This window comes from Salvelinus namaycush, chromosome 28, assembly GCF_016432855.1.
Source record: "Salvelinus namaycush isolate Seneca chromosome 28, SaNama_1.0, whole genome shotgun sequence".
Taxonomy (NCBI): Eukaryota; Metazoa; Chordata; class Actinopteri; order Salmoniformes; family Salmonidae; genus Salvelinus; species Salvelinus namaycush.
Window position 1 is genome coordinate 13,202,346 of NC_052334.1, and position 72,089 is coordinate 13,274,434.

Consider the following 72,089-nt stretch of genomic DNA (forward strand, 5'->3'; position numbering starts at 1 on the left):
TCAGAAAAAACAAATAATATTTGAAAGAATTGTGAACACCTCTCAGAAAACCAAATAATATCTGAAGGTATTTGAATATATACATGTTATTTGAAAACATAAAAATATGTATTTGATGGCGGCGAAATATCTGACGAAGAACCAAAAAAGTTAATTGAATTAGTGTAAATATATTATCATAAGCACATGGTATGAATCTTAAAATATAGCCTATACCAGGGGTAGTCAACCCCACAAGGTCCAAAGCCTGCTGGTTTCCTGTTCTATCTGATTATTAATTTCACACACTTGGTGTTCCAGGTCTAAATCAGTCCCTGATTAGAGGGCAACAATGAAAAAATGCAATGGAACTGGCTTCAAGGTCCAGCGTTGAGTTTGAGGGGCCTATAGCCTAGAATGAAATACATGAGGAACATGGAAGCCCCTAAAAATTAGACTGGAACACTTTGCAGCTTCAAAATGACTAACAAATATATTTTCATAATGAGTGACATAAGGTAATACAGTAACACTTCACATCAAGTTCATATACATGTCTAGTAACTTTGTGATTATTACAATAGCAACGTTGTTACATAGGACTTTGGAAATTGCTTTATAACAGCATAATAATGGAGTTATTACATAAGTGGAATAAGGAACAGTCACTATTCCTCATGTACAGTAGTTAACTCTCAGCTCATTGCAATGCAATTAAAATGCAATTACCAAAGTATTATGAAACATGCTAATAAAACGTTGCTCAAAAAGTAATTCCAATTTTGTTACACAGGCACAATAACCATTTCATTTCAAGTGTTACTGAGAATGCTAATAGTAACAAAATATGGCTGTTAAGTGTCAAAGGGAAACTACATATACCAAACCTGCTTTCGGTGGAAAAATCATGTTAGTTTGTATTCTGAGTAAACTACTCATTGATCGATGGTATTGTGTGTGTTTGAAACAAGAACACTTACCCTCAGATGGTCAAAGATATTCAAAGTTGTTTTTGCTAAGAATCCAACTTGGTGTTTGCAATGTTTGCAAATGGTTTTGAATTACTCTGCAGTATTTTCAGATATCATAAAATGAATTGCAGCTTTCAACTTTTTCAGTGGCATGTTGAAAGCACAGGAGGGCTGTGGCACCTTAATTGGAGAGTACAGGCTCGTAGAACAAGTGGAATGGTATCAAATACATCAAACACATGGGGTTCCATTTGGAACGCAGTCTGTACCCATCTGATTGACTGACTGTGGGGAAGGGAGAAGATGGAAGTCATTCGGGAGTGGGACGGGTAGCGAGGATAAGTGTCTGCCTTATAAATCAAACAATCAAGTGATCAAATTCATCACAGATGCCTTTCTTATGGAGTGAGTCAAACAGATGTAGCTTGGCCTATAGGACTTGCAGATGGGAACACTTGACTCACTGACTGTCTCAAACTTGATACAACTTTAGTGTGACACAAATGATGTAGTGCATATAAACAATGTATTTCACAGCATTCATCACAACAACAAAAAACATAACATGACAATGGCCTCCATAGTCATTTCAATGGTTATGTAAACATACTGAAGGTCGGTCTATCCAGAGAACGACAGTTCCCTCTAAACCAATAACAACACTTATCTTGAATGTGATAAGAAAGGTGTGTGTGCCTCAGGGTGTGTCAATCCTGGCCATTAATTAAAAGTAATCTACAGTAATTAATTAATTTACTTCAAAACATGTAGGTCACTAGGAGATACTGCTGTGATTCTGTGTTGGTTACAATGTTTATGCAAATCACTGATAAATACATGAAGGAGGGGAAAACTGGGAGGGAAAGCTAGAAGGGCAAGAATACAAATCACGAGTCAGATGAATGAAAATAATGTAAAATGTCCAACTTTTCAATGAGCAGAGTGTGAAACTTTTCAGTGCTAGGCCTACCTGTCACCAGCCTTCCACAGAACAACAATATGCCCACAGGCCTATACAACAACTAGTCTAATAGGCTAGTCAATTTGGAAACAATACCCTATGAGGGAGCCTATATTACTCCCTAAAAGTTCTCTCAAAAATGCATTCCTTCCTCAGAGCCATCAAGGATGAGAAGACAAAGAGGACATCAGCTCTCCCATTGCTCAAGTCCTTTTGCTCAGCCAAGCCTCACACTATCTCCTCATCCGGGAAGGACACACGCATGCTTTTCACCTTTACATTTCTTCAGGAGCCGGGACAGAGACAGGGACGAAGTATCTCCTTCATTATTGCCGTCACTGTGTCAAGTGATCGTTCGTTCCGTGTCTCAACGTGCACCATGAATCTCCCGTTTGGGGAGGATATTTTTGGGGACAGAAGTGCACATCGAGTAGAGTCGCCAGAGCACTCCGTGTTTTATCCGTTGGACATCTCAAGGGCCACTCTTGTTTTACACAGGCATAACTCACATTTTTTTCAAACTCTCCCATAGTTTAGGTCCCAGTGCAACATCTCTGGAGGGAGGCTCAGGCTAGAAACAAGATAGGGCTACTCAGGGACTCATATCTTATTCATGAGCCACGTGTCCGGTGATGCAAGTGAACCCCAATAGTTTCCAAGGCTATCAAATTGCCAGCAACAGGTACAATAATAATTAAGTTAAATGTGTATAAAATAGGCTACAAAATAACAGATGGGTTGGATCATTAATAATGGCAACTTCTTATATAATAATCAAGTTCTTATATGTATCTTCCAACTGCCTGCATCCATAGACCTATCTGATTACATATTACAACATGTTTTTAAAAAAAAATCTTACTTTGAAACATTTGCATAGAGGTCTATGCTGCTCCTCCACCTCTCCTTCCTCAGCACAAGCAGCACATTCGATTTAGAACTCAGCACCCCTGAAAATATGCAAATGACCCTGAAAATAGGCAAATGAGAAAAACGTGTTTCTGACCAATAGGGTTAGGCAGTGTTGCAGTATGTGCGAATCTATTTCCGGTTGGCGTTAGTGCGGGAATTTTTGAGGCGCATCGAGGATAACTTGGAAATAACAACAAAGACAACGAGGTTTGCATTAGACATTAAAAACCTGTGAAATTCAATGTCTTTGTTTAGATGTATTGACATAACGTGTTTAAGAACAAGATTATCCCGGAAACGCGGTGTTTTGCTTATCATCCAAGGCTTCATCAGAATGAAGGCCATTTCTAGCATGCCGTCAGCTAACACGTTAGTTAGTAATGTTGTTAGCTAGCTAGTTAGAGTATCTCGTTGGAGAAATTGTTTAGCTACCAGTCCGCTGGCTTTTGCAATTGTCTGCAAATCATGGATGCACGCGTGTTACCTATTGGCATTAAGTTCGCTTAAATTAGCTAGCAACTAACAAGTAGTAGCCGTTAACTAACTAGGTAACGTTAGCTAGCTAAATATAGGAAATGCCTTACTAGATTCGATGCAATTTACATTGTGCTGGACTAGCACAATGTAAAAACTATATTGGTTGCATCGAAGTTATGAAAATCTCTCCCGCCCCAATTTGTTGTAAAAGTCTAACTCTGGCTAGATTGGTGATTGTAAACTCTGTAGCTAGCTAGTTCGTCGAGCCAGCGTGAACCTGACAATAATCGAAACAGCTACCTACGGTAGTGGTTACCAGATCGATTTGAAAACTCACGTGATCCTATCATGTGATATGGTGTTTACACGTCATATTCAAACTTAACTGAGACGTTAAGAAACAGCTTTTGCAGATATATTGTTATTAACGGTCAAATAAAGGCATTGCTATGATATATGATCTAGGAGTATGCAGGATAACGTATTGGATGGTAGTCACAAGATAGTTGTGTTGAATTAACTAAAATGTGGTAGATGTATAGATTATATAGATCATGTATACGGTCCCTCCAGATGCCCCCAAAAGCCCAGGCAGCAGGGAAGGGCAGAGGACCAGCCAAGAGGAAGCTTGCTGAGGAGTTTCCCCCTGAAGAAGTACTGACTGATACCAGCAAGAAGTCCTGGAAACTGGGAGCCCCTATCGGACAGGGCGGCTTTGGACTGCTCTATCTGGGTAAGAGAAGCATGGCTACATGGGTGATAAAACACATATTCTAGTCATTGATTGTTCATTAATTTATTATTGATCAGGAATATTACTGTATGTCTTGCATATGTTATTTTAATATATATATTTTTTTAACAGCCAATGAGAATTCATCTAAAACAGTTGGAGCTGATGCCCCATATGTCATCAAAGTGGTAAGACAACTCTGGCTTGATAGCACATGCCTTTGTATATGAATGCACGATTCGCCTCTGTTCCATCTCATGCCTATACAAGAAAGACAAAGGAGACATTTAACGTCCTTAGAATGCCTGTACAGTTAATGACAATATACTCAACATGTTCAGTTCAATCTGATAGCCCTGCATGACTCCAGGCCTACCTATGCTGCATGTATAGTGTTTCCAGAGTATAACTGTTCTCTTTATAATGTAATCTAAACTGACCGTAATGGGATGAATGAAGCTGTACTGTTTGGTCAACTGTCCTCCACTGTCCTCTTTTTTTTTTTCTTAATCTAGGAGCCCAGTGACAACGGACCACTGTTCTCAGAGCTCAAGTTCTACATGCGAGCTGCCAAGCCGGATCTAAGTATGCATACCAGACACCACTCCCTCCCTCATGAACACACACACACACAGTCTCAACACTGGAACAAACAAATACGCATAAAGAAATGAGCAACTTTCTTAATTAAGGAAGTGTAGTTGTAGCCCTATTTAGTGAGGGCCTCTGTTTCCAACATGGTGCCTTTGGTGGCTCCTGTGTTTGCCCCAAGGCTGCAACTTTGCATTTTATATCATAACAATCCAAATGTCAATCTCCCCTGACAATTAACTGTTATATTGCTAAGGAATGAACACTCATATTTTATTCATTGGAATATGGCGTTGTCTGTTGGTAAATATTTGTCCCCGTAGGAGATTACGTTACGGCCGGCACTGGCTTGGCCCGCACGGAATTACGCTGCTCTTATTACTTTGAACACCACTACCACCAAGTTTTATTAAGTGTGTTTTGAATCATTTCAATAATTTGCCTTGTTTTTACTTTTAAATGGATGTTATCTCAGTTTAAACCTTTAAAAGTGAACTGCCTTTTAGCGTGTTGTATCGTGAATGATGTTTAGGCAAGTATTTGGATTTTTTTTCATGTCTAGTATTGTTTAAATAGTTGTGCTACTCATGATTCCATAAAGATTATTGTTTTATATTGATACAACTGTTGCCATTTTTTTGTATTTTAGTTCAGAGTTGGATGACGTCTCACAAGATGAAGTATTTGGGAGTTCCGAAGTACTGGGGGTCTGGACTACATGAGAAAGGAGGAAAAAGGTATTGGGTAGTTAAGAAATAATACATGAGAGGCTATGAGATTTTTATCATGGCTTTGACATGGTCATAGCCACGAGGCGAAGCCGATTATCGTAGACCACCACAGCCATTAGAAAAATGTCATAACCCATAGCCTCTCATGTATTGTTGTTTTTATACAACGCTTACCAGCATTAAATAGCAAGATTACTTCCCAAATCATCCATTTTTGGAACTCTATCACTTGTTTCTCCACACAAGATGTTGGTATCTGGTTGCTAAGCAACCATTTTTTGTTTGTCCAGACGAAACCAGTTTATCAAAAGTTGCTGGCTAATGACCAAATTATCAAACAAAACGCATACTGCAATTGCAATTCGCATACTGCAATTGGCAACTCCTCATGCCAAATTTCATTACAAAGCTAGCTAGCAACGAAATAACCAAGTTAGCGACGACTTAAGCTAGCTAGCACAGGGAAAGGTTCACTTTGAAAATGAAATTTCTTGACTGCCAAACAATGTCCATAACAATCTCTCGTTCTGCTGTCTCTTTTTCCAGCCTTGATCACTGGTTACACAGCACTGACAGCTGTATTATTGACATGACAACTGGGTCAGAATGGATTATGTGACAAAGTATTCGTTTTGATTGTGCGACTAGTGTCAAGCTACAGCAAAAAATGAAAAGTTACAACTGGATGCAACCAAGTTTCAGATGAGTTGCTTATTAGTTGCAGGGGGGTGTTACACGAAGCAATCAAGAAACAACTCGGTTGCAAGCAACCAAAGTTTGTAAAAGTTGATTTGTCTAACTCCAGCCTAACAATGTGAGTTCCAAACCACCCGTTGTGTAATGCCTCTTTTAAATCTGGTTCTTCCAGTACCTTGGCAGCAATCTGTTATGATATGTCAGCCATATAAATACCTGTGGACCAGTTTGGTATATTTGACACACCCATGAAGTTAAGCGGTTGTGCATGTCAAACCAACGCCTTCCTCCTCCAGCTACAAGCAATTTTGATTGATTAACATAGACAGTATGTTATCGGGGTGTGTCAAATGGCACCCTATTCCCTTTATAGTGCACTACTGTTGACTGGATGCCATATGGCTCTGGTAAAAAGTCTATAAGGAATAGGGTGTCATTTTGTATGCACCCTGAATCTCTGCTTCCCTCTGGTTCCTTCCTTCCAGGTACAGGTTCATGGTGATGGACCGGTTTGGGACGGATCTTCAGAAGAAATTTGAGGAGACTGGAAGGAGGTTCCCCCGGAAACTGGTCCTGCAGCTCGGGCTGAGACTCGTGAGTTTTGTCGTCATAAAGGTGCCGATAGTAGAGCCAAGAAAAACAACTAACTAAAGCATTGATATATTTCATTCACTCTATGAAACATCTAGGCTGTTTATTTAATTGACTAAATCTTTACATTTGTCATTTATCCAGAGTGGATTAGTTCATTCATCTGAAGATAGCTAGGTGGGACTAGGGTGGTTACGGTGACTGTATTACCGCCACACCGGTGGTTACGAGTCATGTCAGCAGTCAAATTCCACGTGACCGTTTAGTCACTGTAATTGGGCTTCTCCAAGCTCTTATGCTGCTGCTGGTCATTAGTAGCCTACCAATCTTGCTAACTGCCTGCTATTCAGCACTCTATTGTCCCTCTAATCACTCTGACATCAATGCAAATGTATAGTGATAATGATCAATTCTAAATCAAAAAAATGTAACACTTATGATTTAGTATATGTAAAGACAAGATTAAATCAAGAATAGTGTCATGACAATATTAGCCTATCACTTGTGAATGATGCCCAGCTTTTCTTGCGCTTTTTCAAATCATTGTCGCACACCTCGTGTAGCCTAGCTCATGGGCCTATATGTTTTGATTCGTTTTTTGTATCACAACTAAAGTTGCCGAATAACTTCTTAAAATGAAGCACATTAATCTGCTTTACAACAGCTGTAGAACCCAACTGGCAAACATACGCAGCGTGTGAGTTTCAAGTTTGGGGAAAATCATTTTCACCATAAAAATGCACCTTAATAATAACAGCATTACATGCCTAATTGCATTTGTGGCCACTTTTGATAATGGTGTTTTCCGCTAATGGAACATTTGCACTACTGCCGTGTGCGCATTGCTGCGCTTATATTGTGAATAAATAGCCTAATAGTTTATCAACATTTTAAGCTAAACGTTCTCACTTGTGTCAGGCTCATTGCTTAAAACTGTTTTTTTTATGCTAGTGGTTGTATTAATTTGGGATCTATTGCATCCCACAACAGTCCCAGACTATGGAATATTTATTTCTCGCACAGAATAGAGTTTGTCAACTTTTGTACTATGGGGATAGTAGATTTACATGGGCTAGTGCTTTTGCTGTTCGTTAGGCCTACTCATCTTGTTGGCTGATGAAATGTAAATGTGGACAGTTCTTCCAATATCTTCAATATCTCCAATACCTTTCATGCAACATTTTTCAAATCATCATTAGTCACATGCAGCCTTACACCATGCACAACCGGAAACGCGAGTGCGCCATCGTGTGCAAATTGAATTTTGTCCCCCCACCAAACGCGATCACGACACGCAGGTTGAAATATCAAAACTAACTCTGAACCAATTATATTCATTTGGTGACAGGTCGAAAAGCATTAAACATTTATGGCAATTTAGCTAGCTTGCAGTTGCTAGGTTAATTTGTCCTATTTAGCTAGCTTGCTGTTGCTAGCTAATTTGTCCTGGGATATAAACGTTGAGTTATTTTACCTGAAATGCACAAGGTCCTCTACTCTGACAATTAATCCACACACAAAACGGTCAACCAAATCGTTTCTAGTCATCTCTCCTCCTTTTGGGCTTTTTCTTTTTTGGACTTTAGATGGCGATTAGCATCTAACTTTCATGAAGGTGTATTACCACGACCAACCGACCTCAGTTCATCTTTCATTCACCGACGTGGGTATAACCAATGAGGAGATGGCACGTGGTATCTGCTTCTATAAACCAATGGGATGGGAGAGGCAGGATTTGCACCACGTTCAGCGTCACAAATAGAACTGACTTCTATTTTAGCACTTGGCAACGCAGACGCTCGTTGGCGCGTGTGAGCAGTGTGGGTGCAATGATTGAATAACATGTATGTGTAAATTTATTTAGCAACGCAAGCGGTGTGGTCAGCATGTTAGACTGTATTAAAAATCCAAACATATAGCCCAACATTTGTATCACAACTAAAGTTACATAAATAACTCTAAATTAAGCATATAGGAGTACCTGTTTCTTTCTCATCTGCTCAACACATAATAGCCGCATGTGCGCTCTCCCTCAAATCGTCAGCTATGTTCAATTGTATTCTTCATAATATAAAATAACGCCACGGAATTCTAAGCAAATCTCATCTGCTAAATGAACTAGTGTAGCCCACAGCCATATGGCATAGCCCCATCAGGGCCTAACATAAGGACAGCTCAGAGTATGCTATTCTGTTTTTCTGAAATGGACTACATTTTCTTCATATCCTGTTTCTTTAGACCTGTCTAAAATAAATAATGGATTTATTGTAATGGTGTAGGCTATTTTACATGGATTTATTATACTTTTTTAAAATGTAGATGGCTTGTAGGCTACTGATGTGGAAGCCTGGAGATGCTACATTTGTTTATATTAATTACCAGTCAATTAACGTGAGACCGGCAGCTATTTGCTTGACAATCACCGGCTGACAACCTTTCATGACCTACACAGCCCTCGGTGGGACAACCACATAGCTCAGTCATAGTAAGTACATTTTTCCTTAATAAAGTGGCTATCTGCAAAGTCAGTGCTAGTAAGGGGGAGAAGTCAAGTGTTAGCTCACGAAAGGCAATATGCATCTCCAGACGGGATATGACAAGTGCCTGGATTAGGACCTGCGCCACTTCCTGTGTGAGGAAAGATCATACTCTACAGATGTTGTAGAGCATGAACCTGCAGGAGCGAGTCACTGCTTTGATGTTTGCAGAGAACGACCGGGGGGCTGTCCAAGTTCACGCCAAGTTTATTTACACTCTGGGAGGGGGACACTTTGGAGTTGTCAACCATGATGGAGAGGTCTTGGAGCGTGCAGGCCTTCCCCGGGAGGAATAGAGCAGCTCCCTCTTGTTGAGCTTGAGGTGGTGGGCCGACATCCAAGCTGAGATATCTGCCAGGCACGCAGATATCTTTCGTGTTCAAAATGTTGTTTGCCTATGTATTATTATCTCTGTAAATAATGTTTGATATTTGTGTTGCCTCTTCTTCTCCCCTCACTTGTGTAGCTTGACATTCTGGAGTACATCCATGAGCATGAGTATGTCCACGCTGACATCAAAGCCTCCAACCTCCTCCTCAGCCACAACAACCCCAATCAGGTCAGTGGCTGTCTTTTCCAAAGATATTGTCCTTGAGCTGTTGTATTTTCTTGGGTCCTACCTGTCTGTCATTCACGCTAGTCCAGCACTTACACACCCGATTCAGCTAATTCTTAAGCCAAGGCTTGATAAGTTTAGTTGAGTCTGTTGAGTTACAACCCAAGGAATGGATTGAGAAACACGTATGTAGTGGAGCTTTTTGTCCTGATATGGCTAGCGTCAATGCTATGCTAATCCTGTTAGATCTAACCATGTAAGGGCTGTATAGCTTGCTAGAAATGTGCCTTGTGTGTAGCAGTGGAGGTTGCTGAGGGGAGAACGGCTCATAATGATGGCCAGAATGGAGCGAATGGAATAGTATCAAACACATAGTTTTCATTTGTTTGATACAATTTCATTCACTCCATTCCAGCCATCACATTACACCCCAGCCATTATTATGAGCCATCCTCCCCTCAGCAGCCTCCACTGGTGTGGAGTGACTAGCAATGTTACCGTACCTGTAGACTTCCAGTCAATGCTAATTAGGATTGGCTCGCAAAACTACAGCTAAGTTCCTTTATACTGCACGCAGAGACATGCCAGACTCTAGCAGTAACCCTTTAAAATGGAGAGGCCTATTTCTCAGTCTGGGTAGGATTTCAAATGGTTGTCTCTACTTCTTGAAGTGAAGTAATGCCTTTGACCTGATATGTAAATTGAACAAACACTGGATATATTTATTTATTTGATTATGCTGCTGCCGCTGGTTCATTGGATTCAATTCGACATTAGAGACATAAGAGGGGAGGGGGGGTGTTCTTTATTCTTCTCTAAACAGGGGAGAGATTAGATGGTGGCTAAGAGCTCTTTCAAGCAAACAAGGTGGGGGCAGGGGCAAATATGTAATTTAGAGATTAATAATGTTTCTGCGGTGTGTTATTAAAGTGCTATTTTTAAATTACAATTTAGAAAGCAACCCCTTGGGAGTGTCAGGGTTAGCCTGCTCCCTGCCTGCAGTTATTGGAAACATTTGTTTGACTTTCTGGGAGCTGAGGATTTGAGCAGGGAGGGAGGGAGCTGTGGTTTACTGTAACTATGCTTTGTAATGTATGCGTTATTGTTATAGTCCAGGCGATATGTGGAAAAACATGTTTTCATAAAAGCATGAAACTTAGTACACATGTACAGTGTTATTAGTAGTAATTTAGTTACAAGCCACATCATGTTAAGTATACTCACTCATTTGGTTGGCTGTGTGTCAGTGTGTGCATGCATGAATTTGTCTGTTTTGTTTGCAAACCTCTAGGTTTACTTAGTAGATTATGGACTGGCCTATAGGTACGCTCCAGAAGGAGTGCTGAAGGAGTACAAGGAAGACCCTAAGAGGTGCCATGACGGAACCATCGAGTTCACCTCCATCGACGCACACAAAGGAGTCTGTAAGTACAGTACACCTCACTGAGCCAAGCCAGGGGTAGGTACGTTCAGTTGGGAGTAAATGGAAGAAATCATTGTTTTTTTTAAATTAAAAGGTAACCTGATTAGGGCGTTCACCCACGGTGCTCAGAATGACAGAAATCACATTTACATCATGGTAATTGTTCTTAACAGAGCATGGAAGTCGAGGATGCAATGATGTGTATCCTTGCAATGATGTGATGACGTGTGTCCTTACAATGACGCGTGTCCTTACAATGACGCATATTTTTACCACACACTTTGAAGATGTTAGAATAACTGTCTACACTTACTTTTCCTCAACCAAGACGAGTAATGAACAGCAAAATCATAGCATAGACAGAGCGTGATTTTGAAGTCTGGGGAAGAAAATCTTCACCATAAAAATGCACCTTTATAATAAGGCATTCCATGCATCATCACATTTGAGGACTTATGTAAGAGAGCCTACTAATCCTAATGTGATGAGTAGATTGAATAGTCATGATTTAGGCTAATAATATAACTCAATCACTGTTTGCAAAAAAGACAGTTCAATGCATGGCTGAGCGTATAGTGTAGAGGCCTGGGCTATATTAGATATGTTTCTTCTTTCTTTGCACGGGGAAAACACATGTCATACAATTCTACTGCACTTTATATGATTGTAGACATTAGTACAATACTTTTTTAATACGACAATTTACAGGGTAGCCTACTCTGCTGACAATGATAAACAGATCAATGAAACCATGTGGTCCATATAATAGACCTACGAGAACGAGAGACATCTAAACTGGAGGAGGAAATGATGATAAATAATGAATATGAACAGTGCGGACTCACCGGGGATATGGCCGGTGCTCTCCGCTGGAGCCATTAAGATAGGCTATAGGCCTGCTGTGGTTCGCTCAGTTAGGTTGAGAATTTTTAAAGACCGATTTAAAAATAGTCTTTTCATTGTCTTCTCTTTACAGCATTAGCCATTTGCTATCCAAACTTGTCCCAAGATTTGAATTTTGATATATAGTGGGGAGAACAAGTATTTGATACACTGCCGATTTTGCAGGTTTTCCTACTTACAAAGCATGTAGAGGTCTGTAATTTTTATCATAGGTACACTTCAACTGTGAGAGACGGAATCTATCAGAAAATCACATTGTATGATTTTTAAGTAATTAATTAGCATTTTATTGCATGACATAAGTATTTGATACATCAGAAAAGCAGAACTTGGTGAGGGATCAGCCCAGAACTACACGGCAGGAACTGGTCAATGACCTGAAGAGAGCTGGGACCACAGTCTCAAAGAAAACCATTAGTAACACACTACGCCGTCATGGATTAAAATCCTGCAGCGCACGCAAGGTCCCCCTGCTCAAGCCAGCGCATGTCCAGGCCCGTCTGAAGTTTGCCAATGACCATCTGGATGATCCAGAGGAGGAATGGGAGAAGGTTATGGCTCCATAAGAAGCATCTCAAGGTCCTGGAGTGGCCTAGCCAGTCTCCAGACCTGAACCCAATAGAAAATCTTTGGAGGGAGCTGAAAGTCCGTATTGCCCAGTGACAGCCCCGAAATCTGAAGGATCTGGAGAAGGTCTGTATGGAGGAGTGGGCCAAAATCCCTGCTGCAGTGTGTGCAAACCTGGTCAAGAACTACAGGAAACGTATGATCTCTGTAATTGCAAACAAAGGTTTCTGTACCAAATATTAAGTTCTGCTTTTCTGATGTATCAAATACTTATGTCATGCAATAAAATGCTAATTAATTACTTAAAAATCATACAATGTGATTTTCTGGATTTTTGTTTTAGATTCCGTCTCTCACAGTTGTAGTGTACCTATGATAAAAATTACAGACCTCTACATGCTTTGTAAGTAGGAAAACCTGCAAAATCGGCAGTGTATCAAATACTTGTTCTCCCCACTGTATATACAGTTGAAGTTTACATACACTTAGATTGGAGTCATTAAAACTTGTTTTTTATCCACTCCACAAATTTCTTGTTAACAAACTATAGTTTTGACACAAGTAATGTGACACAAGTAATTTTTCCAACAATTGTTTACAGACAGATTATTTCACTTATATTTCACTGTATCACATTTTCAGTGGGTCAGAAGTTTACATACACTAAGTTGACTGTGCCTTTTAAACAGCTTGGAAAATCCCCCAAAATTATGTGATGGCTTTAGAAGCTTCTGATAGGCTAATTGACATAATTTGAGTCAATTGGAGGTGTACCTGTGGATGTATTTCAAGGCTTACCTTCAAACTCAGTGCCTCTTTGCTTGACATCATGGGAAAAAAAAATAAAAAATCAGCCAAGACCCTCAGAAAAAAAATTGTAGACCACAAGCACACTTCCAAAGTTGTGGCAAAATGGCTTAAGGACAACAAAGTCAAGGTACTTGAGCGGCCATCACAAAGCCCTGACCTAGATCCTATAGAAAATTTGTGAGTAGAACTGAAAAAAAGTGTGCGAGCAAGGAGGCCTACAAACCTGACTTAGTTAAGCCAGCTCTGTAGGAATAGGCCAAAATTCACCCATTTAAATTCACCCACTTATTGTGGAAGGCTACCTGAATCGTTTGACTCAAGTTTTCCAATTTAAAGGCAATGCTACCAAATACTAATTGAGTGTATGTAAACTTCTGACCCACTGGGAATGTGATGAAAGAAATAAAAGCTGAAATAAATCATTCTCCCTACTATTATTCGGACATTTCACATTCTTAAAATAAAGTGGTGATCCTAACTGAATTTGTACTAGGATTAAATGTCAGGAATTGTGAAAAACGGAGTTTAAATGTATTTGGCTAAGGTGTATGTAAACTTCCGACTTCAACATTTTATGTAAAAGCAATGAATCAATAGATCAGAACGTTTAGCTTAAAGTGTTGATAAACTGTTTCTTAACATTAGGCTATTAGCACAGCAATGAGCACAAGGTATCAGGCTGCGCGCAAATGTGCGTTTGGCTATCGGACAATGAATAAGTTGAAAACCAAAAGAATATGAGAGAAATAAGCTACTGGTTTCAATGGTGTATGGAAGTCTTTATAAAATAATTGCCTCCACGGATATGGTTGGATTTTGCTTAGGCTACTTTGAAGCAAGACAACATGCCTCGTAATATGTTGTAAAACATTCGGGTTTCAAACAATTAAGTAGCTATGTGTTTTCAAAATGCATACGGCCTCCAGCTCTTTGCAAAGTGGTGTGTGACGTGCTAATGAAGCCTGCCTTCCGTTGCCTGTGCATTTGAATGGCGAATGGGAAGCATGCTCCAATTACCAGTTGAGAAATACAAATATTACCTTTTAGAATTGCATCTAGAATTGTTGTGCAAAGATTGGGCTTATAAAAGCTCTGTCTGACAGATTTCCCGCTAAAAGGCTCTCTGTCTGTATGCTGTGCATGTGAGCATAAATAAGATTACATAAAGAATATACACGCACCAATTTAATTCCACAAAATTATGCAAATTAACCCATATATTGATACGCATGACCAGTCAAATGTATTTACATCAATGAATAGGCTAAAAAGCATTATTTTCGCAATGGGATTTTTTTTGTTCTCCTGGACAATTGGCCAGAGACGATTTTATTTATTTATCAGCAAATAAAATTACAGCCAAAAGCCAGCTATTATCAGCTAACAGATACCCTGCCACCACTGTATCAGTAGGACCTCTAAAGGTATCTGTTGATCAGTTCAGTTGTGATAATAATGGTATGAAAAAGGAAAATATAAGAACAAAACTCACCGTGGCAATGAACTGTTAAAAGCAGCGTGTAGCCATCTTATCGCCTCTGACCACAACATTTGCTGTCATTTTAATTTCCTGACGATTCTACATGTTTATTGGCCACTGTTGGTCGACACCCAGCAGGCGAGCGCTGCTTTAAACCCTTCAGACTGACGTAGTGGTGTTGTATGTCTGCAGCTCCCTGTAGAAGGAGTGATCTGGAGATCCTGGGGTACTGTATGGTCCAGTGGCTCTGCAGTAAACTGCCCTGGGAAGACAAGCTGCAGGACCCCCTCTATGTCAGAGATGTAAAACTACAGTAAGATGTCACAAACACACACCTGTGTACACACACACACACACACACACACACACACACACACACAGGTTGGTAAGTTGAGATCCTAACTCGTTTTTGTCGTTCACAGATGCAGGGATAACGTGTCAGAGTTCATGTCCAAGTGTTTCTCCTCACAAGACAAGCCAGGTGAGAAAGAGACAAATGCTACTTTGTATGTTGAGCACACATCTGTTGGTCTTTGTGTGGATGAGGATGTCAATATTGTAGTTGAGATTAGTTATCAAACTTTAACATGAGTAGCCGTTAGGCCAGTGGAGATATAGTTACACCATTATCACTAGCTGCTGCTTCACGAACAGGATCTCCTCATAATGAGTGCTAATTCATTAGCCCCACCGCTAATTCTCTGACCACAACAAAACTTTCCACTTTAACTTTCTTGTGAATTTCAGTGTGTTGAGTGCATTTGTGTGAAGCATAGGTTGGAGGCAATACCAAGGAGGGCAAGCGTGTTGGCTGAAGTTTGCCTTTTGGAGTGACATCACTTCAGATATGTTGTAGACATACAGTACCAGTCAAAAGTTTGGACACACCTACTCCTTCCAGGCTTTTCCATTTATTTGTACTATTCTGCATTGTATAATAATAGTGAAGACATCAAAACTACGAAATAACACATGAAATCATGTAGTAACCAAATAAATTAAATAGTAATATTTTTGAGATTCTTCAAAGTAGCCACCTTTTGCCTTGATGACAGCTTTGCACACTCTTGGCATTCTCTAAACCAGCTTCATGATCTAGTCACCTGGTGTGCATTTCAATTAACGGGTGTGCCTTGTTAAGTTCATTTGTGGGATTTCTTCTTAATGCGTTTGAGCTAATCAGTTGTGTTGTGACAAGGTAGGGATGGTATACAGAAGATAGCCCTATTTGGTAACAGATCAAGTCCATATTATGGCAAGAACAGCTCAAATGAGCAAAGAGAAACGACAGTCCATCATTACTTTAAGACATAGTCAGTCAATCCGAAAAATGTCGAACTTTGAAAGTTGCTGTCACAAAAACCATCAAGCGCTATGATGAAACTGGCTCTCGTGAGGACCGCCACAGGAAAGGAAGACCCAGAGTTACCTCTGCTGCAGAGGATGAGTTTAATAGAGATAACTGCACCTCCAGTTTGCAACCCAAATAAAAGTTTCACGGAGTTCAAGTAACCGACACATCTCAACATCAACTGTTCAGAGGAGACTGCGTGAATCAGGCCTTCATGGTCGAATTGCTGCAAAGAAACCACTACCGGGTACTTAAGGATACCAATAAGAAGAAGAGACTTGCTTTGGCCAAGAAACACAAGCAATGCACATTAGACCGGTGGAAATCTGTCCTGTGAGAATTTTGGTTCAAACCACCATGTCTTTGTGAGATGTACAGTTGTGGCCAAAAGTTTTGAGAATGACACAAATATTAATTTTCACAAAGTCTGCTGCTGCAGTTTGTATGATGGCAATTTGCATATACTCCAGAATGTTATGAAGCGTGATCAGATGAATTGCAATTAATTGCAAAGTCCCTCTTTGCCATGCAAATTAACTGAATATCAACAAAAACATTTCCACTGCATTTCAGCCCTGCCACAAAAGGACCAGCTGACATCATGTCAGTGATTCTCTCGTTAACACAGGTTTGAGTGTTGACGAGGACAAGGCTGGAGATCACTCTGTCATGCTGATTGAGTTCGAATAACAGACTGAAAGCTTCAAAAGGAGGGTGGTGCTTGGAATCATTGTTCTTCCTCTGTCAAACATGGTTACCTGCAAGGAAACACATTTGCCGTCATCATTGCTTTGCACAAAAAGGGCTTCACAGGCAAGGATATTGCTGCCAGTAAGATTGCACCTAAATCAACCATTTATCGGATCATTAAGAACTTCAAGGAGAGCGGTTCAATTGTTGTGAAGAAAGCTTCAGCGCGCCCAAGAAAGTCCAGCAAGTGCCAGGACCGTCTCCTAAATCTGATTCAGCTGCGGGATCGGGGCACCACCAGTACAGAGCTTGCTCAGGAATGGCAGCAGGCAGGTGTGAGTGCATCTGCACGCACAGTGAGGCGAAGACTTTTGGAGGATGGCCTAGTGTCAAGAAGGGCAGCAAAGAAGCCACTTCTCTCCAGGAAAAACATCAAGGACAGACTGATATTCTGCAAAAGGTACAGGGATTGGACTACTGAGGACTGGGGTAAAGTCATTTTCTCTGATGAATCCCCTTTCCGATTGTTTGGGGCATCTGGAAAAAAGCTTGTCCAGAGAAGACAAGGTGAGCGCTACCATCAGTCCTGTGTCATGCCAACTGTAAAACATGCTGAGACCATTCATGTGTCGGGTTGGTTCTCAGCCAAGGGAGTGGGCTCACTCACAATTTTGCCTAAGAACACAGCCACGAATAAAGAATGGTACCAACACATCCTCCGAGAGCAACTTCTCCCAACCATCCAGGAACAGTTTGGTGATGAACCATGCCTTTTCCAGCATTGACTCTTTGCATCAACTTCATGTAATTGTCAATAAAAGCCTTTGACACTTATGAAATGCTTGTAATTCTACTTCAGTATTCCATAGTAACATCTGACAAAAATATCTAAAGACACCGAATCAGCAAACTTTGTGGAAATTAATATTTGTGTCATTCTCAAAACTTTTGTCCACGACTGTAGAGTAAGTGAACGGATGATTTCCGCATGTGTGGTTCCCACCGTGAAGCTTGGAGGATGAGGTGTGATTGTGTGGGGGTGCTTTGCTGGTGACACTGTCTGTGATTTATTTAGAATTCAAGGCGCACTTAACCAGCATGGCTACCACAGCATTCTGCAGCGATAAGCCATCCTACTGGTTTGCGCTGATGGATTCTGGGTTCTAACTCCTAAATTTGGGATAGGGTTAATTATCAGCTATCCTATTGAAATATTGAGTGCTTAGGTTTAGAGGGTCTCCACCAGAAGTTAATGGTCATCTGTAGGAGGAAGGTATATGGTGGGTGCGATTTAAACTTGGAATGTGCTGAGTGCAGGGAAAACAATCATATGTGGCAGCACTAAGGGGAGAGAGCTGTGGATTAGTGATGAACGGGGTCCCGGTCAGGTCACTTTAAGGGAGAAGGAACAGTTTATTGCCCGCGTCACTTCATTTCCTGCCTAGCAACATAGATGTAGTGTTTGGAGAGAAGGAGATTCCACCCCAAATTGGGGTACATATACCACCACTATTGTAAACATGTTTTTGTCAGTTCAGTTCGATCTTTTGGGAAGAATAAACTTTGTTTGAGTATTCATAGTGTCCGTCGAGTTCTTACTCTGATAATTAGAACCTAACAGCGCTTAGAGGGACTGTCCAGTTGAAAAACAAATGATTATGACCCAAAACACACCTCTAGGCTGTGTAAGGGCTATTTGACCAAGGAGAGGGATGGAGTGATGCATCAGATGACCTGGCCTCCACAATCACCCAACCTCAAACCAATTGAGATGGTTTGGGATGAGTTAGACTGCAGAGTGAAGGAAAAGCAGCCAACAAGTGCTCAGCATATGTGGGAACTCCTTCAAGACTGTTGGAAAAGCATTCCAGGTGAAGCCTAGTTGAGAGATTGCCAAGAGTGTGCAAAGCTGCCATCGTTGCAAAGGGTGGCTACTTAGAGGAATCTAAAATGTAAAATATATTTGGATTTGTTTAACACTTTTTTGGTTATTACATTATTCCATATGTGTTATTTCGTAGTTTTGATGTCTTCACTATTATTCTACAATGTATAAAATAGTAAAAATAAAAACCCTTGAATGAGTAGGTGTGTCCAAACGTTTGACTGGTATATGAACTCTTAGTTTTTTGTTGTTGATAGATTTGTGGGCGATTCATATGGTATAGAGGCCTGCAGATTTGACTTCACTCAACATAACATTAACTTTACAATATGGACTAGGGGGCGTTCAATCTGAAGGAGGAACAGTAAAAAAAAAAAGAGTTGACTTTTAACAACGTTTAACAAGCCATTTAATTCAGAGCCTGAACCCAGGGCCTTCCTCTCCTATCCTCCCCTTCTCGACCTCCGCTCATTCTCCTCTCCGTCTCCTCTCCATTGATCTCTCTGTGGCAGCACCCGCTCTGTGGCCGCCGTGTGACAGAAGGAGAGATTTCTCTGTGGGCTGTTGTGTTGTGTGCGGCTGTACCACAACACATCTCAACAGCCCAGACATAGAGGTGATGGGAGTGGAGCCGCCGTGGTTCTGTTGTGTCCATCATCACTAATTATGTTTGTTGTGACTAGGGTTCCACATTTTGGGGAATATTCAGAGGTGGAAACTTTCCCGTGGGAATTAATGGGAATATATGGGAATTAACGGAAATATATGCAAATTAATATTAATACCATTTAAATGTAATATTTTTTGCATTGGATATATTTACCTTATCATATGGAGACAAAACATAAACCTTTTACCTGATCATAAGTAGACATAATTGCAAATGATTGAATCCTTCCAATATAATAAATTAACAATTATTTAGTTACGAATTGAATTTTTTTATTAAATGAGTTGACTCTTCACATGTTGATGATTTCACTGAACAACAAAAGAAAGGGAATATTGAATGATCCTCAATGATCCATCGCATCTCCCAAAAATGTTTTCAACATACAGCTAGCTGTAAAATGATAGTCTAGAAACTAAAGCTTTGGTTGTCTTCCTCTCAGCCTACCATGTCTTCTCCCTGGACCTCCTCAATGTCCACCTCTTGAACATCAGACTCTGAGGTCTCATCTTCACTGTCACTTTCCAACCTTATTGAGTATGGCTCGTTGTCAGGCTCAAAAAGCTTCAAATTTGCCTGGATGGCCACCAATTTTTCAACCCTTGTATTGGTCAGCCTGTTGCGTGCTTTGGTGTGTGTGTTCCCAAACAAGGACCAGTTGCGCTCTGAGGCGGGTGATGTTGGTGGGATTTGGAGGATGATGGAGGCAACAAAAGAAAGCGCCTCGGATCCACCAAGTCCCTTCCACCAGGTGGCTGATGAGATATGTTGACACGACTGCCATATTGCATCTCCATCCCAAAGCCCTTACTTGGAAGTGTACTTCGCCAGACTGCCAAGAACCTTGCCCTCATTCAGGCTAAGGTGGCGAGACACGGTAGTGATGACACCATAGGCCGTGTTGATCTCTGCACCAGACAGGATGCTTTTGCCAGCATACTTGGGGTCCAACATGTATGCTCTGACGTGTATGTGCTTCAGGCAGAAGTCTTCACGCTTTTTGATTCATTTCAGAACTGCAGTTTCCTCTGCTTGGAGCAACAGTGGGCAGGGCAGTACGGATCTCTTCTCTTACATCTGCAAGCAGAGTCTGAACATCAGACAGAATGGCATTGTCTCCCTCAATCCATGCAATTGCTACTACTGCTATAGGTTTCAGGCTGCTTACCACTCTCCCAAAATACATCATCCAGTAGGATCCTCTTAATGGGGCTGTCCATATTGGCAGGCTGTGATATGGCCATTTCTTGGAGAGACACCTTCCCTTCCAGGAGACTGTCAAACATGATGACAACACCACCCCAACGGGTGTTGCTGGGCAGCTTCAATGTGGTGCTCTTATTCTTCTCACTTTGCTTGGTGAGATAGATTGTTGCTATATCTTGATGACCCTTCACATACCTAACCATTTCCTTGGCTCTCTTGTAGAGTGTATCCATTGTTTTCAATGCCATGATGTCCTTGAGGAGCAGATTCAATGCATGAGCAGCACAGCCAATGGGTGTCATGTGAGGGTAGGTCTCCTCCACTTTAGACCAAGCAGACTTCATGTTAGCAGCATTGTCTGTCCAAGGTCATAGATGACTGCCTTCAGCTCATCTGCAATGTAGCGACCGGTGTGTCTGTTTCTTGTGTCTGTGAATAATGATTGAGGGGTTCGACATCAGCTAGATAACAAACGTTCTAATCCTTGTTGTAGTTTATGGTCAGTGAGGGTTGGGAATCGTCAAGTTGAATTGGTTTAGTTTCTCTTTTTTTTGTATTGGATGTTTGTGTTTTTATCACAATGTTGTTGGAGCAGATGGGGGAACAGGTTAAACTTTTTAAAAAACGTATATTTATGTGTTATGATGCTGGGTGTCAAGTAAAGTGTTACCTTTTTTGGGTAAGCACCGCAGCTCATATACAACTTGCTGGGACTCATTTTAAAATATAAATCCACTCTTTTATTTTATTTCTTTGTCATATTTTAGATGAACTTCAGAAGTTCATGGAGGAGGTGAAGACTCTAAGCTACACAGACAAACCGGCCTATCAGAAGCTACGGTCCATTCTGGAGGCGGGGCTTAAGTCAATCGGCGCCAAAGATGACGACACGCTGGAGTTCTCCTCAGTCGTCAGCAGCAACGGAGCTGGGCCATCGTCCTCTGCCAAGGTCGGTGCACAGACACACGTTGCACGCAAAGACAGACATACACACACATATACAAATGTGTTGCTGTGAGATCATAGTAGCCTTGGCGTTTAAAACCTGGCACGCTCCAGACCTTTTTGAAGCCCGGCCTTTCAAACGGAGCCCATTTCAACCACCCCTAATGTGTTTACCCGTTGAAAGCCATTTCATTTGAAATGTAAAAATGCCCAAGCACGATCCGAGACTAATTGAGCAGGGTCGTGTGAATGGCTGCCAAGTGCATTGATTTTCAAATACAATTAAGGTGTGATGCTTTTAAAAGATATGCCTTGACCGCTGCTTATTGACGTTTTTACCCCCAAAACACAGTCACACACACTGGTCAAAGCGTTGTCTATGTCACGCTGGCTAACACCCAGGGTTTTCTCCAACAACAGCAAAAGCCTTTTTCCTTTCCTCTCCTCTCTCAATTTCCTCCCCTCTCCTGTCCTCTCTTCTCCATCTTACCTATCTCCTTCCTCCTCTCCCCTTTTCCCCTCTTCTCATTGTCCTCCCTTTTCTCCACTCTTCCCTCTCCTCCTCCTTATCCTCTTTACCGTCCTCCTCACTCTCCTCTCCGACAGGTCTCAGTACCTGTGTTTATCCCTCAGTAATGTATCACAAATTTGATGACACGGTAACCTTGGAGTTGGTGCTACCTGGCAATCAGTGGGCCACTCTCACTGCAGAGGGAAGGGTCTCCCCTTCCCCTTCCTTCCCCCTCCTCACACTACCCACAATATGTTTGCATAAGGACGGTGCCACTGGAGAGCTGGCTCATGCCAGTTGAGGGTTACCTGCCCACTGCCGTTATTGTATGTAATTATCCAGCCAATCTGTTCAGCTCAGCAGGGTCTGCTGGTAATCATAAGGTAGCAATTGGCAAAAAGAAAGGCAAGACGAGAGAGGGAAGAAAGGAGGGAGGGGCGCGCGTTCATTATACAGTTTAAGAGAGAATGAGGAAAAGGAGGGACGGCAGAAGGAAGAAGAGATGGAAGAGTTGATTGCTGTCGGTAAGTGCATCTTTCTCATCAACGTGTTCTGGGCTGGTATGATTTCATGGACACAATTATTTGCTAGTTTTAGTCTTGAATGTGTAGAACAGGGAGAAAAGGTTAAGTCATAGTTGATGAAAATTGTACCAAATGGCTCACCTCAAATCTCAACTTTGACACTGAAGACAGTTCCAGATGTCTTAAACAATTACCCCAGAAACAAAATTAGCCCTGTCCGTTGTTATTTAGATAGGTCAAGAAAGCAGAATTCATTGTGTACTTTGAGTGGATTATTCCTGTAGAAGGTTTTCTTCCTCTGTGAGAGTCATAATTGCATTTGCTCAGATGTCACACAGACGTTCACAAGGCTCCGGGCAGATATAAGCATTCGGTTGTCGTGTGCCAATGCAGAGTTCCTAATTTCATGTTTGATTTCTGCCCCCTCCAAGGTTGCTGCAGGCGGACTGTGAGATTTGACCACATTTCTCTCTCTTTTTTTCTCTCCTCACAGAAGACTTCCAAAAGAAAGAAAGTGGTAGATTATAAAGAGGAGTCTGATGATGAGGTCGATGGCTCTCCCGCCAAGAAAAAAAGATCTCTAAAGAAGAAGGGTAAGAATCCTCTTTTCCTCCTCTCCTACGCTCCTGTCCTCTTCTCAGGTTAAACCATACAGAATACGTTTTGATCTTCTCCCGACAGCGGTGAAGGAAATGAAAACTGCCGGCCCTAAAAAAACGGCTACCACGCCTAAAAATACTGCTGCCAGACCCAAGAAGGCACTGGTGGAGATGGGTACTCAGACCACACCTGGCCTGAAGAGAGGCAGAGGTAGACCCAAGAAAACGCAGAACCACTAGATTCAGAATGAGTTCAACTTCTATTCCAGCCAGCCTTCCTCTCCGCTCACCTTCCTCTCACTGTCTGCTTTTAAGAAATACTCAGTTTTAACAGGTTGTAGAGTATGTCTGTTCTGCACTGTGCATATTTTTTTTATGTTTCATTTTGTTAACACGCAAGGCCTTCTGTAAGTCCGATAATAAAATAATAATGTTGATGTGAGTTTCAGTGGTATACTTTTTGTATACTATAAGTCATTGAAAACTTGTATCATGCTTATGTACTTAAAAATAAAGCCAGTCTTCACATTTTCAAACAGTACATTTATTTTTTCCAACGGGGCTATACATTTGGGTGAGGTTTTTTCTCTCTCGTCTGAGTAGCCTCATTTCACTGCCAAAAATAAAGTTAAACCATCTAGTGTTCAGTGAAATAACAACACAATGTCAAATACAGGTAGCCTAGTCAAATAATTAACATCCAATCACATTAACCGTTACTGTCTCACAGTAAACCTTCACTCTTGCGCAGACATTTAGAAACGAAACATGACAATTTAAAAAATAAGCTACGCGAGTTTTTTGAGTAAGAATAAAGATTACTTTTGAGTAATAAGACATATTAAAGCAAAATATACCATTTAATAAGAAGGGTCTAGAAGTGTCCTATATGAGCTACCGAGTGGCTAGGACAGGCAAGCCCCATACTATTGTGAAGGACTTAATTCTTCCTGCTGCCGTGGATATGGCTGGGGGAAAGAAGGCCAAAAAACTATACAGACAATACCTTCATCATCAAACAACACTGTTTCATGACACATCAGTGACATGGCAGGAGATGTTTTGAAACAATTGCTGCTTCGCATACAAGCCAGTTAATTATATGTGTTGCAGCTGGATGAGTCAACAGACGTGGTGGGCCTGGCACAGCTCCTGGTATATATCCGTTACGTTTATGGGGGGTCAATTAAGAAAGACATCCTCTTCTGCAAACCACTGGAAACCAGGACAACTGGAGAGGATATTTTTAAAGTACTGGACAGTTTTGTGACATAAATGGACTTTGGTCAAGATGTGTTGGTATCTGTACTGATGGCGCAAAAGCCATGACAGGGAGACAGTGGAGTGGTAACACGTGCAAACAGTTGCTCCCGACGCCACTTGGGTACACTGCAGCATCCGCCGAGAGGCTCTTGCTGCCAAGGGAATGCCTGACAGCTTGAAAGACGTTTTGGACACCACATTAAAAATGGTTAAGTTTGTTAAAGCAAGGCCCCTGAACTCTCGTGTATTTTCTGCATTATGCAATGATATGGGCAGCGACCATGTAACGATTTTACAACATACAGAAGTGCGCTGGTTGTCAAGGGGCAAAGTATTGACACGTTTTTTTGAATTGAGAGACGAGCTTAAAGTTTTCTTTACTGACCATAATTTTCACTTTTCTGACCGCTTGCATGATGACGAGTTTCTCACGCGACTGGCCTATCTGTGTGATGTTTTTTTCGCCTGAATGATCTAAATCTAGGATTACAGGGACTCTCCGCAACTACATTCAATGTGCGGGACAAAATTGAGGCTATGATTAAGAAGTTTGAGCTTTTTCTGTCTGCATTAACAAAGATAACACACAGGTCTTACCATCATTGTATGATTTTTTTTTGTGTGCAAATGAGCTCAAGCTTACGGACAATGTCAAATGTGATATAGTGAAGCACCTGAGTGAGCTGGGTGAGCAATTATGCAGGTACTTTCCCGAAAACGGACGACACAAACAACTTGATTCGTTATCCCTTTCATGCCCTGCCTCCAGTCAAGTTATCGATATCTGAACAAGAGCCTCATCGAAATCGCTGTGAAAATTTAATTTAATCAGAAGCCACTGCCAGATTTCTGGATAGGGCTGCGCTCAGAGTATCCTACCTTGGCACATCGTGCTGTTGAAACACTGCTGCCCTTTGCAACCACGTACCTATGTGAGAGTGGATTCTCTTCCCTCACTGGCATGGGAACTAAACACAGGCCCAGACTGTGTGTGGAAAATGATTTAAGACTGAGACTCTCTCCAATACAACCCAACATTGCAGAGTTATGTGCATCCTTTCAAGCACACCCTTCTCATTAACCTGTGGTGAGTTATTCACAATTTTTGATTAAGAAATAAGGTTTTATGTATAAGATGGTTAAATAAAGAGCAAAATTATTGATTATTATTATATTACTCTTTGTGCCCTGGTCCTATAAGAGCTCTTTTTAACTTCCCACTAGCCAGGTTATGACGACAACTCACACTCATTGTTATGTTTAATAAATGTATCGTATAGTGTGTGTGTGTGGCAGGCTTACAATGATGGACAAAAATAACATTTGAAAGTGCGCTAGCGCTAGAGGGGGTAAGCAGCTGGAGGTTGAATGTTTGAAGGGGTACAGGACTATAACACGTTTGGGAACCACTGCACTAGGGGAAAAGTTAATCTATGCCACTGTCATCCCACACATACAGTACACTTGGTTTCCTAAATAGTTTGCCTTGCATAGTTTCCATATTCAACACAAGAATAAATGAAAACTGATCGTCTTCCTCCTCTGCCCTATAATGGAGAAGAATCTGTTATGTCATCCAGCTGTTAAGGCTGATGTGAATGTGAAGCATCGGTCTCCAGTTTGGCCGTGTGTCTGACATGGTCATGTACAAGGGGCTGACGGCTCGTACCCCATCCCTTCTCTCTCCTCCCATCCCTCCTCTCTCTCCTCCTCCCATCCCTCCCCCTCACTCTCCTCTTCCCTCCTAGCTTCACCCATTCCCTCCCGTAGTCTCCCCCTTTTGCTTATCCACTCCTCTTCCTCCTCCCCTTTCTCCCCCTCTCCTCCCCCGGTGGGTCGGACCCCAGGCCAGGTGGCCACAGCTTCATAGGGAACTAATTATGGCTGATGTGCAGGACTGCAAATTAAGTGACATGATTTGCGGGAAACCATCCCAAATTAGGCCGACTGTGTCTAACTTTTGTGACTAGAAACTGGGGCGAACAGTACTCTGGGTCAAGAGACTAATGTGGATTAATGTGAGGAGATTAGAGATTAACGGTCATTCTGTTCACATTTGGTGAAAAGAGATGGTCAGACATGGATTAGTCATTCGTGCCTCTGTATTACTGATAAAGTTAACTATTTTACCGTTGTATTTTCTGTGTTTTCCAAAGGCTACTTTTCTGCCCAATGTTTCAAAAGACAAGTCCGTGTGGAATAGTACCTGTATTACTGATCAAGAATACCCTCTTCTTTTTTGGTTTGACGTGGTCACACTTTGGACAAAACCTTAGGAACACCTGCTCTTTCCATGACAGACTGACCAGGTGAATCCAGGTGAACGCTAAGATCCCTTATTGATGTCACTTAAATCCACTTCAATCAGTGTAGATGAAGGGGAAGAGCCCGGTTAAAGAAGGATTTTTAAGCCTTGAAACGATTGAGAAATGGATTGTGTTTGCCATTCAGAGGGTGAATAGGCAAGACAAAAGATTGAAGTGCCTTTGAACAGGGTATGGTAGTAGGTGCCAGGCGCACAGGTTTGATTGTCGAGAACTGCAACGCTGCTGAGGTTTTCACACTCAACAGTTTCCTGTGTGTATCAAGAATGGTCCACCACTCAAAGGACATCCTGCCAACTGCAGGCCAGTGGTCGAAAATGGTTAATTGATGAATGGGGACAAAGGAGGCTGACATGAATTGTGCGGAGCAACAGACGGGCTACACTTAGTCAACTGACAGTTCAGTACAACATTGGTGCCCAACGACCCATGAAAGAATGGGGTATGGCAATCAATGACCTTAGAGTTGAACTTCTTTCAGCAAAAAACAAGAAACTGTGGTTGCATTGGGCTAAGGAACAATACTGGAGAATTGGAAAAACATTGCCTGGTCTGATGAATACCACTTAGTGCTGTTCGATGCTGATGAGAGGACTAGGGTATGGAGTACATGCAGCCATCATGCTGCGTGTCAAAATTGCAGGCTGGTTGTGGTGTAGGTTGTGTTTTCATGGCACACATTGGGCCCCTTGATAAAAGTTGAATGCCACAGGATATCTGAACATCATTTCCAATCAGGTGCATCCCTTTATTGCAGCAGTCTATCCATCTGGAAATACACTTTTTTTCAGCAAGATAATGCCCCATGCCACAAGGCTAGGATTGGCCAGGAATGAATCCACAAACATGACATTGAATTAAATGTACCGCAGTGGCTTGCCCAGTCACCAGATCTCAATCCAATTGAGCATCTGTGGGATGAAATGGAATGAGCTATTCAGAGTAGAGATACACTACCAGCCAACTTGACACAACTGTGGGAAGCATTCGAGTCAACATGGGCCAGAATCCCTGTGAAACGCTTTCGACACCTTGTAGAGTCCATGCCCCAACATTGAGGCTGTTCTGTGGGCAAAAGTGGGTGCAATGCGATATTAGGTGTTCTTAATGTTTAGTTCACTTGGCGTATGATTTAATATTGATAAAAAAAATACATCCACCTCACCTGATAATAATAGTTCAGTGTACTACCATCTTCTTACTTTGAAAGTGCAACCTCTGCTTGTTTCCAAAAACGTCAAAACTTTTGTCACCTGAACTGTATTTGTTTATATAGATTGTCCACCTCACCATGTCTCCTCCGCTCAGCCCGTACAGACCTCACCATGTCTCCTCCGCTCAGCCCGTACAGACCTCACCATGTCTCCTCCGCTCAGCCCGTACAGACCTCACCATGTCTCCTCCGCTCAGCCCGTACAGACCTCACCATGTTTCCTCCGCTCAGCCCGTACAGACCTCACCATGTCTCCTCCGCTCAGCCCGTACAGACCTCACCATGTCTCCTCCGCTCAGCCCGTACAGACCTCACCATGTCTCCTCCGCTCAGCCCGTACAGACCTCACCATGTCTCCTCCGCTCAGCCCGTACAGACCTCACCATGTTTCCTCCGCTCAGCCCGTACAGACCTCACCATGTCTCCTCCGCTCAGCCCGTACAGACCTCACCATGTCTCCTCCGCTCAGCCCGTACAGACCTCACCATGTCTCCTCCGCTCAGCCCGTACAGACCTCACAATGTTTCCTCCGCTCAGCCCGTACAGACCTCACCATGTCTCCTCCGCTCAGCCCGTACAGACCTCACCACGTGTCCTCCGCTCAGCCCGTACAGACCTCTCATGTCCTCTCCCTCCTCCGCACAGCCCGTACAGACCTCTCCTCCCTCCTCCGCACAGCCCGTACAGACCTCTCCTCTCCCTCCTCCGCACAGCCCGTACAGACCTCTCCTCCCTCCTCCGCACAGCCCGTACAGACCTCTCCTCTCCCTCCTCCGCACAGCCCGTACAGACCTCTCCCCACCCTCCTCCGCACAGCCCGTACAGACCTCTCCCTCCGTACAGGCCTCTCCTCACCCTCCTCCGTACAGACCTCTCCTCTCCCTCCTCCGTACAGACCTCTCCTCACCCTCCTCCGTACAGACCTCTCCCTCCTCCGTACAGACCTCTCCTCTCCCTCCTCCGTACAGACCTCTCCCTCTGTACAGATCTCTCCTCACCCTCCTCCGTACAGACCTCTCCCTCCTCCGTACAGACCTCTCCCCACCCTCCTCCGTACAGACCTCTCCTCTCCATCCTCCGTACAGACTTCTCCTCTCCCTCCTCCGTACAGACCTCTCCTCTCCCTCCTCCGTACAGACCTCTCCTCTCCCTCCTCCGTACAGACCTCTCCTCTCCCTCCTCCGTACAGACCTCTCCTCTCCCTCCTCCGTACAGACCTCTCCTCTCCCTCCTCCGTACAGACCTCTCCTCTCCCTCCTCCGTACAGATCTCTCCCTCTGTACAGATCTCTCCTCACCCTCCTCCGTACAGATCTCTCCTCACCCTCCTCCGTACAGACCTCTCCCCACCCTCCTCCGTACAGACCTCTCCTCTCCCTCCTCCGTACAGACCTCTCCTCTCCCTCCGTACAGACCTCTCCTCACCCTCCTCCACACAGCCCATACAGACCTCTCATCTCCTCTCCCTCCGCACAGCCCGTACATTATTTTGTAGCAGACACTCTTATCCAGAGCAACCTACAATAAGTGCATTCATCTTAAGATAGCTGGGTGAGACAACCACACATCAGTCATAAAGTAAGTACATGTTTCCTCAGAGTTGTCATCAGTAAAGTCAGTGCTAGTAGGAGTTTTATACACACATACACAACTCAGCACCAGGTGTTTCTGTTGAGGGGAAACTGCAGTCCTTCTCTATTTATCTCCCGTTAACTTTCCTTAGACCCCTGCTTTCCTCTCTCCGTCCATCAAACACACACACACACATACAAACTGTGACACACAAACCGAGGAAGATGTCTCTGTTTGTTTTGTGGGCCTGCGGGGGCTCATGGTTACATGGTGGTGGGATCGATCCTCTCAACCCGGTCCGGGCGCTCTGAGGGAGGGAGTAAGTGCTCCCCTGCCTACCTTCTCCCTTCCCAGAACCTGGGTGTGCCCCAATAAGCTCTCCTTCCTCCTGAAGTGTGCACTTGTTTACTACTCCCCACAAATGTAAAAGCATTGGATTGGTGTAGGTATAGTCTAGAGGGAGTTTCCATATATCAGTAATGTCCTTACAAATCCATGAAGGGAAGTGAACAAGTGCACACTTTGGGAGAAAGGAAGGATATATGATTGCGACACAACCGTGTGGTGCGCACAGCCATCGCTCCTCAGTAGGGGGCAGTAGCACATAATGATGGCACATAGAGGGGGCCTGGAGAGCAGGGGGAGGGGTGGAGGGGACGACACTTAACCATAACACAACCACCTGTTCCCTCTCTAACGCTCACGGCCAGGCCAGGCACAGGGCACATCCCAATGTTTTGCTGTGCTGACTGCGGACATTGATTGACTCTGTTTTTATCCAGTGCCTGACTGCAGATGGGTGACTACCTGCTCTCTGGGCTGAGGCTGAGGACACAAACGATGGATACATGTTGAAGCATGACTAGCTCCCAGCAGTAGTATAACCACCTCTTGTCCCTCCTGAAGCACCAGGCCATGATCTGGATGTAATACAGGTTTAGACGGACAGAGTCTTATAAAACTCAATAACACTTTATCTCTCTAGGATCCCAGCTTTCAGACAATTTACACTATTTTTAAAAATATAAAACCAAAGGGTTGTAACTTTGAGGCAATGTCAGGTTGCATTTTATAAGATGAAAGAAACAATTCCACCCTACTAGGAGAAGACCTGGGTGAATTAGAATATTTTTCATACGAGTGAAGGGTTTTATTATTTCAATGGAACAGAGCCTGACTTAACATAGTAAACGTAGATCCGGGGCACTCCAATTAGTATGAAATATTAGGTTAGTTATGGTTACATAAGACAGAAGGTTACTTAATAAAGTGAAAACCCTTTAACCTAACTCCTAACCGTAACCCCTAGCCTAACTAACGTTAGCCACATAGCTAATGTTAGCAACAACAAATTGGAATTTGTAACATATACATTTTGCAAATTCGTAACATATAGTACGAATTGCAATTCCTAACGTATCTATCATACGATATGGATGATGGACATCCACAAATTAATACATACCACACGAAACGTAACAAACTACCTGACCAAAAGTATGTGGACACCTGGGCGTCGAACAACTAATTCCAAAATCATGGGCATTTTTGTTGCTATAACACCCTCCACACTTCTCGGAAGGCTTTCCACTAAATGTTGGAACGATGCTGCGGGGACATGCTTTCATCCAGCCATGAGCATTCGTAAGGTCGGGCACTGATGTTGGGCATTCCACAATGCATCCCACAATTCTTTGGGGTTCAGGTTAGGGCTCTGTGCAGCCCAGTAAAGTTCTTTCACACCGATCTCAACAAACCCTTTCTGTATGGACCTCGCTTTGTGCATGGGGGCATTGTTATGCTGAAACAGGAAAGGGCGTTCCCCAAACTGTTGCCACAAAGTTGGAAGCAAAGAATTGTCAAGATTGTCATTGTATGCTATAGCATTAAGATTTCTCTTTACTGGAACTAAGGGGCCAAGCCGGAACCATGAAAAACATCCCCAGACCATTATTCCTCCTCCACCAAACTTTACAGTTGGCATTATGCATTCGGGCAGGTAGGGTTCTAGCATCCGCCAAACACAGATTTGTCTGTTGGACTGCCAGATGGTGAAGCGTGATTCATCACTCCAGAGAACGCGTTTCCACTGCTCAATGGCAGCGAGCTTTACACCACTCGAGCCGATGCTTGGCATTGTGCATGTTGATCTTAGGCTTGTGTGAGGCTGCTTGGCCATGGAAACTCGTTGCTTCCAGAGGCAGTTTGGAACTCGGTAGTGAGTGTTGGAACTGAGGACAGATAATTTTTACATGCTACACGCTTCAGCACTCGGTGGTCCAGTTCTGTGTCCTTGTGTGGCCTACCACCTCGCGTCCAAGCCGCTGTTGCTCCTAGACGTTTCCACTTCACAATAACAGCACTTACAGTTGACCGGGCAGTTCTAGCAGGGCAGAAATGTGACGAAGTGACTTGTTGGAAAGTGACTTGTTGCATCCTATTATGGTGCCACATTGAAAGTCACTGAGCTCATCAGTAAGGCCATTTTACTGCCAATGTTTGTCTGGAGATTGCATGGCTGTGTGCTCGATTTTATACACCTGTCAGCAATTAGTTTGGTTGATATCGCCGAATCCGCTAATTTCAAGGGGCGTCTCTTTCTGTCTCTGTCTCTCTCTCCATCTCTCTCTCTGTCTTTCTGTACTGAACATGTATAGTAGATACTGTATGTATACATTTGGGCAAAAGTTAAGTTTATGTTTGTTGTAGATATCAAAGCTGATTTGATTGTGTGTGTCAAGGGCTCTGGTGAGCTCAACACCTATTCAGCAACTCATACAGCCGAGTCTCTACAGCAGGGGTAGGCAACTATATTGAACAAAAATATAAACGCAACATGTAAAGTGTTGGTCCCATGTTTCATGAGCTGAAATTAAATATCCCACAAATTAAAAGCTTATTTCTCTCAAATGTTGTGCACAAATTTGTTTACATCCCTTTAAGTGAGCATTTCTCCTTTGCCAAGATAATCCATCCGCCTGACAGGTGTGGCATATCAAGAAGCTTATTAAACAGCATGATCATTGCACAGGTGCACCTTATGCTGGGGACAATGAAAAGGCATTTGTCACACAACAGAATGCCACAAATGTCTCAAGTTTTGAGGGAGCGTGTAACTGGCATGCTGACTGCAGGAATGTCCACCAGAGCTGTTGCCAGATAGCCAGCCCAGGACCTCCACATCCAGCTTATTTCCCTGCAGGATCGTCTGAGACCAGCCACCCGGACAGCCTCCTGAGTGGCGCAGCAGCCTAAGGCACTGCATCCGGGTTAAGCGAGCAGTGTGTCAAGAAGCAGTGCAGTTTGGCAGGGTTGTGTTTCGGATGGACGCATGGCTCTCGACCTTCACCTCTCCCGAGTCCGTAGGGAAGTTGCAGCAATGGGACAAGACTGTAACTGCCATTTGGATACCACAAAAAAGGATACCACAAAAAAAAGTTTTGCGCAACCAAAGAATTTCTGCGCCGTCAGAAACTTTTTCAGGGAAGCTCATCTGCGTGCTTGTCGTCCCTGCCAGGGTCTTGACCGGACTGCAGTTTGCTTTGTAACTGACTTCACTGGGCAAACGCTCACCTCCGATGGCCACTGGCACGCTGGAGAAGTGTGCTCTTCACGGATGAATCCCGATTTCAACTGTACCAGGCAGATGGCACGTAGTGTGGGCAAGTGGTTTGCTGATGTCAGCGTTGGGAACAGAGCGCCCAATGGTGGCGGTAGGGTTATGGTATGGCCAGGCATAAGCTACGAATAACAAACACAGTTGCATTTTTATATTCATGGGAATACATGGGAACAGATTTCCTAAATTGAACACATTTTTAGCTGAATTCCTGGTGATTAGTTGCTGACCCCTGCCCTACGGTCACTATCTGCATTGTAACGCTCAAAAGAAATACCGAGATTAAAGCTTCACTGCCGCAATTGTCCACACCTATCTCTCTCCACCAGTATTTCTGATGAAAAGAAACAGACATTTCACTATTTATGTGTTCTGATTTACCTTCATCTGTCCCACTACCCCTCCCCTCCCACCCCTCCTTCCCTTCCACAAAAACAAACCATCTCCCAAAAGACAAAACACCAAAACTATACCCCTGATTTGAAGTGGGTGGGGTGGCACTTTCAATGCATGTAAGGTACATTTGTGATTCTGTGTGTAAATATTCGAAAACATTGGGAGAATCCAGGCTTGGCATTGGGGGCTAAGACATGCATCCTTATCGGTATTGTGTTCACACTACAGCATCCTCCTGCTGTTTCTAATCTGCCGCTGCTGCTGTGAGCAAAACTGGACAGGCATTTATTGTCTCAGCAGGGGGACGCTTGACAAGAGAATGTTAAACACTCCACTACCTGCAATTTTCAAAGGCGATACCAGACGATAAAATGTAGATACATGCTTAATTTCTGTTTTGGGTGAAACGGCGGCGGAGAGAAAGCAACCGCAACCGGAAAATAAATATTTCTTTGGAAAGGGGGTGGTATACATATATATTAAGTTCTTATTTTCTTTATTTTGTTGTCTTTTAGAGCTGTGTTTGTCTGTTTTCTATTTGTTTTGGGTTTCAGCATTGGCTGTAGAAGTTCAGGGGACAGGGCATAAAGAAAAGTGTTGTCTCCTCTGTAGCCTGTGATCCCCAAGGGATAAAAAGAATGAGGACTCCAAGAGGAAAGTGCCAAAGTGGAATCTTCCGTCCAAACTGAAAGGCATTAAAGGTAGACTCAGCAATATGTCGTAGGCGCACAAAGTAAACAGCGTAGTGGATCAAATTCTGCAACAACTAAGAGTGTTGAAGCACGAGGCTAAACTCCCCCACTGTTTTGGTTCTGTATCTACCACACTCTAACAGCGTGAAGCAAACCCATACTCATGCGCAGATACTGTGTGTGACTGTGTGGGAGTGAAGTCTTGCATCTCGCTCACAGCAATATCGGCAGTGCTGCTCGTGGCAATGTTATTTAGCTGACTCTACCTTTAATTTGATTTAGCCCTGGCAGCAGCTTTGAGTGGGCTTAGCGTTCATCAAAAAGACATGTTCATCAGCATGTGGCAGGCTGCCTGACTGGAGCTGTCTGTGCTTAAAGTCCCCTCCTTCTTTATTCCTGCCTCCTTCCCTACTTGCTCACCCAACCCCCACACCAGGGTTGGGCTCAATTCAGAATTTAATTGAGAATGCCTCATTAAATTCAACAATTGAATTTGAGTTGAATTAGTAAACAGGATGCAGAATTGTAATTTGAATTGAAATGAAAGGAAATGTAACTGAGTTCGGTGAAATTAAAATGCCTCTTCTATTCTATAATAGGTGTAGTGTATATTTGTATAGATCTTGTACATAAAGCATCAAACATGTTGTTATATACATGTATATAAAATATTGTTAAAACAAATGATTTTCAGGACAAACTGTTGAAAAATGAATGATCAAAGAAAGAAAAACCTGTATGCTAATATTCTAAGTTATTATATTTCAATGAAATCACTTAAATGTTGTTAAATATGGGGAAAATACTGAATTGCCCAGAATACATTTAACCCTCAAGTTGACCCAAGTTGACCCTAAAGCCTTCAAAAACAAGCCAAACAAATGAAATGATTGCTGGAAATACACCCCCCCCCCCCCCCCCCCCCCCCTTTGCCCTCAGAAAAGAGCCTAAATCCGTCGGGGCATGGACTCTACATGGGGTTGAAAGCGTTCCACAGGGATGCTGTCCCATGTTGACTCCAGTGCTTCCCACGGTTGTGTCAAGTTGACTGGATGTCCTTTGGATGGTGGATTGTCCTTTGGATTCTTGATACACACAGGAAACTGTTGAGTGTGAAAAACCCAGCAGCTTTGCAGTTCTTGACACAAACCAGTGCGCCTGGCACATACTACCATTCCTAGTTCAAAGGCACTTAAATATTTTGTCTTTCCCATTCACCCTCTGAATAGCACACATACATAAGCGATGTCTCAATTGTCTCAAGGCTTACAAATCCTTCTTTAACCTGTCTCCTCCCCTTCATCTACACTGATTGAAGTGGATTTAACAAGTGACATCAGTAAGAGATCATAGCTTTCATGTGGATTCACCTGGTCAGTCTATTTCATGGGAAGATGTTTTGTACACTCAGTGTAATTGGCAATTCTAAGCACTACGTTTTAAACAGTATATGAACATTGTTTCCAGAGAAAAGTTATATATTCTTTGGTATCTGAAAGTGTGACCTGTCAGATTCAATGACACTCTCAGGTTCTATGACTGAGTGGAATATCTTTGAATTGCACTTAATTAAATTCTAGTTCCTGCCACTCAAACTCAAAAGCGACATACTGTGGGGTGTGGCCAATTCAATTTGAAACTTCAACCCTGCACTAAACCCCTCATTGCATACCACCACACTCACCTCCTTTCCCACCCACCCCTCTCCCTCCCCAACCATCACCTCCTTCCCCACTTCCCTCCCCACTCATAACCTCCCTCCCTCCCCACTCATCCCCTCCCTTCCTCCCCACTCATCACCTCCCTTCCTCCCCACTCATCACCTTCCCACTTCCCTCCCCACTCATCACCTCCCTTCCTCCCCACCCATCACCTCCTTCCCCACTTCCCTCCCCACTCATAACCTCCCTCCCTCCCCACTCATCCCCTCCCTTCCTCCCCACTCATCACCTCCTTCCCACTTCCCTCCCCACTCATCACCTCCCTTCCTCCCCACCCCTCCCCTCCTTCCCCACTTCCCTCCCCACTCATCACCTCCCTTCCTCCCCACTCATCACCTCCTTCCCACTTCCCTCCCCACTCATCACCTCCCTTCCTCCCCACCCATCACCTTCCCCACTTCACTCCCCACTCATCACCTCCCTCTCTCCCCACTCATCACCTCCTTCCCACTTCCCTTCCCACTCATCACCTCCCTTCCTCCCCACCCCTCACCTCCTTCCCCACTTCCCTCCCCACTCATCACCTCCCTTCATCCCCACCCATCACCTCCTTCCCCTCTCCCCTCCCCACTCATCCCCTCCCTTCCTCCCCCCCCATCACCTCCTTCCCCACTTCCCTCCCCACTCATAACCTCCCTCCCTCCCCACTCATCCCCTCCCTTCCTCCCCACTCATCACCTCCTTCCCACTTCCCTCCCCACTCATCACCTCCCTTCCTCCCCACCCATCACCTCCTTCCCCACTTCCCTCCCCACTCATCACCTCCCTTCCTCCCCACTCATCACCTCCTTCCCACTTCCCTCCCCACTCATCACCTCCCTTCCTCCCCACCCATCACCTTCCCCACTTCACTCCCCACTCATCACCTCCCTCTCTCCCCACTCATCACCTCCTTCCCACTTCCCTTCCCACTCATCACCTCCCTTCCTCCCCACCCCTCACCTCCTTCCCCACTTCCCTCCCCACTCATCACCTCCCTTCATCCCCACCCATCACCTCCTTCCCCTCTCCCCTCCCCACTCATCACCTCCCTTCCTCCCCACTCATCACCTCCTTCCCCACTTCCCTCCCCACTCATTACCTCCCTCTCTCCCCACTCATCCCCTCCCTTCCTCCCTACTCATCACCTCCTTCCCCACTTCATTCCCCACTCATCACCTCCCTTCCTCCCCACTCATCACCTCCTTCCCAACTTCCCACTCCACTCATCACCTCCTTCCCCACGTCCCTCCCCACCTCCCTTCCTCCCCACTCATCACCTCCTTGCCCATGTCCCTCTCCACTCACCACCTCCCTTCCTCCCCACCCATCATCTCCTTCCCCACCTTCCTCCCCACTCATCACCTCCCTTCCTCCCCACCCATCACATCTCTCCATACCCATCACCTCTGTCACCACCCACCATCACCTACAGTGGTGTAACAATACTTTAAATTACTACTTAGGTAGTTGTTTGGGGTATCTGTACTTTACTATTCATACTTTTACTTCACTACATTCCTAAAGAAAATAATGTACATTTTACTCCATACAATTTCCCTGACACCCAAAGTACTCGTTACATTTTGAATGCTTAGCAAGACAGGAAAATTGTCCAATTCACACACTTATCAAAATCCAGGCTGTATCACATCCGGCCGTGATTGGGAGTCCCACAGGGTGTCGCACAATTGGCCCAGCGTCGTCCAGGTTTGACCGTGGTAGGCCGTCATTGTAAATAAGAATTTGTTTTTAACTGACTTGTCTTGTTAAATGAAGGTTAAATATAAAATAAAAAATCAAGAGAACTACCCTGGTCATCCCTACTGCGTCTGATCTGACGGACTCACTAAACACATGCTTCGTTTGTAAATGATGTCTGAGTGTTGGAGTATGAGCCTGGCTATCCGTACATAAAATAAAAACAAGATAATGGTGCCACCTGGTTTGCTTAATACATTTACTTGTCATTTTCTATTTAGGTCTCTTTACTTTTACTCAAGTATGATAATTGGGTACTTTTCCACCACTGATCACATTCCCCCCTCACCATCACCTTCCTCCCTCACCATCACCTTCCTCCTTCCCATCACCTTCCTCCTCACCATCACCTTCCTCCTCACCATCACCTCCCTCCTCACCATCACCTTCCTCCTCACCATCACCTTCCTCACTCACTATAAACTTCCTCCTCACCATCACCTTCCTCCTCACCATCACCTCCCTCCTCACCATCACCTTCCTCACTCACTATAAACTTCCTCCTCACCATCACCTTCCTCCTCACCATCACCTCCCTCACCATCACCTTCCTCCCCACCATCACCCCCCTACTTCCTCACCATTACCTTTTTCCCTCACCATCACCACCTTCCCCACCATCATCATCCTCCTCACCATCACCTCCCTCCTTCCTCCCCACCATCACCTTCCTTCCTCCCTCACCATCACCTCCCTCCCCACCATCACCTTCCTCCCTCACCATCACCTCCCTCCTCACCATCACATTCCCCCCCTCACCATCACCTTCCTCCCTCACCATCACCTTCCTCCTTCCCATCACCTTCCTCCTCACCATCACCTTCCTCCTCACCATCACCTCCCTCCTCACCATCACCTTCCTCCTCACCATCACCTTCCTCCTCACCATCACCTTCCTCACTCACTATAAACTTCCTCCTCACCATCACCTTCCTCCTCACCATCACCTCCCTCCTCACCATCACCTTCCTCCTCACCATCACCTTCCTCCTCACCATCACCTTCCTCACTCACTATAAACTTCCTCCTCACCATCACCTTCCTCCTCACCATCACCTCCCTCCTCACCATCACCTTCCTCCTCACCATCACCTTCCTCCTCACCATCACCTTCCTCACTCACTATAAACTTCCTCCTCACCATCACCTCCCTCCTTACTCCCCACCATCACCCCCCTACTTCCTCACCATTACCTTTTTCCCTCACCATCACCACCTTCCCCACCATCATCATCCTCCTCACCATCACCTCCCTTCTCACCATCACCTCCCTCCTTCCTCCCCACCATCACCTTCCTTCCTCGCTCACCATCACCTTCCTCCCTCACCATCACCTCCCTCCTCACCATCACATTCCCCCCCTCACCATCACCTCCCTCCCCACCATCACCTCCCTCACCATCACCTCCCTCCTCACATCACCTTCCCCCATCACCATCACCTCCCTTCCCACCATCACCTTCCTCCCTCACCATCACCTCCCTCACCATCACATTCCCCCCTCACCATCACCTTCCTCCCCACCATCACCTTCTTCCCTCACCATCACCCTCCCCCCTCACCATCACCTTCCCCCCTCACCATCACCTTCCTCCTCACCATCACCTTCCCCCCTCACCATCACCTCCCCCCTCACCATTAGCTCCCTCACCATCACCTTCCCCCTCACAATCACCTTCCTCCCTCAACATCACCTTCCTCCCTCAACATCACCTTCTTCCCCACCCACCTCACTCACCTCCCTCCTCACCATCACCTTCCTCCTCACCATCACCTTCCTCCTCACTCACCTCCCTCCTTCCCTCCTTACCATCACCTTCCTCCCCACCCATCACCTCCCCCCTACCATCACATTCCTCCTCACCATACCTTCCTCCCCACCCTTCACCTCCCCCCTCACTATCACATTCCTCTCCACCATCACCTTCCTCCCCACATCACCTTCCTCCCCACCCATCACCTCCCCCCTCACCATCACATTCCTCCTCACCATCACCTTCCTCCCCACCCATCACCTCCCCCTTACCCTCACATTCCTCCTCACCATCACCTTCCTCCCCACCCATCACCTCCCCCTTACCATCACATTCCTCCTCACCATCACCTTCCTCCTCACCCATCACCTCCATCCTCACCATCACCTTCCTCCTCACCATCACCTTCCTCCCTCACCATCACCTTCCTCCCCACCATCACCTTCCTCCCTCACCATCACCTCCCCCCTCACCATCACATTCCTCCTCACCATAACCTTCCTCCTCACCCATCACCTTCCCCCCTCACCATCACCTCCCTCACCATCACCTTCCTCCCCACCCATCACCTTCCTCCCCACCATCACCTTCCTCCCCACCCATCACCTTCCCCCCTCACCATCACCTCCCTCACCATCACCTTCCTCCCCACCCATCACCTTCCCCCCTCACCATCACCTCCCTCACCATCACCTTCCTCCCCACCCATCACCTTCCCCCCTCACTCACCTCCCTCCTCCCCCCCTCACCATCACCTTCCTCCCCACCCATCACCTCCCCCCTCACTCCTTACCATCACCTTCCTCCCCACCCATCACCTCCCCCCTCACCATCACATTCCTCTCCACCATCACCTTCCTCCCCACCCATCACCTCCCCCCTCACCATCACATTCCTCCTCACCATCACCTTCCTCCTCACCATCACCTTCCTCCCCACCCATCACCTCCCCCTTACCATCACATTCCTCCTCACCATCACCTTCCTCCCCACCCATCACCTCCCCCTTACCATCACATTCCTCCTCACCATCACCTTCCTCCTCACCCATCACCTCCATCCTCACCTTCCTCCTCACCATCACCTTCCTCCCTCACCATCACCTTCCTCCCCACCATCACCTTCCTCCCTCACCATCACCTCCCCCCTCACCATCACATTCCTCCTCACCATAACCTTCCTCCTTACCCCTCACCTTCCCCCCTCACCATCACCACCTCCCTCACCATCACCTTCCTCCCCACCCATCACCTTCCTCCCCACCATCACCTTCCTCCCCACCCATCACCTTCCCCCCTCACCATCACCTCCCTCACCATCACCTTCCTCCCTACCCATCACCTTCCCCCCTCACTCACCTCCCTCCTCCCCCCCTCACCATCACCTTCCTCCCCACCCATCACCTCCCCCCTCACTCACCTCCCTCCATCCCCCATCACCTCCCTCCCATATCTCCTTCCTCTCCCCCACCTCCCTCCCCACCCACCCATCACCTCCCTCCCAAACCATCACCTTACTCAGCTTTCAAACATCCCCCCTACTTCCTCCCACGCCTCCCTCCCAACCACTCTGCCACTTAGACAAGTGATGACTGTCAGACGCGGCCGTGGTAGGGAAGTGGGTAAATGTTGGTGACACTGCAGCGTCAACCACGGCAGCAGCCACGGCAGTTGTTAATTACTCTGACACAGCCACGTATCACACACACTAAGAGAGAAAAGGAGAGAGAGGGAGACAGAGACGTCTTAATAATGAAGTGTTGGCTGAAGCTTCTAATGAATTCTGAAGGGGTCCTAAAGAGGAAGTTCAAACTTACATTATGCCCACCTCCTTCATTGTCATTCAGTGGCGACAGAGGTAGGAGCCGTGTGAAGAAGAGGCAAGGAGAGGCGGTGGGGATAGGATGCGTCCAAAATAGACCCTATTCCCTATTTAGTGCACTACTTTTGATCAGGCCCCAGCTAGTGCACTACATAGGTAATAGGGTGCTATTTGTGATGCTGCCACAAAGCCCTGATGATGCTAATGTAATGTGTGAGCAATGGCTCTTAAATTAGGTCACAGTGTCTAATGGCCAACATGCTGGGACCACCATTAAGGGGAAATAAACCTATGTGGACTTATTCATTAACTTATTTATATGTTGGCTGTGGAGCACCTATTAGTTGATAATCAGGGAGGGAGGGTTGTTGACTCTGTGTTACAGTAGACGGGGCCTTGTGCCTCATGAATTTACATGATGCTGGTTAGCATTTTACATTTACATTTAAGTCATTTAGCAGACGCTCTTATCCAGAGCGACTTACAAATTGGTGCATTCACCTTATGATATCCAGTGGAACAACCACTTTACAATAGTGCATCTAACTCTTTTAAGGGGGGGGGGGGGTTAGAAGGGTTACTTTATCCTATCCTAGGTATTCCTTAAAGAGGTGGGGTTTCAGGTGTCTCCGGAAGGTGGTGATTGACTCCGCTGACCTGGCGTCGTGAGGGAGTTTGTTCCACCATTGGGGTGCCAGAGCAGCGAACAGTTTTGACTGGGCTGAGCGGGAACTGTACTTCCTCAGAGGTAGGGAGGCGAGCAGGCCAGAGGTGGATGAACGCAGTGCCCTTGTTTGGGTGTAGGGCCTGATCAGAGCCTGAAGGTACGGAGGTGCCGTTCCCCTCGCAGCTCCGTAGGCAAGCACCATGGTCTTGTAGCGGATGCGAGCTTCAACTGGAAGCCAGTGGAGAGAGCGGAGGAGCGGGGTGACGTGAGAGAACTTGGGAAGGTTGAACACCAGACGGGCTGCGGCGTTCTGGATGAGTTGTAGGGGTTTAATGGCACAGGCAGGGAGCCCAGCCAACAGCGAGTTGCAGTAATCCAGACGGGAGATGACAAGTGCCTGGATTAGGACCTGCGCCGCTTCCTGTGTGAGGCAGGGTCGTACTCTGCGAATGTTGTAGAGCATGAACCTACAGGAACGGGTCACCGCCTTGATGTTAGTTGAGAACGACAGGGTGTTGTCCAGGATCACGCCAAGGTTCTTAGCGCTCTGGGAGGAGGACACAATGGAGTTGTCAACCGTGATGGCGAGATCATGGAACGGGCAGTCCTTCCCCGGGAGGAAGAGCAGCTCCGTCTTGCCGAGGTTCAGCTTGAGGTGGTGATCCGTCATCCACACTAATATGTCTGCCAGACATGCAGAGATTTTATGCCAATCGATGTCATTTTCCCCCAAAATATGCCCTTAGCTGACTTCTCAAGCCTCCATACATCCTCTCTCCCTCTCTGGTCCCCCACCCCCCCAGCTGCTCCTTCTTCCCTACCACTTGCCCAGGCTTGCCCAAGCTACCTCAGCCCTACAGTGCCTTGCAAAACTATTCATCCCCCTTGGCGTTTTTCCTATTTTGTTGCATTACAACCTGTAATTTAAATGTTTTTGGGGGATTTCATGTAATGGACATACACAAAATATACCAAATTAGTGAAATGGAAAAAATTACTTGTTTAAAAAAATAAAAAAATAAATGAACAATGGAAAGTGGTGTGTGCATATGTATTCACCCCTTTTGCTATGAAGCCCCTAAATAAGATCTGGTGCAACCAATTTACCTTCAGAAGTCACATAATTAGTTAAATAAAGTTCACCTGTGCACAATCTAAGTGTCACATGATCTCAGTATATATACACCTGTTCTGAAAGGCCCCAGAGTCTGCAACACCACTAAGCAAGGGGCACCACCAAGCAAGTGGTACCATGAAGACCAAGGAGCTCTCCAAACCGGTCAGGGACAAAGTTGTGGAGAAGAACAGATCAGGGTTGGGTTATAAAAAGTATCAGAATCTTTGATCATCCCACAGAGCACCATTAAATCCATTATTAAAAAATGGAAAGAATATGGCACCACAACCAACCTGCCAAGAGAGGGCCGCCTACCAAAACTCACAGACCAGGCAAGGAGGGCATTAATCAGAGAGGCAACAAAGAGACCAAAGATAACATTGAAGGAGCTGCAAAGCTCCACAGCGGAGATTGGAGTATCTGTCCATTGGACCACTTTAAGCCGTACACTCCACAGAGCTGGGCTTTATGGAGGAGTGGCCAGAAAAAATATATAAAAAAATAAGCAAACACATTTGGTGTTCGCCAAAAGGCATGTTTGAGACTCCCCAAACATTTGGAAGAATGTACTCTGGTCAGATGAGACTAAAATTGAGCTTTTTGGACATCAAGGAAAATGTTATTTCTGGTGCAAACCCAACACCTCTCATCACCCCGAGAACAACATCCATGTTTTTCAATGGCAGGGACTGGGAAACTGGTCAGAATTTAAGGAATGATGGATGACGCTAAATACAGGGAAATTCTTGAGGGAAACCTGTTCTTCCAGAGATTTTAGACTGGGACGGAGTTTCACCTTCCAGCAGGACAATGACCCTAAGCATACTGCTAAAGCAACACTCAAGTGGTTTAAGGGGAAACATTTAAATGTATTGGAATGCCCTAGTCATTGCCCAGACCTCAATCCAATTGAGAATCTGTGGTATGACTTAAAGATTTCTGTACACCAGCGGAACCCATCCAACTTGAAGCAGCTGGAGCAGTTTTGCCTTGAAGAATAGGCAAAAATCCCAGTGGCTAGATGTGCCAAGCTTATAGAGACATACCCCAAGAGCCTTGTAGCTGTAATTGCTGTAAAAGGTGTCTCTACAAAGTATTGACTTTGGGGGGGTGAATAGTTATGCACGCTCAAGTTTTCAGTTTTTTTGTGTTATTTCTTGTTTGTTTCACAAAAAAATATATTTTGCGTCCTCAAAGTTGTAGACATGTTGTGTAAATAAAATTATTCAAACCCGCAAAAGATCCATTTGAATTCCAGGTTGTAAGGCAACAAAATAGGAAAATGCCAAGGGGGGTGAATACTTTCGCAAGCCACTGTGTGTTGAATACAGTGGTGATAGGGGAAGAGTCCGGAGGGAGCTGGCTGCTGTTTTGTTTTCCTGGATGTCTGGGAGGGGCGTCAGGGTCCGGCTGGTAGACTGGCCCTAGGCCATTGTCCCTCTGACTGGGGATTGAGTGCTGTGGGTGATGGTGGTGGAGGGTGTGGAAGACATGGTCCATTGGGGCACTTGTTCTTGTTGACTGAACAGAGGCCTGGTGGGTTGCCCAGGGCAATGTCCCCACACATGGGCCACAGAACATTGTTGCAGTATCCTGTAGGTTGTTCAGGGTCTGGGACAACCAGTCTGTGGTCAGTCAGTGGTCTGAGGAGGAAGATCTGTCTACCTGTAAGCCAATGGCTTTCCTGGTGAAATAACCCTTTATGTTGAAGTGGTCAACTGTATCTGGCTGTGGATTTGTTGAGAAAGGGAGTAGATGACAAATATGACTTTTTCATCAGCTTCACAGAGTAAATGTAATTGACAAATGATATGTCTCACTGATAAACCAAATGTACAACTTTAAAGAAAACAAGCTTCATACAAAGCCTTACAATGTATCCATGACACCATTAGTGTTAATGTATTCACTGTCTGCCTCAGTGCAAGTGTTTGATTTGTCCCACTTTCCATTTAAACTGGGAGATACAACATTTTGATGTTCCTGATAGATTGTAATTACAATTATTTTCTCTCTGGTTCCTGTCCTGTAAAGCTGCTCTCCTGGGTCTGATAGTAACTCAGCGCTACTGAATCCACACTCAGCTGTCTGTCTAAATGGAAAAGACCTCGGTGTGCAGAGAGACTCTGGGGTTGTGTGTGATGTACACCTCTTAACAGTTTTTGCTCTATACTGTAGGCCCTGATTTTTGTCCTCTTCCACTTTGTCTGTTATTCATACTGTAATATTTAAATGTAAAATGTTCTTAAATATGGTAGAATATTCAAAATGTCTTCACTACAATAAATAAAAGGAATATGTTCTCTCCCTCTCCTCCCTCTCCCCTGCTGTTCCCAGGGAGTAGATATCTTCATCTGTCATCTCACTTCCCAACAGCTGAGCTCTTCAAACAGCCTCGCTTCTCATTGTGGCCGAGGGGCGAGAAGGGACGACCCTCTGAATCTCAGGTTTCATGGGCACACCCTCCCCTCTCCACCCGCCACCTAAAGCGACCACACTACCTAGCTGCCCCTTCTGCCCTCTCCCACCATTGTGTTCCATTGTGTCCCACCCCCCTGTCCTCCCTCACCCCTCTCCGCCCTCCTCGCCCCTGGCCTCCAGATTGGCTTGCTCAGGAATGGGAGGAGAGGCTGTGGCTGGCTTGTCCATCTGTCAGACTCACCATCAAATAATAGGATTTTCTGTCTTGGAATTGAAGATAATTGCGGTCTCTATTCCACTGCCTAACCTTATGATATTAACCCCTGTGCTCCCCAGCCCCCTGTTAACTCTGTGTGTATGTGTATGTCTGTCCATCCATGTGTGTGTGTGCGTGTGAGTGCGTTTGTGTGTGTCAGGGCCAGATGGCACTGTGTTTTGATATCTGAGCTGGAGGGGATCAAGGGTCAATTTGAAGTTCAAGTCCAAAGGACTGCTGGTTCTCACCCCTCCTCTCCTCTTCTCACCCCTCCTCTCCTCTTCTCACCCCTCCTCTCCCCTTCTCACCCCTCCTCTCCTCTTCTCACCCCTCCTCTCCTTCAGTCCTCTCCTCTTCTCACCCCTCCTCTCCTCTTCTCACCCCTCCTCTCCTCTTCTCACCCCTCCTCTCCTCTTCTCACCCCTCCTCTCCTTCTGTCCTCTCCTCTTCTCACCCCTCCTCTCCTCTTCTCACCCCTCCTCTCCTTCTGTTCTCTCCTCTTCTCACCCCTCCTCTCCTCTTCTCACCCCTCCTCTCCTTCTGTCCTCTCCTCTTCTCACCCCTCCTCTCCTGTCCTGTCCTCTTCTCACCCCTCCTCTCCTCCTGTTCTCTTCTCACCCCTCCTCTCCTCCTGTCTTCTCCTCTTCTCGCCCCTCCTCTCTTCCTGTCTTCTCTTCTTACCCCTCCTCTCCTCTTTTCACCCTCCTCCTGTCCTCTCCTCTTCTCACCCCTCCTCTACTCCTGTCTTCTCCTCTTCTCACCCCTCCCCTCCTCTCCTCTTCCCACCCCTCCTCTACTCCTGTCCTCTCCTCTTCTCTTCTCACCCCTCCTCTCCTCCTGTCTTCTCCTCTTCTCGCCCCTCCTCTCCTCCTGTCTTCTCCACTTCTCACCCCTCCTTTCCTCTTCTCACCCCTCCTCTCCTTCTGTCCTCTCCTCTTCTCACCCCTCCTCTCCTGTCCTGTCCTCTTCTCACCCCTCCTCTCCTGTCCTCTCCTCTTCTCACCCCTCCTCTCCTCCTGTTCTCTTCTCACCCCTCCTTTCCTCCTGTCTTCTCCTCTTCTCGTCCCTCCCCTCCTCCTGTCTTCTCCTCTTCTCACCCCTCCTCTCCTCTTTTCACCCCTCCTCTCCTCCTGTCTTCTCCTCTTCTCACCCCTCCTCTACTCCTGTCTTCTCCTCTTCTCACCCCTCCTCTCCTCTTCCCACCCCTCCTCTACTCCTGTCTTCTCCTCTTCTCACCCCTCCTCTCCTCCTGTCTTCTCCTCTTCTCACCCCTCCACTCCTCTTCTCACCCCTCCTCTCCTCCTGTCTTCTCTTCTCACCCCTCCTCTCCTCTTCTCACCCCTCCTCTCCTCTTCCCATCCCTCCTCTCCTCCTGTACTCTCCTCTTCTCACCCTTCCTCTCCTCCTGTCCCCTCCTCTTCTCACCCCTCATCTCCTCTTCCCTCCCCTCCTCTCATGTCCTCTCCTCTTCTCACCCCTTCTCTCCTCCCGTCCTCTCCTCTTCTCACCCCTCCTCTCCTGTCCTCCTCTTCTCACCCCTCCTCTCCTCCTGTCCTCTTCTCACCCCTCCTCTCCTCCTGTCTTCTCCTCTTCTCGCCCCTCCTCTCCTCCTGTCTTCTCCTCTTCTCACCCCTCCTCTCCTCTTCTCACCCCTCCTCTGCTCCTGTCTTCTCCTCTTCTCACCACTCCTCTCCTCTTTTCACCCCTCCTCTCCTCCTGTCTTCTCATCTTCTCACCCCTCCTCTCCTTCTGTCCTCTCTTCTCACCCCTCCTCTCCTCCTGTCTTCTCCTCTGCTCACCCCTCCTCTTCCCACCCCTCTCCTCCTGTCTTCTCCTCTTCTCACCCCTCCTCTCCTCTTCCCACCCCTCCTCCTGTCCTCTCCTCTTCTCACCCCTCCTCTCCTCCTGTCTTCTCCTCTACTCACCCCTCCTCTCCTCTTCTCACCCTTCCTCTCCTCCTGTCTTCTCCTCTTGTCACCCCTCCTCTCTTCTTCTCACCCCTCCTCTCCTCCTGTCCCCTCCTCTTCTCACCTCTCCTCTCCTCTTCTCTCCCCTCCTCTCCTGTCCTCTCCTCTTCTCACCCATTCTCTCCTCCTGTCCTCTCCTCTGCTCACCCCTCCTCTCCTCCTGTCTTCTCTTCTTTTCACCCCTCCTCCCCTCCTATCCTCTCCTCTAATCACCCCTCCTCTCCTCTTCTCACCCCTCCTCTCCTCTTGTCCTCTCCTCTTCTCACCCCTCCTCTCTTCCTGTCCTCTCCTCTTCTCACCCCTCCTCTGCTGAACCCGAGATGGCCTATTCATCAGTGTATGTGTCATTTATTTAATAGTCTTTGTGTGTGAAACACAGTGAATGGATAGACATTGATGTTATTCTTATATTCTGTCAATCACTTACTAATTTAACCTCACATGTTTGTGTGTGATATACTAGTATTTGTGTACCTTACTTTCTCACTACGGCGCAGTCAAACAGTCCTTAATTCACAGGGAACAGACTCATCGGTTAGAACCACTGCCCTAAGGTCCTCTCACCCTCTCTACCCCTCCCTACCACTCTCTCCCATTCTCTACCACTAACACAGTCCCTGTGACCCAGCCGTGGTTACGGTCCCCTTGGAAACCATTTACAGAAACCTCTCCACATCCAACCGCAGGAAACCGAAATATATGTCAGAGTGGTGCCCCAAAACAACATTAAGATGAGGTGTACCTGGTGAGAGATGAGATGAGTGGTGCCCCAAAACAACATTAAGATGAGGTGTACCTGGTGAGAGATGAGATGAGTGGTGCCCCAAAACAACATTAAGATGAGGTGTACCTGGTGAGAGATCAGATGAGTGGTGCCCCAAAACAACATTAAGATGAGGTGTACCTGGTGAGAGATCAGATGAGTGGTGCCCCAAAACAACATTAAGATGAGGTGTACCTGGTGAGAGATCAGATGAGTGGTGCCCCAAAACAACATTAAGATGAGGTGTACCTGGTGAGAGATCAGATGAGTGGTGCCCCAAAACAACATTAAGATGAGGTGTACCTGGTGAGAGATGAGATGAGTGGTGCCCCAAAACAACATTAAGATGAGGTGTACCTGGTGAGAGATCAGATGAGTGGTGCCCCAAAACAACATTAAGATGAGGTGTACCTGGTGAGAGATGAGATGAGTGGTGCCCCAAAACAACATTAAGATGAGGTGTACCTGGTGAGAGATCAGATGAGTGGTGCCCCAAAACAACATTAAGATGAGGTGTACCTGGTGAGAGATGAGATGAGTGGTGCCCCAAAACAACATTAAGATGAGGTGTACCTGGTGAGAGATCAGATGAGTGGTGTCTCAAAACACAATATTAAGATGATGTGTACCTGGTGAGAGATCAGATGAGTGGTGTCTCAAAACACAATATTAAGATGAGGTGTACCTGGTGAGAGATCAGATGAGTGGTGTCTCAAAACACAATATTAAGATGAGGTGTACCTGGTGAGAGATCAGATGAGTGGTGCCCCAAAACAACATTAAGATGAGGTGTACCTGGTGAGAGATGAGATGAGTGGTGTCTCAAAACACAACATTAAGATGATGTGTACCTGGTGAGAGATCAGATGAGTGGTGCCCCAAAACAACATTAAGATGAGGTGTACCTGGTGAGAGATGAGATGAGTGGTGTCTCAAAACACAACATTAAGATGATGTGTACCTGGTGAGAGATGAGAGGAGTGGTGTCTCAAAACACAACATTAAGATGAGGTGTACCTGGTGAGAGATGAGATGAGTGGTGTCTCAAAACACAATATTAAGATGAGGTGTACCTGGTGAGAGATCAGATGAGTGGTGTCTCAAAACACAATATTAAGATGAGGTGTACCTGGTGAGAGATCAGATGAGTGGTGTCTCAAAACACAATATTAAGATGATGTGTACCTGGTGAGAGATAAGATGAGTGGTGTCTCAAAACACAATATTAAGATAATGTGTACCTGGTGAGAGATGAGATGAGTGGTGTCTCAAAACACAATATTAAGATGAGGTGTACCTGGTGAGAGATCAGATGAGTGGTGTCTCAAAACACAACATTAAGATGATGTGTACCTGGTGAGAGATCAGATGAGTGGTGTCTCAAAACACAATATTAAGATGATGTGTACCTGGTGAGAGATCAGATGAGGAATGGAATTGGATTTCTGTTGAAAATTAACACAGAACCGGATGCATGTTTGCTTTTGCTCTGATGGTAAGACAGGACAAAAGGTTATTTTTCTTTCTGAAGGTAAGACTGGACAAAAATAACTTTTTTTCTGAGGGTAAGAAAGGGCAATAGGTTATTTACAGGGCTGTGGTTGAGCATGGGTTTGATTTTAATTCATATATTCAGATTGTATTTTTTTTTTTTACAGCTTTTTATACTACTGGACTGGGATATGAATGATGGTGTGACTCAGAGAGTAGCACAGATGAGGTAAGTAGTGGGTGGGGGGGGGGTGGGGTCATGTCTTATGAAATGGTTTACTATGACCTGTGTAAAGCGTGCAAAATGCCTCCATTACGAAGACTTGTAGCCTAAAAGCCCCCCCCCCCCCCCCCCCCACAATCCCTGTCCTATCTGGGGAGCATTGACTAAGCTCATTGGAGGTTTGTGTGTGTGTGTGTGTGTGTGTGTGTGTGTGTGTGTGTGTGTGTGTGTGTGTGTGTGTGTGTGTGTGTGTGTGTCGTACAGAAAGGGGTGTCCCCACCCATGGTAAGGGCCATCATTTTAACACAGACTTCATTAATAGGGTTAAATCTGGCTAATTGTAATCCAATTAATAACAATGGCCTACTGCAAGCTTCTGAGAGACAACCCCTCACCTCTTCACCTCCTCCCTCATCTTTCACTCCCTCACCCTCTTCACCAAACACCCCCCCTCTAACCCCCCCCCCCCCCCCCCCCCCCCCCACACACACTACCATCCCCCTATTACCTCCTAAGCCCCTCACCTCCTTCACTAAATAACCCCTCCCTCCTCTACCTCTTCCCTTGCTCTCCCTTTCTTCTCCCTCACCCCCTTCTGTCACCCTCTGCTGCACTAAATCATCTGTGCATAGGATGGTAGGATGCAGTTATATTATTTACATGAGAAGAAAGGAACTGCCACTGACCAATTAGAACGGAGAGATTGATTTAATGTCGCCTGGGTATTAAAGAAAAAGGTGCAGGTCACTACTGTACTTCCTCTCTCTCCCTCTCTGTTACTCTCTCTATCTCGCCCCGTGATGTTTTTCATAGGGGTGAGGCTCAGTTGATGGAAGAGGAGCGGAGAGAAGAGCAGTTGAGACTAGAGGAGAGGAGAAGAAAGAAAGGAGGGGGTGAACCTATTTGTGTTTATCGCTTTGGAGGAAAAGAGATAAATGGCCTCAGTGTTTTATTTGGTTTTAATGAAGTAGGGATTGAGGGACTCCTGCGTCCCCCTGGCATTAAACTGGGATTCCCGACCCCTCCCCGCCTGTCCTCCCTGTCCCCTCCACACACACACACACACACACACACACACACACACACACACACACACACACACACACACACACACACACACACACACACACACACACACACACACACACAAACAAACAATCACACACCACGCCAGTCTCTGACCTACATGCAGGTCCACAAAAAGGATATCGGGCTCTGTTTGCATGTGTGTATACTTCCCTCCCTCCTTCTTGGATAAACAACCCTGTGTTGTTCTCTCTCAGCATGAATGAATGAAGGGTCAGGGGGGAAAGGGGATGGTGGACGGCAGAGCACCTCTGAAATGATCAGTGTCCCACGGTAATGAGCGCCCCCTGGCCTTTCTGGCTAAACGATGGACCCTCTGAGAGCCTCTGCGTCCCAAATGGCACCTATTTTCTACATAGTGCACTACTTTTTACCAGCTAAAGCAGCTCCATCAGAAATAAGGAGCCATTTGGAACTCAGCCTACTAACTCGGTCCCCGACCAACCAACCAACCCCCTGGACAGTGGCAGTATTAGTTTAGCCACCTTATGAGCCTGGGCTCGAGGTCGGTGGTAATTGGATACTCAGGCTGTGGCCCAAAAGAAGACCAGGAGAAAAACAACCAGGCCTCTCCTCCCTTCTTTCCCTGTGACTTCATTAAGGCGAGGGAGGAGGGACATCCTGGGGGAAAAGGGACACAGGCTTCATGTAGAACACACACACACTACGATTGAACACATGCACGCACACCCACACACACACTACGATTGAACACATGCACGCACACCCACACACACACTACGATTGAACACATGCACGCACACCCACACACACACTACGATTGAACACATGCACGCACACCCACACACACACTACGATTGAACACATGCACGCACACCCACACACACACTACGATTGAACACATGCACGCACACCCACACACACACACACTACGATTGAACATATGCACGCACACCCACACACACACTACGATTGAACATATGCACATGCACACAAACATATAAATATACAGTATAACACTGACATACTGTTGTATATGGACACACACTGTACACACACTGTACACACACTGTACACACACACACTGTACACACTGTACACTGTACACACACACACACACACACACACACACACACACACACACACACACACACACACACACACACACACACACACACACACACACACACACACACACACACACACACACATAAACAGTGTGACCCAGTTGCACAGCCTGAGCAAACCTGTGGAGAGAGGAAGGAGAGAAATGTTAATTACACACAGAGGGTATGCATTCCTCTTCCCCAGTTCAGACCCCCAAAATATTAGAAATCCATTAACAGAATCAATATGAATTTTATATGATATGATATTCCTTACTGTACTGCGTAATGTGTGTGTGTGTGTGTGTGTGTGTGTGTGTGTGTGTGTGTGTGTGTGTGTGTGTGTGTGTGTGTGTGTGTGTGTGTGTGTGTGCGCTCTGGTGGTAAACGCGTGTTGTATTTGCCCTCTGCGGATAGACACAAGGCTGAAGTTTCGTCTGTCTCTTTAGAGGAGTGTGTGTGTGTAGGCACATGTTTATGTTTGGGAGTTTACTTATAAATTCATCATTGGCGTGGCTTTGCTTGTGATTAATTGTGACTTGTGTGTCTTTCCGTTTTAGCGGCAGTCTGACACGGACACCGCCGCCATACAGGCACCAAGCCTTGTAATGAAGTTGATTTGTTAATGTTGCTGCCACACAGGATGAAAGCCTGTCTAATCAGGCTGCCCTGCCCACCCCACCAGTCACATAGTATCTTCTCAGACGGGCAGCCTCAGTGGGACTGATTGCAGTGTGCTACACCATACAGTTGATGTTGTGTACCTACTGATGTTAGTGACATTCTAGTGTTTTTAAAAGGCATTAGCCTAGACAGCTCCAGCACTTCTCTGAGCTCACTCTGTGTTTGCGTTTCGTCCTCTTAACTACTCTGGCTGCATAGCTTTTCCTCCATTCAACCCACATGGGGAAATATAGAAGAGATGCTTATTGAAATAAACAGAAGGACAGAACTATAGTAGATATATTCTCCTCTCATTGTTCCCTGTGTACTTGTGTGTTAGTCATCAAGTTCCCTGACGTCACAACAGTAGTAGGCCTGATTACGAACAACGACGAGATGGTCTACAGGGAAGAGGTTGGCACTCTCTCAGTGTGGTGCCAGGTAAACAACCTCTCCCTCAACGTCAGCTAAACAAAGGAGCTGATTGTGGACTTCAGGAAGAACCAAGTTGGGCACACCCCATCCTCATCAACGGGGCCGCCATGGAGACGGTCAGAAGACATCTCCAAGGAGCTGGTCAAACCACACAGACACTGTGGCGAAGAAGCCATGACAGTGACTCTTCAACCTCAGGATGCTGAAGAAATGTGGCCTGTTCCCCGAGGGCCCTTAAAGTGTTCTACAGGAGCACCATCGAGAGCATACTGTCGGGCTGCCCCCCATTTATATTTATCATTGTCACAGTTGTAAACATGTATATATTATTATACATATATTTTTATTTTATTTTACCCTCTTTTTCTCCCCAATTTTGTGATTACGTTCTTCATTCATCGTTGCAACTCTCCAACGGGCTCAGGAGAGACAAAGGTCGAGTCATGTGTCCTCCAAAACATGACCCACCAAGTCGCGGTTCTTAACACCCGCTCGCTTAACCCAGAAGCCAGCAGCACCAATGTGTCGGAGGAAAAAACGCTCAACTGACGACCAAAGTCAGCCTGCAGGCACCCTGGCCCACCACCAGGAGTCGCTAGAGCGTGATGAGCCAAGAGACCCCCCCCCCTCCCCTGGCGAGGATACTGGAAATTGAATCAAAGCCTACTGGATGATAACTTGTTTTTAACTAGAACAGAAGAATTTATAACTGACTTTTTCCGACATAACATATGTACAGCAGATCCCCTTATTGTATGGGAGACTTTTAAGTGTGCCTTTACAGGCCATGCAATTCAGTACACAACTATAAAACAAAAGCAATTTAGGTCAAGAGTCCATATTAACACAGGAAATTGAAGGACTAACAGTACAGATAGATAGCAATAAAAACTGTACCATAGAGGCACATAATAAGTTAGAGGAAAAACAAAAAGAAATAGAGGAACTTATTCAAGTCCGGAACGCCAGAGTTAGTTACTTTAAGGAGCAGTTCTCTCTCTGTTGGTCTAACGCCAATAAGTTCTGGAGAATGGTTAAAGACCTGGAGAATAAACCCTCCTCCTCACAGCTGCCCATGTCCTCTTAAAGTTGATGATGTGGTTGTTACTTACAAGAAGCACATGGCTGAGCTCTTTAATCACCACTTCATTAAGTCAGGGTTCCTATTTGACTCAGCCATGCCTCCTTGCCCGTCCAACATTTCCTCATCTCCCACCCCTTCCAATGCGACTATCCCCGATAGTCAAAGTTACAAAGTGTTTCCCTGCAGGTGGTCACTGAGTCCAAGGTGCTAAAGGAGCTCCTGAAACTTAACCCCCCAAAAAACATCTGGGTCAGATGGTTTAGACACTTTCTTCTTTAAGGTTGCTGCCCCTATCATCGCCAAGCCTATATCCAATCTTTTGAACCTGTCTCTCTTTTCTGGGAACGTTCCCATTACTTGGAAGGAAGCCATGGTTGGTCCATTATTTAAAGGGGGAGATCAAGCTGATCTTAACTGTTATAGGCCTATTTCTATTTTGAACTGTTTATCAAAAGTGTTGGAAAAAACTTGTCAATAATCAACTGACTGGCTTTCTTAATGTCTATAGTATTCTCTCTAGTATACAATCTGGTTTCCGCTCAGGTTATGGATGTGTCACTGCAACCTTAAAGGTCCTCAATGATGTCACCATTGCCCTTGATTCTAAGCAATGTTGTGCTGCTATTTTTATTGACTTGGCCGAAGCTTTTGATACAGTAGACCATTCCATTCTTGTGGGCCAGCTAAGGAGTATTGGTCTCTGAGTGGTCTTTGGCCTGGTTTGCTAACTACCTCTCTCAAAGAGTGCAGTGTATAAAGTCAGAAAATCTGCTGTCTCAGCCACTGCCTGTCACCAAGGGAGTACACCAAGGCTCAATCCTAGGCCCCACGCTCTTCTCAATTTACATCAACAACACAGCTCAGGCAGTAGGAAGCTCTCTCATCCATTTATATGCAGATGATACAGTCTTATACTCAGCTGGCCCCTCCCCGGATTTTGTGTTAAATGCTCTACAACAAAGCTTTTTTAGTGTCCAACAAGCTTCTCTACCTTTAACCTTGTCCTGAACACCTCCAAAACAAAGGTCATGTAGTTTGATAAGAAGAATGCCCCTCTCCCCCCAGGTGTGATTACTACCTCTGAGGGTTTAGAGCATGAGGTAATCACCTCAAACAAGTACTTGGGAGTATGGCTAGATGGTAAACTGTCCTTCTCTCAGCACATCAAAGCTGCAGGCTAAAGTTAAATAGACTTGGTTTCCTCTATCGTAATCGCTCCTCTTTCACCCCAGCTGCCAAACTAACGCTGATTCAGATGACCATCCTACTCATGCTAGATTACAGAGATAAGGGTGCTGTCGAGCGGTAAGGGTGCTCTTGAGTGACTAGATGTTGTGTACACTAGAGAGAGGAACTCTGCCTAGAAGGCCAGCATCCCAGATGTTGACGTTGAGACTGGTGTTTTGCGTGTACTATTTAATGAAGCTGCCAGTTGAGGACTTGTGAGGTGTCTGTTTCTTAAACTAGACACTCTTAATGTTCTTGTCCTCTTGCTCAGTTGTGCACCGGGGCCTCCCACTCTTCTTTCTATTCTGGTTAGAGACAGTTTGTGCTGTTCTGTGAAGGGAGTAGTACACAGCGTTGTACGTTTCTTGGCTATTTCTCGCATGAAACAGCCTTCCTTTCTCAGAATAAGAATAGACTGACAAGTTTCAGAAGGAAGTTATTTGTTTCTGTCCATTTTGAGCCTGTAATCGAACCCACAAATGCTGATGCTCCAGATACTCAACTAGTCTAAAGAAGGCCAGTTTTATTGCTTCTTTAATCAGAACAACAGTTTTCAGCTCTGCTAACATATTTGCAAAAAGGTTTTCTAATGATCAATTAGCCTTTTAAAATGATAAACTTGGATTAGCTAACACAACGTGCCATTGGAACACAGGAGTGAAGGTTGCTGATAATGGGCCTCTGTACGCCTCTGTAGATATTCCATAAAAAATCAGCCATTTCCAGCTACAATAGTCATTTACAACATTAACAATGTCTACACTGTATTTCTGATTATTTTGATGTTATTTTAATGTACAAAAAATGTATGTTTCTTTCAAAAACAAGGACATTTCTAAGTGACCCAAAACTTTTGAACGGTAGTGTATTTACCCAAAAAATATATGGGGGATTGGAAATGATGCAGGCAATTAATTATATTGATGGAAACAACAATCTATCCGCAACATTAAAGCTGATCCACCCCTAAATAAATAAAAAATATTTATTGGCCCGCACGACGCTGAGCCAATTGTGCGCCGACCAATGGAACTCCCGGTCACGGCCGGTTGTGACACAAGCAGTGTTGCGGCGTCACTACAGCCTGTGGTACGATCACTTAGACCGCTGCGCCATTATATATAATTTTTATTTAGTTTCTGTTTTTTTTTTTTTTTAATTTTATCCCCTTTTCTCCCCAATTTTCGTGGTATCCAATCGCTAGTAATTACTACCTTGTCTCATCGCTACAACTCCCGTACGGGCTCGGGAGAGACGAAGGTCGAAAGCCATGCGTCCTCCGAAGCACAACCCAACCAGCCGTACTGCTTCTTAACACAGCGCGCCTCCAACCCGGAAGCCAGCCGCACCAATGTGTCGGAGGAAACACCGTGTACCTGGCCCCCTTGGCTGGCGCGCACTGCGCCCGGCCCGCCACAGGAGTCGCTGGAGCGCGATGAGACAAGGATATCCCTACCGGCCAAACCCTCCCTACCCCGGACGACGCTATGCCAATTGTGCGTCGCCCCACGGACCTCCCGGTCGCGGCCGGCTGCGACAGAGCCTGGGCGCGAACCCAGAGACTCTGGTGGCGCAGTTAGCACTGCGATGCAGTGCCCTAGACCACTGCGCCACCCGGGAGGCCATTTTTATTTAGTTTCATTTGCACCTGCACTGTTGGAGCTCGGAGCTTAAGAATTTCACTGTATGCTGCAGCTACATCTGTGCATGTGACTAAATAAAAAACATCTAATGTCTGTCTGTCTCTATCGATCTAATGTTACTTACTAGTCTACTTTGTCCATCCCACAAGGATTTACTTACTGTAGAATAGTAAATACAGAATGAGAAAAGAGACAAGAAAAAACATGCCCAAAGACGCATATAGGGAAGTGAACTTCTCCTCTCATTGTGTCTGGCTATGAACCGGTTATCAGAGAGAGGTTTAACTTTTAATGGAGGGCCATAAATATAACATCAGCAGTGCTCTCACTGTAGCGGTGGATGCCTGTGTCTCGGCGGGGCGGTGATAGCATGTTGCTGTTGTCCTGAAGCTCGCCTGCAGACTGCCCTGGAGGGAGCACTCTCCACGGGCGCTATGGAGCCCCCTGCCCTGACCCCCCTCACACACACACACAAACACTCACACACACACACAAATGCACCCGCTCTTACGTAGGCAGGCACATACAGACATATGCAAGCACACACACACAAACCCGGTCACCCTTTAATCCCATTACGCGAACACAGTTGTATACACATAGACAATATATACAAAAGTATGTGGACACCCCTTCAAATTATTTCAGCCATACCCGTTGCTGACACGTGTACAAAATCGAGCACACAGACATGCAATCTCCATAGACAAACATTGGCAGTAGAATGGCCTTACTGAAGAGCTCCCCTTTCCAACAAGTCAGTTCGTCAAATTTCTGCCCTGCTAAAGCTGCCCCAGTCAACTGTAAGTTCTGTTATTGTGAAGTGGAAACGTCTAGGAGCAACAACGGCTAAGCCGCGAAGTGGTAGGCCACACACGGTCACAGAACGGGACCACTGAGTGCTGAAGCGCACAGTGTGTAAAAATGGTATTTTCTCAATTGCAAAACTCACTACCGAGTACCAAACTGCCTCTGGAAGCAACGTCAGCACAATAACTGTTTGTCAGGAGCTTCATGAAATGGGTTTCCTTGTTCGAGCAGCTGTAAACCAGCATAAGATCCCCATGTGCAATGCCAAGTGTCGGCTGGAGTGGTGTAAAGCTCACCGCCATTGGACTCTGGAGCAGTGGAAACGCCTTCTCTGCAGTGATTAATCACGCTTCCCTATCTGGCAGACTGACGGACTAATCTGGATTTGGCGGATGCCAGGCGATGTCTACCTGCCCTAATGTATAGTGCCAACTATAAAGTTTGTTGGAGGAGGAATAATGGTCTGGGTGTTACGGCTGTCCTCGCTGACAGAAGGTGGGGACCAAAACGCAGAGTGGTTAGTGTTCATTCTTTTAATGAAAATCAACAAAACACTTCAAAATACAAAAACAACCAACGTGACAAAACCGAAACCGTCCTGTGTGGCAACAAAACCTCCACAGGAACAAACACCCACAAAACACCAGTGAAACCCTGGCTGCCTAAGTATGATTCTCAATCAGGGACAACGATTGACAGCTGTCTCTGATTGAGAATCATACCAGGCCGAACACAAAATCCCAACATAGAAAATCAACCATAGACAACCCACCCAACTCACGCCCTGACCAACTAAAATAAATACAAAACAAAGGAAAACAGGTCAGGAACGTGACACTGGGGCTGTTTTTCACGGGTCTGGCTAGGCCCCTTAGTTCCATTGACGGAAAATCTTAAAGCTACAGCATACAGTGACATTCAAGACGATTCTGTGCTTCCAACTTTGTGGCAACAGTTTGGAGAAGGCCCTTTCCGGTTTCAGCATAATGCCCCCGTTCACAAAGCGAGGTCCATACAGAATTGGTTTGTCGAGAAAAGGTGTGGAAGAACTTGACTGGCCTGTACAGAGCCCTAACCTGAACTCCAACAAACACCTATGAGAAGAATTGGAACACCGACTGTGAGCCAGGCCTAATCGCCACACATCAGTGCCCGACTTCACTAATGCTCTTGTGGCTGAGTAGAATCAAGTCCCCGCAGCAATGTTCCAACATCTAGTGGAAAGCCTTCCCAGAAGAGTGGAGGCTGTTATAGTATCAAAAGGAGGACCAACTCCATACTTATGCCCATGATTTTGGAATGAGATGTTCGACGAGCAGGTGTCCACATAGTTTTGTTCATGGAGTGTACTTTGGAATTAAAATCACTTTGAGCTGATTTGCTGGTGTTTTTACAGTATTTTATGTCCAACAGTAAAAACATGGGGGGGGGCAAATAAAATCACCTGCGGGCCGCCAGTTGGGAACCCTGCAATATAGCGTGCACAACTTTTGACCAGATCCCATAATTATCTATTTATAAAGACTGTACAACATATGGAATAGGGAACCATTTGGGATGCACATATAAACTGTCAGCTAGAGCAGTGCGCTTCAGTGCCAGCCTAGTGCTAGCTATCCTACCCTTACCTCGAGGCATGTCTTCAGGCCCTCTTCATTAAGCTTTCTTTAGTTCTTGCCAGGGGGAAACAGGGACAAAAGTGCTTCTCTCTCTCTCTTTCTCTCTCCGTGTCTCTTTCTCTCTATCTCTCTCTCTTTCTCTCAGCAAGTGGGATAAGCCTCCTATACCTCAATATTTGATTGTGGAGTCGTGATCTTGGCTCAGGACACAACACAGCTGTTAAGCGTCAATAGTGTTTTATAGCTTTTAAAAAGGGTCATTTGGCCCATTTAAGTTGGGTTTTCCTTTTTCATCATGTGGCACTAATGGACCTCAAAGGGAGCTCTCAAAGGAGAGGCTAGATAGAAGGATTCTATTTATATAGTAGCCTATATATTAGAATTGTGTTTATATAGTATCATATAGATTAGAATTGTATTTAAATAGTATCCTATAGATTAGAATTGTGTTTATATAGTATCCTATAGATTAGAATTGTATTTAAATAGTATCCTATAGATTAGAATTGTATTTCTATTATATCCTATAGATTAGAATTGTGTTTATATAGTATCCTACAGTATGTCTTACAATGAGTCTGTCACCTTGCACTGTGTTCATATAAGTAACTTAATATCCATCCATATAGAGGATATACATTCTCATTAAATATTTTATTCAATATAATTCGTCATTCTCTTCTGTGTGTTTGTTTGTGTGATTCGTGTGTTCATGTATGTTCCTGCGGGTTAGGTGGCCAGAATGTTCCCTTAACATATTACCACTGCTGTCATGCACACTTCTTTTCCCACACACAGTGCTGCTGCTGATGCAATCACAGTGGTTGTACTTATGCGTGTGGTGTTGTTGTTGCTGGTAAAGCAATTGTGTGTGCACGTGCATTCTTGTGTGTGCACGTGCATTCTTGTGTGTGTATGCATAACATAAGAGTTGTTCTTCTGTGTGTCCAAGGCGTCCTTGGAGATCAATCCCCTGCATCTTCCCTTTAATGGAGCCCCAGCGAGGCACTTGGGAGTGAGGGTAGAGAAAGAGCTATGACCGGCCCCCTCTGGGTCACAAGGCTTTTAATTGGGTTTTAGTAGCTTAATAATGCTGGAGGCTGGGTGACCTCCCTCCCTCGGCCACTTTACAACCACTACCCTGACATTGCTAAAGCACTGGGCCTCGCTAAACAACAGGATCCAATAGAGACCCATTTCCCCAGTCCCCACCACCACCACCAGCAGCAATAGACTGTTGACACGATGGCCATTATTTTTCAAAGCAACAGGGTATTAATCTAGGAGGTGGTGTGTTTAGACTGCCCAAGTCCCAATGCACAAAAACATGCACACTCATTCACACGTATGCACACACGAGAGTGAACAATGACACACACACTAACACACACACATCTACTTGTAACTCACGTTTCATAAAATGTCCATAACTGTTGTAATAAAAACACGATATCCTATTACTTACATTTGAGAGGTTCTGTTATGGTATTTTCAACTGATGAGAGGTTGTGTTGTGATATTTTGTGGCATGGAGGGCTTTGCTCTCTTAAAGACATGATTTTCCTTTTCATGTTGAGAGACTACTTTATTTCAAGCTTGAACAAGTTTCACAGCTCTGTAACAACAATAAGTAGTTGTGGGGTTGAAGACTAAGGGTTTAATGTTAGTTGGTTACATACAGCTGTGTTGAGCCAATGGTGTGGAAGACACAACGTTAGTCTCATGAATAACAGAGTGATCGCTGTGTTAACCTAAAGAAGGTATCTGCTCATCATCATCAACTGATATCATTTTGAGAGAGGGGGGTTGGCAGGCAGAAAGATAAAATACCGCTTTCATATCAAAACAGAGCTACATATGCCTACATTGAGCTACATAGGTCAAGTATACCTACTAAACATTTAAGGATACTGGTCCATTTCATTACATACAGCCTATACTGAATACAGTATTCATTAGTGTGTTGACTTATTTCAAGCATGAACAAGTTTCACAGCTCTAGAACAACAAAAAGTTCCTGTGGGTTTGAAGACTAAGGGTTTAATGTTAATTGGTTACATACTGCCATAAGCTAACATTACTGTGCCAAATAATTGCTTTTAAGGACACTTAGAATTACACTTTGTCACCCACAAGGTTATGGTTCCTTGAGACGTGTATAGGCAGACGGCTCAACCCCGGTCACTCCCCAGCCACACTAATTTATTCCTGGTTTGCACATCTTGGACTGATTTATGTGGTCAGACCATAGAGAATGATAGAGAACTTTAGCATGGGCAGCACAATTGAGGACTTTCACCATTTTGAAGTAGTCAACTGGGTGGAACTTCCTAATGGTCAAGGAAGGATCACATCATTTGATCCAGGTCATCAGGAGGGATCAGCCAATGAATTAAACTTGTGAGCAAAAATTCCATAATTGCATGTGGCAGTAAAATGCCAATCTTGTTTTATACCTGTTCAAACAACACACTCCAGGTGGCAGTGGGCACCATTTCAGTTTGTTTATCAACTCATAGAACTAGTAGAGGAAGAAAATTGACTACTTTAAAATGGAGATGGCCTCAATGGCGCTGACCATGCTCTCACAGACGCCATAATGGGACTAATACAATGTTGTGTCCTTTAACTGTCTCTATGTGTAAGACATGTTTGCTAACTAGGAAACTGATTAAAGTTTAAAAGCCAACTTCTATCACTACATACAACTGAGCATTTTCTCAATGAATTGTAAAGGATATTATATTGATCATAAAGATAGGTTTCCTTTGGACTTTTGACTTCCAAAAAACAAAGTGTGAAGGAAAGGCCTACTTGTAATTTTTTTAATCCGTGGACTATTTTCCTTTGGATTACTGCTGCGTTTACGACAACTCGGAAACAATGACATTTCCAAATTGAAAACTCGTTGTAGAAAGATGAGGCCCGATTCTAAAATATCAGAATTTATCAATAGGAAGCTCTACCAAAAAAACGTGTGCACATTTTTATTCAGATGTTCCGACTCTCCGAGATCTCTTGGAAGCGGCATATTACAAAGACTAACAACTGAACAGGTAAAATCAAAACTTATTTTTGGGATTTTTTAAATTGATTTTGGGACTGAACTGAATTTAACATTAACTTTAGTTTGAGGACAGGGACATTATTGTTGCTAAAAAAGTGAAAACAGAGGCGTGATTTAACATTTTATTTGAGATTCAATTACTGGTGCTATACATTTGAGATGATTTTGTGGAATTTGGGTTTAATTAACCCCTTATGCCACCTGATGGTTTTCACTCTGCATGCCAGCTGATGGGTTTGACACAGTATGCTAGTTGAGTAAGATGGCGACGACAGACATGGTAGCTCTGCTCAGCTCCAAAGCAACTTTGCAGTATTTCGTTTTTTTTTAGTTTAGTTATTTCTTACATTATTAGCCCAGAACATTTTTTGTGTTATTGCATACAGCCGTAAATCATTTTGGATTTCAGAGCTCAGCAGCATTACCACCAGGAATACGACTTTCCTGAATTGGATCCTTTGTTTGTACCCCCCGGGGCAATTTAACTTATCCTAAAGGCTGCTCCAAGTCCCCGCCGGCAGAGAAGAGGTTTTCGTGATTGGACTTCTAGTCTGACTCAGAAGGCGGGCACACCATCCACAACTTCCAAGTATATTACTCACTAATGTTCAGTCTCTGGACAATAAAGTAGACGAGCTCAGGGCGAGGATGTCCTTCCAGAGAGAAATCAGGAACTGTAACATACTCTGTTTCACAGAATCATGGCTCTCTCTGTATATACTGTCCCCGTCCATACAGCCAGCTGGGTTCTCAGTTCATCGCACAGACAAGAATAACTCTGGGAAGAAAGGCGGGCGTGTATGTTTCATGATTAACTACTCATGGTGTGATTGTGATAACATACAGAAACTCAAGTCCTTTTGTTCACCCGACCTAGAATACCTCAAAATCAAATGCTGACCGTATTACCTCCTAAGAGAATTCTCTTCAGTTATTGTCACAGCCGTGTATTTTCCCCCTCAAGCCGATACCAAGACGGCCCTCAAGGAACTACTGTACACCGTACTTTATGCAAACTGGAAAGCACATATCCTGAAGGAGCATTTATTGTAGCTGGGGATGAAGAAAATGCTACCAGAGTTCTATCAACAGACTGACTGTAGTACTCTCTTAGGGGAAAAAAATTGATCACTGCTACTCCCCTTTTCGAGATGCCTACAAAGCCCTCCCCCGCCCTTCCTTCGGCAAATCAGATCAAGGCTCCATTTTGCTCCTCCCTTCCTATAGACAGAAACTCAAATAGGAAGTACCCGTGCTAAGCGTGTTAACTCTCGTAAGGCTGCCGGCCCAGACGGCATCCCTAGCCGCGTGCGTCCTCAGAGCATGCGCAGACCAACTGGCTGAAATGTTTACGGACATATTCAATCTCTCCCTATCCCAGTCTGCTGTCCCCACTTGATTCAAGATGTCCACCATTGTTCCTGTACCCAAGAAAGCACAGGTAACTGAACTAAATGACTATTGCCCGTAGCATTCACTTCTGACATCATTAAGTGCTTTGAGAGGCTAGTTAAGGATAATTTCATCTCTACCTTACCTGACACCCTAGACCCAGTTCAATTTGCTTACCGCCCCAATAGATCCACAGATGATGCAATCGACATCGCACTGATCACTGCCCTATCCCATCTGGACAAGAGGAATACTTATCAGAATGCTGTTCATTGACTATAGCTCAGCCTTCAACACCATAGTACCCTCCAAGCTCATCATTAAGCTCGGGGCCCTGGTTCTGAACCCCGCCCTGTGCAACTGGGTCCTGGACTTCCTGACAAGCCTCCCCCAGGTGGTGAAGGTAGGAAACAACACCTCCACTTTGCTGGTCCTCAACACAGGGGCCCCACAAGGGTGTGTGCTCAGCCCGCTCCTGTACTCCATGTTCACCCATCACTGCGTGGCCACGTACACCTCCAACTCAATCGTCAAGTTTGGAGACGACACAACACTAGTAGGCCTGATTACCAACAATGACAAGACAGCCTACAGGGAGGAGGTGAGGGTCATGGAGGAGTGATGCCAGGAAAATAACGTCTCCCTCATGGTTAACAAAACAAAGGAGATGATCGTGAACTTCAGGAAACCGCAGAGGGAGCACGCCCCTATCCACATCGACGGGACCGCAGTGGAGAAGGTGGAAAGCCTCAAGTTCCTCGGCGTACACATCAATGACAATCTGAAATGGTCCACCCACACAGACAGGAGGCTGAAGAAATCTGTCTTGGCCCCTAAGACCCTCAGAAAGTTTTACAGATGCACAATTGGCAGCATTCCGTCGGGCTTTATCACCGCCTAGTACGGCAACTGCACCACCCGAATCCGCAGGGCTCTCCAGAGGGTAGTGAGGTCTGCCAAACACATCATTGGGAGCACACTGCCTGCCCTCCAGGACACCTACAGCGCCCGATGTCATAGTAAGGACAAAAAGATCATCAAGGACATCAACCACCCGAGCCACTGCCTGTTCACTCCGCTATCATCCAGAAGGCGAGGTCAGTACAGGTGCACCAAAGCTGGGACCAAGAGACTGAAAAACAGCTTCTATCTCAAGGCCATCAGACTGTTAAATAGCCATCACTAGCTGGCTACCACCCAGTTACTCAACCCTGCACCTTAGAGGCTGCTGCCCTATATACATAGACATGGAATCACTGGTCAGTTTAATAATGGAACACTAGTCACTTTAATAATGTTAACATAAGGTTTTACTCATCTCATATGTAAATAGGGTATTCTATTCTAATGCATTTTAGTCAATGTCACTCTGACATTGCTCGTCCTAATATTTATATATTTCTCAATTCCTTTCTTATAATTTTAGATTTGTGTATTGTTGTGAATTGTTACATACTACTGCATTGTTGGAGGTAGGAACACAAGCAATTCGCTATACCCGCAATAACATCTGCTAAATATGTGTATATGACCAATACGATTCAATTTGATTTGATTTGATAGGTTTGACTCTGTATGTCAACTTATTCATTTGTGAATACATGCCGTTCTTTACATCCATGACCTCCCTTTTATTTCTGTAGCGGTGTTGGGCGTAATACTAACTGACTAGTAGCCAATATGTCAACCGGTTACTTAAAACATGTTTTTATTTTTTTATTTCACCTTTATTTAAACAGGTAGGTCAAGGTAGGCCACAACTGCGACCTGGCCAAGATAATGCAAAGCAGTGTGACACAAACAACACAGAGTTACACATGGGATAAACAAACGTACAGTCGATAATACAATAGAAAAATATATATGCCGTGTGTGCAAATGTAGTAAGATTAGGGAGGTAAGGCAATAAATACGCCATAGTGGCGAAATAATTACAATTTAGCAACTAAACACTGGAGTGATAGATGTGCAGAAGATGAATGTGCAAGTAGAGATACTGGGGTGCAAAGGAGCAAAGGAGCAAAAAATATATGTATGGATGAGGTAGTTGGGTGGGCTATTTACAGATGGGCTGTGTACAGGTGCAATGATCGGTAAGCTGCTCTGACAGCTGATGCTTAAAATTTTTCAGGGCGATATAAGACTCCAGTTTCAGTGATTTTTGCAATTCGTTCCAGTCATTGGCAGCAGAGAAGTGGAAGGAGAGGCGGCCAAAGGAGGTTTTGGCTTTGGGGATGACCAGTGAAATATACCTGCTGGAGTGCATGCTGCGGGTGGGTGCTGCTATGGTGACCAGTGAGCTGCGATAAGGCGGGGCTTTACCTAGCAGAGACTTATAGATGACCTGGAGCCAGTGGGTTTGGCGTCGAATATGAAGCGAGTGCCAGTCAACAAGAGCAGACAGGTCGCAGTGGTGGGTAGTATATGGGGCTTTGGTGACAAAACGGATGGCACTGTAATAGACTACATCCAATTTGCTGAGTAGAGTGTTGGAGACTATTTTGTAAATGACATCGTCGAAGTCGAGGATCGGTAGGATAGTCAGTTTTACGAGGGTATGTTTGGCAGCATGAGTGAAGGATGCTTTGTTGCAAAATAGGAAACCGATTCTAGATTTAATTTTCAATTGGAGATGCTTAATGTGAGTCTGGAAGGAGAGTTTACAGTCTAACCAGACACCTAGGTATTTGTACTTGTCCACATATTCTAGGTCAGAAACGTCCAGAGTACTGATGCTAGATGGGCGATCGGTTGAAGAGCATGCATTTAGTTTTACTTGCATTTAAGGGCAGTTGGAGGCCACGGCAGGAGTGTTGTATGGCATTGAAACTCGTCTGGAGGTTTGTTAACACAGTGTCCAAAGAAGGGCCAGAAGTATACAGAAGTGTATCGTCTGCGTAGAGGTGGATCAGAGAATCACCAGCAGCAAGAGCAACATCATTGATGTACACAGAGAAGAGAGTCGGCCTGAGAATTGAACCCTGTTGCACCTCCATAGAGACTGCCAGAGGTCCGGACAACAGGCCCTCCGATTTGACACACTGAACTCTGTATGAGAAGTAGTTGGTGAACCAGGCGAGACAGTCATTTGAGAAACCAAGGCTGTTGAGTCTGCCGATAAGAATGCGGCGATTGACAGAGTCGAAAGCCTTGGACAGGTCGATGAAGACGGCAGCACAGTATTGTCTTTTATCGATGGCGGTTATGATATCGTTTAGGACCTTGAGCGTGGCTGAGGTGCACCCATGACCAGCTCGGAAGCCAGATTGCATAGCGGAGAAGGTACGGTGGGATTCAAAATGGTCGGTGATCTGTTTGTTAACTTGGCTTTCAAAGACTTTAGAAAGGCAGGGTAGGATAGATATAGGTCTGCAACAGTTTGGGTCTAGAGTGTCTCCCCCTTTGAAGACCGCGGCAGCTTTCTAATCTTTAGAGATCTCAGATGATACGAAAGAGAGTTTGAACAGGCTAGTAATAGGGGTTGCAACAATTGCGGCAGATCATTTTAGAAAGAGAGGGTCCAGATTGTCTAGCAGGGCTGATTTGTAGGGGACCAGATTTTGCAGCTCTTTCAGAACATCAGCTATCTGGATTTGGGTGAAGGAGAAATGGGGGAGACTTGGGCAAGTTGCTGTGGGGGATGCAGAGCTGTTGACCGGGATAGGGGTAGCCAGGTGGAAAGCATGGCCAGCCGTAGAGAAATGCTTATTGAAATGATTGATTATCGTAGATTTATCGGTGGTGACAGTGTTTCCTAGCCTTAGTGCAGTGGGCAGCTGGGAGGATGTGCTCTTATTCTCCATGGACTTTACCGTGTCCCAGAACTTTTTGGAGTTTGTGCTACAGGATGCAAATTTCGGTTTGAAAAAGCTAGCCTTTGCTTTCCTAACTGCCTGTGTATATTGCTTCCTAACTTCCCTGAAAAGTTGCATATCGCATACTTACTAACACACAGCTACCATACCTACTAATTACTTCTATGTACAGTTGTCATTTCTGGTCTGTCCCTCTCACTACAGTATATGGGTCTACATATATACAGTGACTTCAGAAAGTATTCAGACCCCTTTACTTTTTCCACATTTTGTTTTTTTCAGGCTTATTATAAAATGTATTAAATTGTATTGTCTGAACACAATACCCCACCATGACAAAGCAAAAAAAGATTCAGAACATTTAGCTAATTTATTACAAATAAAAACATTTATTTAAATAATCCCATTTACATAAGTATTCAGACCCTTTACTCAGTACTTTGTTGAAGCACCGTTGTCAGCAAATACAGCCTTGAGTCTTCTTGGGTATGACGCTACAAGCTTGGCACACCTGTTTATGGAGAGTTTATCCCATTCTTCTCTGCAGATCCTCTCAAGCGCTGTCAGGTTGGATGGGCAGTGTCGCTGCACAGCTATTTCCAGGTCTCTCCAGAGATGTTTGATCAGGTTCAAGTCCGGGCTCTGGCTGGGCCACTCAAGGACATTCAGAGACTTGTCCTAAAGCCACTCCTGCATTGTCTTGGCTGTGTGCTTAGTGTCGTTGTCCTGTTGGAAGGTGAACCTACGCCCTAGTCTGAGGTCCTGAGCGCTCTGGAAAAGGTTTTCATCAGGGATCTCTCTGTACATTGCTCCATTCATCTTTCCCTCGATCCTGACTAGTCTCCTGGTCTCTGCCGGTGAAAAACACCACCACAACATGATTTTGCCACCACCATTTTTCACAGTATGGATGGTGCCAGGTTTCCTCCAGAAATGACACTTGGCATTCAGGCCAAAAAGTTGAATCTTGGCTTCATCAGACCAGAGAATCTTGTTTCTCATGGTCTGAGAGTCTTTAGGTGCCTTTTTGGCAAACTCCAAGCTGGTTGTCATGTGCCTTTTACTGAGGAGTGGCTTCTGTCTGGCCACTACTAGAAAGGCCTGATTGGTGGTGCTGCAGAGATGGTTGTCTTTCTGGAAGGTTCTCCCATCTCCACAGAGAAACTCTGTAGCTCTGTCAGAGTGACCATCGGGTTCTTGGTCACCTCCCTGACAAAGGCCCTTCTCGACCGATTGCTGAGTTTGGCCGGTCAGCCAGCTCTTGGAAGAGTCCTAGTGGTTCCAAACTTCTTCCATTGAAGAATGATGGAGGCCACTGTGTTCTTGGGGACCGTCAATGCTTCAGAAATGTTTTGATGCCCTTCCCGAGATCTGTGCCTCGACACAATCCTGTCTTGGAGCTCTACAGACAATTCCTTCAAACTCATGGCTTGGTTTTTGCTCTGTCATGCACTGTCAACTGTGGGACCTTATATAGACAGGTGGGTGCCTTTCCCAATCATGTCCAATCAATTGAATATACCACAGGTGGACACCAATCAAGGATGATCAATGGAAACAGGATGCACCTGAGCTTCATTTTGAGTCTCATAGCAAAGGGTCTGAATTGTTATGTAAATAATGTATTTCATTTGCAAACTTTTCTAAAAACCTGTTTACACCATGTCGTTATGGGGTATTGTGTGTACATTTTTATGAATTTTTATTTATTTAATACATTTTAGAATGAGGCTGTAATGTAACAAAATGTGGATAAAGTCAAGGGGTCTGAATACTTTCCGAAGGCTCTGTAGCTGTCGGTCTATTGACGCATTTCAAGTGTGAACAAATGTCCAAAGCGCTCGCAAACCACTGTTTCATTCCACCACATTGAATTATAGGCCTGCAATATTTACTAATGCAACACTTAGCATCTTTGAGTACATGAAGTTCAGCTCGTCAATATTAAATGTTGAGAGCAATTTAAGTCGCACGCACGCACGCACGCACGCACGCACGCACGCACGCACGCACGCACGCATGCACACACACACACACACACACACAGACACGCACACACACACACAGCAGCTCTCCATTGGAGCTTATGAAGCCGTCTCTCCTCTCTCATCTCTTCGAAAATATTTGTGTGGAATTAATTTGCTTTCTGCTTGGCACATATCTCCTTTAACTCACACCACCATGCCCTTCCTTTCTGGCGAATCGAGCTGAGCTCTGCCGCTCACACGATCTGTGCCGTATAGTGAGTAAGTGTTTTATTAAAGTCATTCTACAGAAAGAAAGAACATTTTAGTTGGCAAGCAGGCAAGACCTGTGACTCCAGCTCCATTCAGAGATCACGTTGTACATTCAGGACTGGCTGGGTTGATCAGACGACAACCCCAGAGCAAAAAGAGACCATGTTCTTGACTCCTTATTCTCATTTATTTATTCCCTCTCTCTCTCGCTCTCTCCCTCTCTGTGGTGCTCCAGCATGCAGCTCTATGGTCCTCTCTGTGGTGCTCCAGCATGCAGCTCTCTGGTCCTCTCTGTGGTGCTCCAGCATGCAGCTCTCTGGTCCTCTCTGTGGTGCTCCAGCATGCAGCTCTCTGGTCCTCTCTGTAAAGGTTGGAGGGAGGATGACTGATTTCCAGAAGAACAAACAGCACCAACACTGTCCCCCTCCCCTGCACTGCCCTCCCCATCCACTACCTTCCTACTCCCCCCACCTCCCACGCCCCAATGTCACCACTCACCACTGGACACCACTCCTCCCAGTACACCTGGCACAGGTCCCCAAAGTGCCCCTGCCCCCCCTCTCCCCCATACCCCTGCTGCCCTCTCACTAACCCTCTGTTATGTTTTACCACCCCCAGGCCGTGGGCACCACTCAGCGTGCCAACAACCAACCCTTTCTCCCTGCCAAGGCACCTTGGGCTCCATTACCCAGCGCTATCAGTAGGGACCAAGCAGGGGGAGACGACTAAAGTGCCATTTCCAGAGTGCATCAACAGACATCCCCCCCCCCCCCCCCCCCTCCTCAACAACACATCCTCACCCTCCACACTCCTCACTATTATTTTCCCCTCAGCACCCCCCTACCATCCCACTTTCCACCCCTCTCTCCCCGCTTACCTCCCCTGCCGCCTCAGGCCTCGTAAAATTGGACTTATGGCTGTGGTTGCCAGCATAAATAAGTCCCTTTGATAGTTAGCGGAAGAAGTTATGACACTCTTGGGTACGCGTGAGGGACAGTGGCAGCGAGCATCGTCTGAGGGACTGCTTGGTAGCCTGGCACCCCGGTGGCTGTGATCTTTCTGCCGATTCAGGGCACGCTCTCTTCATTACCGCCGGCCACCGGGGACTTGTTTTTTTCCTGCAAGATTAATGAGTGCTGCGGAAATTCTCCAGCGCATCTCGATAATTAAGTCTTTGTTTATCAAAAAACAAGTTATATTAGGAGCAGGAAATTCGCAGTAATTATTCATAATCCTAACAATTCAAGTGTGGCTACCTCATTTGCCTGTGTAATTCTGCTTTTTAATTTCTTGCATACATTTGCATATTAATTTTGCCCGTTGGCTGCTGAAAGGGGCTCTCTCTCTCTCTTTCTCTCCCCCCCCAGCGTGATGTTTTTCACAGGGGTGAGGCTCAGTTGGGTGGCATTTCGGCTGGGTGTAATGATAAATTATGAATTTTTCTAATTTGCTGCATAATGAAGTAACCCCTTCCGATCCACTTCCTCCTCTTTCCTCCGATGGATGCATCAGAAGGCTGTCAGAGCACGTTTACCCACCTCCTCCCCGGCATGGCCATACACGCACACACTCACATGAACACACGCACTTCCCTGCCATGGCCATGTGGTCATTAGGGACAGTGAA

At 45.2% G+C, this 72,089-nt stretch overlaps 2 protein-coding genes across 4 annotated transcripts; both read left to right on the plus strand.

Annotated features, from left to right (window-relative positions):
- Positions 1 to 2,930: 2,930 nt before the first annotated feature.
- On the plus strand, positions 2,931 to 23,835 carry LOC120023611 (serine/threonine-protein kinase VRK1-like). Of its 3 annotated transcripts, none has more exons than XM_038967654.1 (13): positions 2,931 to 3,030; positions 3,874 to 4,033; positions 4,166 to 4,221; positions 4,549 to 4,618; positions 5,274 to 5,361; positions 6,537 to 6,666; positions 9,646 to 9,738; positions 11,027 to 11,159; positions 15,111 to 15,231; positions 15,341 to 15,399; positions 21,488 to 21,669; positions 23,194 to 23,293; positions 23,382 to 23,835. In XM_038967654.1, exons 2-13 carry the CDS (start codon positions 3,874 to 3,876, stop codon positions 23,537 to 23,539), a joined length of 1,350 nt encoding a protein of 449 aa, XP_038823582.1. In that variant the 5' UTR covers positions 2,931 to 3,030; the 3' UTR covers positions 23,540 to 23,835. The 3 variants fall into 3 exon arrangements, with proteins under 3 accessions (XP_038823582.1, XP_038823583.1, XP_038823584.1); XM_038967655.1 differs by having other exon boundaries at positions 23,197 to 23,293; XM_038967656.1 differs by having other exon boundaries at positions 2,971 to 3,030; positions 6,537 to 6,645; positions 23,382 to 23,724.
- A 4,410-nt stretch (positions 23,836 to 28,245) lies between these two features.
- Positions 28,246 to 40,767, plus strand: LOC120023049 (early nodulin-75-like). Its single transcript, XM_038966995.1, has 2 exons — positions 28,246 to 28,962; positions 39,481 to 40,767. Exons 1-2 carry the CDS (start codon positions 28,246 to 28,248, stop codon positions 40,765 to 40,767), a joined length of 2,004 nt encoding a protein of 667 aa, XP_038822923.1.
- The last annotated feature ends 31,322 nt before the right edge of the window (positions 40,768 to 72,089 follow it).

Coding starts and splice junctions, on each gene's coding strand:
- LOC120023611 (XM_038967654.1), top strand. CDS start 3,874: ATGCCCCCAAAAGCCCAGGCAGCAGGGAAGGGCAGAGGACCAGCCAAG. Junction 4,619..5,273: donor AGCTGCCAAGCCGGATCTAA/GTATGCATACCA, acceptor TTTGTATTTTAG/TTCAGAGTTGGATGACGTCT. Junction 9,739..11,026: donor GCCACAACAACCCCAATCAG/GTCAGTGGCTGT, acceptor GCAAACCTCTAG/GTTTACTTAGTAGATTATGG.
- LOC120023049 (XM_038966995.1), top strand. CDS start 28,246: ATGTCTCCTCCGCTCAGCCCGTACAGACCTCACCATGTCTCCTCCGCT. Junction 28,963..39,480: donor GCCTCTCCTCACCCTCCTCC/GTACAGACCTCT, acceptor CCTCACCATTAG/CTCCCTCACCATCACCTTCC.